This window comes from Tauraco erythrolophus, chromosome 2 (genome assembly GCF_009769465.1).
Source record: "Tauraco erythrolophus isolate bTauEry1 chromosome 2, bTauEry1.pri, whole genome shotgun sequence".
NCBI lineage: Eukaryota > Metazoa > Chordata > Aves > Musophagiformes > Musophagidae > Tauraco > Tauraco erythrolophus.
In genome coordinates this window covers 3,617,194-3,676,028 of record NC_141466.1, presented here as the reverse complement: position 1 = coordinate 3,676,028, position 58,835 = coordinate 3,617,194, and the positions used below count along the sequence as shown (strand labels likewise).

General features: G+C 40.9%; 1 protein-coding gene across 3 annotated transcripts; it reads left to right on the top strand.

The window, feature by feature from the left end:
- The first annotated feature begins 6,269 nt into the window (after window positions 1–6,269).
- Window positions 6,270–52,901, top strand: LOC147529133 (vacuolar protein sorting-associated protein VTA1 homolog). Of its 3 annotated transcripts, none has more exons than XM_086632031.1 (8): window positions 6,270–6,402; window positions 21,350–21,444; window positions 26,003–26,130; window positions 26,786–26,861; window positions 30,628–30,739; window positions 39,966–40,139; window positions 44,415–44,495; window positions 52,381–52,901. In XM_086632031.1, the coding sequence occupies exons 1-8, from the start codon at window positions 6,294–6,296 to the stop codon at window positions 52,524–52,526; spliced, it is 921 nt and encodes a 306-aa protein (XP_086488157.1). In that variant the 5' UTR covers window positions 6,270–6,293; the 3' UTR covers window positions 52,527–52,901. The 3 variants fall into 3 exon arrangements, with proteins under 3 accessions (XP_086488157.1, XP_086488156.1, XP_086488158.1); XM_086632030.1 differs by having other exon boundaries at window positions 39,963–40,139; XM_086632032.1 differs by lacking the exon at window positions 44,415–44,495.
- The last annotated feature ends 5,934 nt before the right edge of the window (window positions 52,902–58,835 follow it).

Genomic DNA, 58,835 nt, shown 5'->3' with positions numbered 1-58,835 from the left:
TGTTCTGTTGTCTTACAACTGTTATTCTGATCATAGAATCACAGAATCACAGAATGGTTTGGGTTGGAAGGGACCTCAAAGATCATCCAGTTCCAACCCCCCTGCCATGGGCAGGGACACCCTCCACTACACCAGGTTGCCCAAAGCCTCATCCAACCTGGCCCTGAACACTTCCAGGGACGGGGCATCTACAACTTCTCTGGGCAACCTGTGCCAGTGCCTCACCACTCTCAGAGGGAAGAATTTCTTCCTTATATCCAACCTAAATCTGCCCTCTTTCAGTTTAAATCCATTGCCCCTTGTCCTATAACTACATGCCCTTGGAAAAAGTCCCTCTCCAGCTTTCCTGTAGGACCTGTTTAAGTACTGGAAGGCTTAAACACAGTCACTGGGGTATCTCTTAGAGCAGACAAATCCATGCACAAAAATGAACCCCAGTTCCCATCTCTTCCCTCCTCCTGCCTATGTTTGCATGCCTGTAAGCATACAGAGAGGGCAACACTTTTTGTTACATCAGCTTGACGTCACGCTGCAACCAACTACAAGTGAGGCTCTCCCATGAGTTTAGAAGCAAAAGAGTAAATGCCTCTCTTTGGATTTGGTGGCTGGATTTCACTTTCCTGTGCATCCTCTCGAGAACACCAAATAAGCTGCTGTGCACCAGCGACTGAATGACGAGCTGCCTCTTTCCCTCCTCCGGTTTCCCGTCTCCATCCTTCTTCTCTCCACCATCTCAAGAAACTCCCACTGGGTTCACACTGACGTGTTGAGGGACATCCCTGCGTTTCACCGTGGGGCTGTTCACCTCCAGGAGTGTCTGGCTCATGCATCCCTTCTGGAATTCTTTCCACTGTGCATATGGAAGAGGCTGACAAATTATTACATGCAATTACTGCCATTATTTGTAGTAATACTGGAGTGGTTAATATTATTTGTTCTAATTCAGTTGTTGCTATTTCTTTGAATTCTGAATGTTATACCTAAAAGCTTCCAAGTTTGGTTGCATCCTTCTTTTACAGTGGACTTATTTTTTTAACTAAGTTATTAAGCTCTACAAGGTGCATATCGACCTGTCGGCAGCCCAGGAGGCTGCCGCTGTGCCCCGGTTCGTGGGGTCCTGGTTCCTCCCGCCAGCGGCAGCCCCGAGAGGGGCCGGAACTGGGGCCAGAACTGGGACCGGGACCAGGACTGGGACTGAGGCAGGAGATTGGCATCGCGGGGGAGCCCAGTGGCTGGAGCAGGGCTGGGGTGACGGTCGGTGCTGTGGGACCCCGCAGCGGGGGTGAAAGGCTGGCATAGGGCAGTGGGGCAAGGGCAGGGGAGCACTCGGCGGTGGCAGCCGGCGGCGCTGACCGGGGTTTACCGTCCGGCACCGGACCCGAGAGCCGGACCCGCTCCTCTCCTGAGAGCTGGAGCCCGCCGGGGCAAAGGTTGGAGCGCAGCGGGGAGCAGGGGCTGGCTGCGGGGTGCCGACCCCATGCGTGTCCCCCAGCTCCGTGCAGAGCTTCTCGGAGGGATCTGTGAGTACGTGGGGGCAGAGCCGGGGCCGGAGCTGTCAGCTGGCAGGAAAGGGGAGTAGTGCTGCCTCCCCGTTCCCTGGGTGCTGGATGTGATAGATATGATAGAATCACAGGTAGATAGAATCATAGAATGGTTTGGGTTGGAAGGGACCTCTAAGATCATCTAGTTCCATGGCAGGGGAGTTGGAACTAGATGATCTTTAGTTGGAACTAGATGATCTTTGAGGTCCCTTCCAACCCAAACCATTCTATGATTCTATGATTCTATGATTCTATGATCTTTGAGATCCCTTCCAACCCAAACCATTCTATGATTCTGTGTCTTCCTTCACGGACCGCTGAGCAGCAGGGCTTCCCAGGCGGGAGCTGATGCCCACTGAAACAGGGCTGCCTGGGTGCTGGAAATGCCCCTTCATAGAATCATAGAATCATCTGGTTGGAAGAGACCCTCAAGATCATCGAGTCCACACCATTCACCCTGCACTGTCAGGGTCCCTAAACCATGTTCCTCAACACCAAATCCACACGGTTTCTAAACACCTTCAGGGATGGGGACTCCACCACCTCCCTGGGCAGCCTGTTCCAATACTTCACAACACTTCCCTTCATGGAAGCTGAAAGTCAGTTTGCAAAAATGAGTATCGTTAGGTTTGATAACGACACGGCGATCCCCATTCTGTCATCACGTAAATCAATACGACAGCAAAACGAATGGACTTTCAGTCGAAGCGTTCAGCTCCGTCTGTCTGATGCATTCTGCAACGGCAGAATACAGATAAAGGCAGGAAAAAGAATTAACTGGTAAGTGCTGGACAAATTAATGTTTCTATAAAATTAGTAGCAACAGTAAAGTGTTCTAAGCCGTTATTTTGTTAGAAAGCTACCGCAGCCTTCATAGGCAAACTCCTTTGAAAACAAGTAGAATAAAATAAATGTTTTGGATAAAGAAAAAGAGCAAGTCGGCCTCCAACAATAATGCTGTTCATTTTTGTTTCCATGTTGAATAACCCTGTGATTTGCAGCTCAGGGCACCAACGGTAGTTGGCTAATTCCACACTCTTTTCTTTGGCTCAGTCTCTATGTTTTTTCTTGGCATTTTTGCCTTTGCTGTTTATGGAAATGAGGCCTTGCATTTCAGCTGTGACCCAGACTACAGAGAGGTTAATCTTTTCTGTTACGGCCAGTTCAGGCCTGTAACTCCTCAGGTAATTCTCTTTTTTTATTGTAGAAGTCCAATATTAAGAAAATAAACTGCAAAGATTAAATATAATTGCCCCATATAAGAATCATAGAATCACAGAATGGTTTGGGCTGGAAGGGACCTCAAAGATCATCCAGTTCCAACCCCCCTGCCATGGGCAGGGACACCCTCCACTACACCAGGTTGCCCAAAGCCTCATCCAACCTGGCCTTGAACACTTCCAGGGATGGGGCATCTACAACTTCTCTGGGCAACCTGTTCCAGTGCCTCACCACCCTCAGAGTGAAAAATTTCTTCCTTATAGCTGATCTAAATCTATGTATTTATAAACATATTTTCATTCACAGCTTTTCTGAACTCCAATTAGCAATTGGAGCTAATAACATTATTGACCTTCCAGGAAAAACTACTCCAAATTTTTTAAATGTTCTTATCACTTGCAAATTAAGCAGTACTGGTGGATAATCTCTAAGTACCAAACAATGTCACTGTTGCAACCTGCAGCTCAGATGCCAGGGGCAGAGACTCCTGGTTAGGCTCTGGTGACAACATATCCATCGATACCAGTTTACTTTGCAGAAGTCCAGCCAGTGTCATCTGCTGCCTGTGAGTCTCCTTTTCAATGTGAAAGACTAGCATGATGTTCTTTGTGCTGACTGGAACGCCTTACCCTCGTTAGGTTTTGGCTTATGACGTAGAGGATTTTTACCGATTTTGTACAATCACATTTTGAAGGAGTAAAAGGGCTTTATGACTTAGTTTTGCTTAAGAGGCTTAAAAATGTCAAAACAAAATCTCAGAGAAAAGCCTTTCCTGGGTCCAGTCATGCCTTGATTTCAGCGAGAGTTTTGCTTCTGCGTGACTGCAGAATTGGGTCCATATAATTTTTTGGTGTGTGTGTCACATCTAACATCTTATTGCTTATATGTGCAGTCAACACTATCAGATTTGTGCAATATTAAACTAGTTATTTGATATTTGCAAGCATTACAAGTAGAATAAGAATCACTGTGCTAACTTGTTGTTTCCATAACATGCCACATGCTTTGATCGATACATGCTTCATGTTTTGTTGTACACATTAGTATCCATCTGGAATTATTCTTTGCAATTTAAACTTGTAATTTCAGGTTAAAAAAAAAATCTTTTTATTTTTAAATAAAATACAATATATATATTACTACTAGAAAGAATAATTTACTTCCATGTGCTAGGTACCATGGTGACCAACTGTACTCAAACCACACTTAATCAGATGTTTGTATAATAATAAAATAACTTCATCAAAACATTGTCAGTATTTTCTCTGGTGCTTAATATTTCTATTGCTTGTTGTTCTTCTTCCGTAGATTTCAAAACACTTCAGAAAGGTTAGAGGGGTGCCAAAACCCCCAGCCTGTCAGGGGACTTCCCTGTGACTGTCAAGAGCCTTGCAGAGCCAGGACTGGCATGGGATGGCCTGAGGAACCCGGGGCGGGGGGGGCTCTAGGAGCTGGATTGCCCACCACCATGCCTTTTCCCTTGGAAAAAAAATGGTCTAAATCTGGAACATACCAAAACATGTTCTTTTTCCAAATCAGATACAACAGAGATTTTTTTTTTCTGCATTTCCAGTGAAATCAAAATTGTCAAATTCTTCAGTTTCGGATTTACATTTAAAAGCAAAATGTGCATTATTGCCTTTTAGTGCAAATGCTTTTCTGCGACTGATTCCATCATTAGTTTCTAGAACACGTTGATGGAGACATTATGTTCATGTAAAGAAACCATTTCCCCACGGTTGTCTACACTGCTTTCCTGTATTAGCCATTTGTTTTCTTTGCACTCATTGTATTCCCAAGTATCTCTAAATTTTTCTTTCTCCTAGTCTTCCAAACTCCCACCACTTTCCTCCTCATTTCCATTGCTTTCTATCAGCTTCTTTCCACCCTTACTCCCTCCGAGATTTATAACATGCCTTCATGTGTTTCTCAGTGTTCCACTGATTTTAGCTCAAATGCTTAGCAAATATTTCGGATGATCCTGAAGGCTGGTTTTGCCATTATGAAAGGAATTATATAATACACTCAGGGACTCTTTGATTCAATTCTCTTTCTTTACACGGTGAACACAAAGTCCCATCCCCCAGAACACAGCAGGAAGTATTTTTGTTGCTTACATCAGGGTCACACTCTAAGTGCTTCTTTGACTCTTCCACCACACTCTAGCCACCTCATTTTCACAGACAGCACTCAAAGCAATCCCCGGCCCACGCGTTGGCAGTCAGTTTTGTCTCTAGCCAGACATCATGCCCATTTCAGTTCTCACTTAACGAAGAGCTGTAATTGTTCCATCGTCTTCAATGAAACAGGCTAAATACACCCACTAAGCGAGGCGATTGCCTTTACATCAAAGGTATAGTTGCTCTGGGCCAGCCAACTTCTAGTACACCACCACAACATCCCAGTCCTACATCCACTCTTTGTTCTGTTCCTTTCTTCTGTTCAGCCACCATTTCCCTTCTGTTCCCTTTTCAGCATTCTCCCAGGATAGCGATGAGATGATGCAGCCACCTCTCCTACCCCCTGCCTCCCTCCAACACTCACCTTTCCCTATCCTCTGGAGCATTGACATTCTCTTCTCTTGCGGGCAGCCGTTCTGAGCCCAGGAGGAAGGTGGACAACAGGGCCATTGAAAAGAAATTAAAAAAAAATCATGTAACTATGCTGGCAGAATGAGAAGATGACAGACACTAAAGTAATTGACACTGAAATTAATGTTTATAATGTTTATAAATATGTAAAGGATGACTGTCATGAGGATGGAACCAGGCTCTTCTCACTGGCATCCAATGACAGGACGAGGGGAAATGGATCTAAGCTGGAACACAGGAGGTTCCGCTTAAACACGAGGAAGAACTTCTTCCCAGTAAGGGGAACAGAGCACTGGAACAGGCTGCCCAGAGAGGTTCTGGAGTCTCCTTCTCTGGAGATGTTCCAAACCCGCCTGGACGCGTTCTTGTGTGATCTGATCCAGGTGGTCCTGCTCCGGCAGGGGGATTGGACTAGATGATCCTTTGAGGTCCCTTCCAGTCCCTGACATTCTGGGATTCTAGGATTCTCTGAAATTCATGAGATCCGTTTGAAACCATCCTGCTTCAACGGTCCCCATTTCTTTTGCTGTTCTTATCCCACTCTCAGCAAACCCAGAAATCCCTGGAGGTTCCCTCAGGAAAAAGTTATTTGGGAAGCGGCGATGCCGCGAGATGCGCTCTCCCGGGCTGGCGGACTTGCTGACAGCTGCCGGGAAGCGGCCCGGCCCGGTGAAGCGCCATGAACCAGCCGTGCCAGCGCAAGGAGGAGAGGCGGATGTCCGGGAGCAGCGCCCCGGTGCCGCCCAGTCCGCCCAGCGCTGCCGCGGGACGCGCCGCTCGCCCCGCCGCCCCTCCCGCTCAGCAGGGGGCGCTGTTCGCGGGCAGCCCGCCCACCGCGCACGCGCCCCGGCGTCCCGTGCCGGAAGCGGAAGCGGCCGCCGAGCCGGAGCCGCCGGTGCCGATCGTCGGTTGTCGCCGCTTCACGCCGCTGCCCGGGGCGATGGCGGCCGCGGCGCTTCCCCCGCTGCCGCCGCAGTTCAAGAGCATCCAGCACCATCTGCGAACCGCGCAGGAGCTGGACAAGCGCGAGCCGGTGGTGGCGTACTACTGTGAGTGAGGCCGGGCCGGGCCGGGCCTGTCGCGTCCCGCCCCGCCGCTGCGGTGACCGCCACCCTCCGGCCACCAGTCGCTGCAGCGCGGGGAGCGCGCTTCTCCCTCCCTCCCTCCTTCCATCCGTCCGTCTGTCCGTCCGCCGGGCCGGTTGGGCGGCGCGTAGCGCCCGCCCGGTGTACGGGGAGCCGGGGGCGGAGGGGAAGCCCCGCCTCGGGGCGGTACGGGGTGTGCACGGTCTTCCTCGCCCGCCGCTTCCGCTGCGAGATCCAGCTCGTCTCCCGTGTGCTGCCTTTGCCGAGTGAGGCTTTTCTGTAGCCGCCGTGATTGTGCCAGCAGCCTAAATGCGTGCTGTAGGCACGTGTGTAAAGCCAAGGCTCCTGTGTCGAGCTAGTCCTGATAAGTATCGCGATAAACCGACATTCGAGAGTCTTTTCGGAGCTTTTCGCCGGCTGAAAAGACCTTCTTTTTACTCTGAGGGTGGTGAGGCACTGGGAGCTTTTCGCCGGCTGAAAAGACCTTCTTTTCACTCTGAGGGTGGTGAGGCACTGGGACAGGTTGCCCAGAGAAGCTGTGGCTGCCCCATCCCTGGAGGTGTTCAAGGCCAGGTTGGATGAGGCTTTGGGCAACCTGGTGTAGTGGAGGGTGTCCCTGCCCATGGCAGGGGGGTTGGAACTGGATGATCTTTGAGGTCCCTTCCAACCCAAACCATTCTGTGATTATGTGATTCTTTCCATTCTGTATCAGAGTAAGCAATCTGGGTGTGAGAGTCTTCAGTTCTTTCAGTAGTCTTCATTTTACTTTCAGTGAAACTTTGTCACTTCTGGGTTCTCTAAGGGGGAGGGTGGGTGGCTCTATATTTTGTTTATTTCACCAGAAATGTATGTTTATGTTGTTTGGTTTTGTCTTCTTTATTGAGATGTGAGGAGGTCATTTGGGGGGTTTACTTGTCAATAGCTTGTCTCGAAAAGAGTTAAATAAAAAATAGAGGGAGAACCGATGCTTTAATTTGTAAGGCAATCTTAAAGTTTAAAAGGATGAACTCATGAAATTCAGACTTCAGAAAGCTCTGAAAAAACTGTCAGCAGAATAATTTTTAAATTTCCTGCGTTGTGCAAGAATACTGTGCTGCTGTGGAAAAGCACCACCAGAGAAGTGAGATAGCTCCACAGTAGAAAGCTGGACATTCTCAATAGTACTTGCTCCTTTTTACTGTTAAAACACACGACAAATCATCCTTTGTGTGGCAGGAAGCACCAGCTAGGTCAAATTGCACTGTATTTTTGTTTTTCTTTATTTCTTTTTTTTTTTTTTCATCACGTGTAACACCCTGTCTCTGGCCATACAGTAAAAGTACTAGCATTTAGTGCAGGTAACAAAATACAAGTCTGTTTTTATTTTAAACCAGAAAGGTTTTGGTGGCTCATCTCTATTTTTCTTGACGTCTCTAATATTCTGAAACTTCGTGTAAGTCTTAATATACAGGAAAAAATAACTGTGCTGAATAATTAGTGTTTTCTGTAAAGTCCCTGGCTTTGTCTGCCCTAAGTAGCCTGAAGATTTGCATTAGTAGCCTTAAATTCCTGTAATTTGCATATCTTATTTTTTCAGCTGAGTACTTCAGCACATCTGGTTCATTACTGAGTGTGGTGAAGACTGTTCTATAGATATCTTTCTCATTACATTATTCCATAAAGTAAAAAGCAGTGACACTTCTTTTTCAAGATGGGTCTTGCTTGGATCCTTTGTTCTTTTAAATACACAACGGAGAAGAATTAATTGTCAGCAGTGTTCCACTGATGACACTTATTTCCTCCGATGGTTGATGAGTTTGTCTGGATTGACAAATGTGAAGAATTCCTGTTTCACAGGAATATTTTTTCTTATTTTAATTCTGGCTTTGACGTAAAAATAAGGTTTATAAACCAGTAATTTTGAATATTGTGGGTTTGGAACAATTATGTGGAATCGTAAAGCATTAATTATTAATATTGCTACTGTCAAAAAAAAATACTGTGTAGTCTTCTAGCATGCTATGAATAAAAAAGCTTCCCTAAAAAGCTAGTTTTCTTTAAAAGTGTAGGTCTGGGTAGATGAAAAATTGTCAGGATACTTTTCAGATGATGTTTTGAAAGCAACACAGATTTTTTTTCAGCCTGGAGAAGAGAATGCTCCGGGGTGGTCTTATTGCAGCCTTCCAGTACTTAAAGGGGCCTACAGGAAAGCTGGAGAGGGACTTTTTACAAGGGCGTGTAGGCCCTAGTAGGACAAGGGACAATGGCTTTAAACTGAAAGAGGGCAGATTTAGATTGGATATAAGGAGGAAATTTTTCACTCCGAGGGTGGTGAGGCACTGGAACAGGCTGCCCAGAGAAGTTGTGGATGCCCCACCCCTGGCAGTGTTCAAGGCCAGGTTGGATGAGGCTTTGGGCAACCTGGTGTAGTGGAGGGTGTCCCTGTCCATGGCAGGGGGGTTGGAACTAGATGACCTTTGAGGTCCCTTCCAACCCAAACCATTCTCTGATTCTATGAACATCTGAATTTTGCTCTTATGATGGATGTAACTCTCAGTCCGAAGAAAGGAGTAAGGTGTTTGTAGCTTTGGAATGTTGCCAGGAGTGGCTCAGCCCTAACCCAAAGCTTTGGTCCCAAGATTAATATTTCCACGGCACGGTAGTTTTCAGCACAGACTTATGTTTTCTAGTTTTGATTTATGTGCGTTTTATTTAGTTCAATTTCATTTATGCATTTCTGATAATAAACCGCTACACAAACGAATATCAGAAACAAGTAAACTTTGGTAAGACGTGTTTGGAAACTAATAAAATAGTCAGGAGCAAGTGGTTACTGCTTCTGTTATTATTTTTGTCTTTCATCAGCATCCACTGGTGCCAGAGGTGTGCTCTCACAGCTGGGAATTTGAATGTCACTTACACATTTTATTTGCATATACCATTTAAATTTGTTTTCTCTCATGCTTTTTAGGTGTAGTTTGTTTGAAGCATCAAACTAGTGTATACCAGCACTGCCATCTAAAGAAGATACTGTAGTCCTTCTCTGGCCTCTCATTGCCAACCCTGATGTGCTTCAGGAGCAAACAGTGATGTAATTGCGTGATGAAAAACAATACACTGTTTTTCAGCCAGAGCCAGACAGGCAAACTCCAGGAGCAAGGCCAGTGGCTTGGGGCAAAGACAGGACTCCTGCTTTTTTGATATTGCTGGCATATGTCGATTTAAAGAAACTGTAATTTGAGGAATCACAGAATGGTTTGTGTTGGAAGGGACCTCAAAGATCATCTAGTTCCAACCCCTCTGCCATGGACAGGGACACCCTCCACTACACCAGGTTGCCCAAAGCCTCATCCAGCCTGGCCTTGAACACTTCCAGGGGTGGGGCATCTACAGCTTCTCTGGGCAACCTGTTCCAGTGCCTCACCACCCTCAGAGTGAAAAATTTCTTCCTTATATCCAATGTAAATCTCCGCTCTTTCAGTTTAAAGCCATTGCCCCTTGTCCTATCACTACATGTCCCTGTAAAAAGTCCCTCTCCAGCTTTCCTGTAGCCCCTTTAGGTTCTGGAAAGCTGCTATAAGATCCCCCCAGAGCCTTCTCTACTCCAGGCTGAAACATTAATCTCTGTTTTACGCACTATGTAGAGCTACAGCAGGGATGATTTCTATTTTTCAACTGCCACATAATTTACCACATGAAAAATAAAATGTTGAGGAGCATCATCGATCCTCTTGTGCACCATAACAACATCACAAACGCTTTTTATTGTGATACTTGCTAGAAACACTGCAGAAATTAAGAAATGGTTTTGTTTCTAGTAGCCTTGTGTCTTCCTTACAAAGCCTTCATACTTAGCTCCATTTTTAGGTGTTCAGATTCAAAGATTCAGCTTTATGTGGTGTTTGTAAACTGTTTTTTACCTCTAGCCGCTGTTAGTAGGTAGACACAACTGACTGAAGCAATAAAAATAGATTTGCTTCCTGACAGTATGTTACGTGGTTGTAAAATTTGTTCTGCTTAGAACATAGACTGAGAGAAATGAAGAAACCAAGCTTATTTTTTTTAAGTTGTACAGAACATAATCTCATGAAATAATTCTCCTTTTAGAGATTAGATGTTTTATGGTTAATGGGAGTTTTCAGCACTGTGGGAATCTATCACCTTCTTTTAAAGTGCTTACCTCTCCATATGATACTTTTTCTCACATTCCATATTATTTTGCTAATCATTGTCATTAAGCATGTAGGAATTTCAGGTTTAGTGAAGGACAGCTGATTCAGCAGATGTAAGGGAATACCAGTAACGGTGCTACACTGGTTGCCTGGCAAAAGGAATATAAATGATTGGTGGTCAATAAAATAACTTTCTTACATTAAACTCTTCCATGAGTCTGTTTGGCTACTTTGAGATGTTATTCTGCAAACACAAGGAGGCAGGCTTTGATAAAAAAATCCCTGGCCTGTGTAATTACTAAGGAAATTATATCTCTGTGCCGTAGGCAGTTTGACTCAGATGTTGTTTTTTGACAAATTGCAAGGTTTGAGATGTAGTTTTGTCTTCTGAAGACTTAGGTTTTAATGTTTAAAGCAAGATTTTCCTTAATAGCCATTGTTTCAGCCTTTAAGTAGTGGTGTTAAGCTCTTTTCAGAGATGATTGGTAGTTTATTTTGTGCTTCTGTGCTTACTGGGCATTGATGTTCTAGTTCAAAAGTATTGAGAGAATGCCAGGGAGTTGCCAGCAAAGCATTTATGTTTTGTGGTATGTAACATCCTAACACACAGCAGTGTTTGGGTATCCAGTGAACACAACATGGAAAACGCTCCAGTAACTTCAGAAAAGCAGGACTGGGATGGTTTTTCCTTTACAGTCTACTCAACATCAGAAAGCATTCATGTGAGAGCAGTGGACTCGATCTGTTTGAAAAAGGGGTGAAGAAAATCTCCTCCAATTTTCAAATTCTTCTTGAGATAGAAAAGCAGCAGAGAAATCCTGCTGAAAGAGCTCACTGTTGTGTTGCCCTTTCTGGTTTTGTGGGACCAAGCAGGAAGGAAAAGCAAGAGGCAAACTTGTTTCCCACAACTGGCTGACAACCTCTTGAGTCAAAATTCATTCAGGTTTTAGTAGAAATACCCATCTGCTACATGTGACTGGCTTTTTGCTTTCAGGTTTAGTCAGACATCCATGAAACAAACTTCTCACTGCATAGCAATTATAACACTTTGTTTTTTATTTTTTTTAATTAAATTTTAATTTAATTTTTAAATTTAAATTTAGTTTTTTTAATTAAATTAATTTTTCTAAATTAAAAAAAAAAAAAAAAGACAAAAAAGAAAGTTCATGACCTGACTCAGGACTTGTAAAATTACACATTGACTGTGTTTTGCAACTGAAATACTGTTGATTTTTTACTGATCCTTCCTCAAAGCAGAGGACTAATAACAGGCAACTCTCTTAACTGAGATTTTAGTTTATTCAACTTTTATTGTATCTTGATGCATTTTAAATGACAAATTTAGAAGATGCATGCAGTTCAGGAGTATTAATGAAGTGAAAATAACTGGTATTTGCTGTATTTCACTGCAGAGGTTCTGCACACGCTTACTCCATTTAACTGGGACATTGTAGAATTGAAATGCATAACGTTATGTTCTTATAACATGCCTTATTTGATAAGATCAAATTCCTGAGATTTCCAGTTTAAATATTCTTTTTTTTTTACTAGTTTTACATAATTCATTTGTAAAAGTACATTTTCCATGTTCTCATATTGCTGGTGGCAGAAAACTGTTTTGTGTGCTACTAATACTACACGTGATTTAAAGCCTATGATTAGAGATTGCATACTGAAGAGCGGATTTAATCTGTTCTTTACTCAGGGTAAATTAATCAAAATGGTCAAATATTTAAGAAGTAGATATCCATTTCATAGTGTGAGGCTTGTTTTGATTGTGCTGTAAGTATAAACAAAATATTTCTCAATTCCTTTTTTTTTCCCCTTGTGCTTTCTGTCTTCAGTCTTTGCTTGATTGCTCTTACTTGTTTCAAAGATTTGTAAGTGGGAAAACTGTGCTCTTAAAACTCTGATTTGTCTGTGGAGACAGAAAAACAGTGAGAAGTGATTGTGATAACAGAGATAAATATGTAAAACCCACAGTCCTCACAGCAAGCTGTGGGTAGAAGCAAAAATTAGAGATTATGTTAACTATTGTGTAGTGTTTTGGCATGGATTTGATTATGTAGGTAATATTTAAAAATAATCCCAAGCACAAGCACAGGCTGGGCGGAGAATGGATTGAGAGCTGCCCTGAGGAAAAGGACTTGGGAGTGCTGGTGGGTGAGAAGCTCAACATGAGCTGGCACCGTGCGCTGGTAGCCCAGAGAGCCAGCCGTGTCCTGGGCTGCATCCAGAGCAGCGTGGGCAGCAGGGCGAGGGAGGGGATTCTGCCCCTCTGCTCTGCTCTCCTGAGACCCCACCTGGAATACTGCGTTCAGCTCTGGAGTCCCCAGCACAAGAAGGACATGGAGCTGCTGGAGCGGGTCCAGAGGAGGCCACGAAGATGATGCGAGGGCTGGAACACCTCTGCTACGGAGACAGGCTGAGAGAGTTGGGGCTGTTCAGCCTGGAGAAGAGAAGGCTCCGGGGGGATCTTATTGCAGCCTTCCAGTACCTAAAGGGGCTACAGGAAAGCTGGAGAGGGGCTTTTTACAAGGGCGTGTAGTGACAGGACAAGGGGCAATGGATTTAAACTGAAAGAGGGGAGATTTAGATTAGATATAAGGAAGAAATTTTTCCCTCTGAGGGTGGTGAGGCACTGGAACAGGTTGCCCAGAGAAGTTGTAGATGCCCCATCCCTGGAAGTGTTGAAGGCCAGGTTGGATGAGGCTTTGGGCAACGTGGTGTAGTGGAGGGTGTCCCTGCCCATGGCAGGGGGCTTGGAACTAGATGATCTTTAAGGTCCCTTCCAACCAGAACCATTCTATGATTCTATGAATTTTGGATGTCACCTGGTCTAATCTGCTGGTTGGAGCATGATCACTCGTGCAAGTTGGTCAGGATGGCTTCCAGGCAGGTTTTGAATATCCCCAACGATGGAGATTTCACAGCTGCTGGAAGCAGCCTACTCCCGTGCGTGGATATCCTCACAGCAGAAGATTTTTCTTATGTTTAAATAGGATTTCCTGCATTTTATTTTTTGCCTGTTGCCTCTAGTTGTGGCCCGGGGCACCACGGAGAAGGGTCTGGCTCTGTCCTCACTGCCCCCCTCCCCATGTCAGGTATGTATGCATACTGGTGAGACCCTCTGAGCCTTCCCTTTTCAAGATTAAACAATCCCAGCTTTTTGCTCTCCAGGTGTGACAGAGATTTGTGGCCCTTCATCATCTTTGTGGCCCTTCCAATTCCTCTCATGCTGGGAGCCCAGAGCTGGACCCAGCACACTAGGTGTGTCACACCAGTGCTGAGTAGGAAGGGCAAGGTCACCTCCCCCGGTGTGCTGGCAACGCTTCTCCTAGTGCAGCCCTGGGTGCTGTTAGCAGTGAAGGTCAGGAGTGCACTTCGGAGACTTATCTCATGGTCGTGCACATCTAGAGGTGCTTCTGTTCACCTCACAGAGTAGTTGGAAAGCGTGGAATGGATTTATTCCAGTTTAAACTAAACTGGAGGGTGTTCCACAGCAGTGTTTCAGGTTTATATTCCAATCACTACAAGCTGTTTTAGCTACATGACGTGACCGTCGCTAATCCAGAGTAGCTGCCTTCTTCTTCTTTTGCCTTCTGGAGGTCTCAGTTACTATAAGTCCTGCGATTAAGGTAGTTTTTCTGGTTTTGTTAGAAGTATTTCATTTCCTTTATCAGACTAATAGAGACAAGCTTTGAAAAATACCGGCAGTTCGAATATTACGCAAAAGCTTAGGAACCTGTGAGTTCCACATACAGACCTCTTACTCAAGTTTTACAAGACAAAAAATTGGTCCTTAACCACGATGGAGAATGGCAGTGTAGAATACGGAGTGATTTCCTTAGATTTGTGATCGATATTTTTAAATTACTTGTTTTGTCATCGAGCTTTAATAATTACCACTAATAATAATAATTACCAATTTGTAATGGCAGATTTTTTTGTTTGTTTACAAGCTGCTATTCTTCAAATAACAGTGAATGCTAATATAGTTTACTGTGACTTTCATTTTAAGAGACGTTTTATTTGAGATAGTTTTGACCTGGCAGAGTTTGTCTAGCACGTAACATAACCTTGAAACACACTGTTACCAAAATCCGTTTTCCTCCGTAGCGTTCAGAATACTGTGAGAGAATCTGAGGGCAAGAGGGCATCATGATACTATCCTTTTTTTGGTTTAAGTTTCTTAATTAAATTTCTTCCTTCTCCCCACTTTTGTCTCAGAATTTCTTTTTCCTTGCCTTTCTCCATAAACTAAATTTACTTGAAAGTAAATATTTAAAAGTCATCTGTTTTCTCTAGAACATTTCAGATTTTGAATTGATGCTGCCAGCCTAATACTTGCCTTGTCTTTTGCCAGTTTCCTTGAGCATCACAGAATGGAGAGGAGGTATAAGGCCCTTTGAAGCTTGGTTGTCAGTGTTATTAAATCTATTTTTCAGTCTTTGAATTCAGACAGCTTTGACTTAGCCATGTAGAAATAGCATATCTGCATGCAGAAATTACATGAATCAAGTATGGCACATTGATGTTCATGAAAACAAGAGTAATTCGTTTTTATTTTTCTTTGCAGATGCATTCTTTGGGAAAATACATTTGCAGTAGTTGGAGTACAATCCAATTTAATGTTTTTGTGTCCCTTGCTTCCCACATTTGTATTCCAACTGTTGTCTTCCTGTACCAAGCAGTTAACAAACATTTTTCTGTCCGTGGTTTGACAAAGGGAGGAGGAAGGTGTAGAGCATGAGTGAATAATAAATTACAGCCTGAAGAAGCTTTCATCTCTTAATCAGGGTCTAAATATGGCTAAAGTTTATGGCAATGTTTTTTGTTACTATTTAATGTCAATTTGTTACTATTAAATGTCAAAATTTTCTCTACTAGAGAATTAAATACGCATGGGGAAAAATAACTGTAATCCTTTCATCCTGTTAGACCAGGAAAAAAAGATGGATGGTAGGACAGAATTTAGAAGATAGAATCAACCTATTGTGCATGCTTGGTGGCTGGAACTTTTGTTCTCCAGTATTTTTACTTGGCACGGAGTTAGTTTAAAATGGGAGTGAGGGGAGTTTCAGTTGTTATCCAAACATAAATCTGGAATAACTTACTGGGTATTAGGAATGAATGCCTGGCACGTAGTAAAGACAAAATGCTCTCTCTGAAATTGTGCTGTGTATTAGCAAAGGAAAAATAACGCGGTATTACGTGACATAAATAAAAGCAGAGAAGTTTCTGCAAAGCTTACTGTATAATTCCTTCCAGCACACCCACACTTAGTATTTGCTGAACAAAGATTAAGGGCAGCAAATCAAGGCATAAATTTTGTAGCTGTCTTGGCAAAACATTTTTCTGAGAATGATTACTTGCCAGGTCTTTATGAAGCTGAAGATAAATGTCCTGTCTGCAAACTGAGAGCAAACCCTCTTTTAGTTAATAATTGGCAAAACAGTTCTGTCTCTGTGCGTAAAAGATGATAAATGACTTGAGCTCTACTTATAATATTAATGAATATTTAGACATTAGCTCTGTGTAACCTCCTTTGTGCCTTACTTTATGTGTATGCTACTGCTGGCCACACAAAAATCTTTCTTGCTGCTTGATTTGGATAAAGGGGGGGGGAAAAATGTAGGTTGTATCTGTTATGAAGCCAAGCGCATAAAACAGGCTTAAAAAGAGCAGTAATTGCATTCATTTATCTGTTCCCAGCTATTCCAGATCTTCATCACAAACAGGGAAGGAAGATGAGAATTACAGGTCACTCATTTCCAAGATTGTCTACACTCTTCAGACACTTTGTTCAGGCTTCAAAAACTTGAAAACTTTTGCAGCTACGAGCATTGGTTTTAGTTGTCTTTTTATATCAGAATTTTCAGCAGCTTGGCTTTTAATCAAGGAAATTTTTAATCAAAAGTTACCAAGCAAATGGCTCCTGTAAGGCTAATTGTTTAGTTCTATAGTGTATTACCATGGTCTTTAGGGATGTAGACTTCAAGTAGTTCTCTGTGTGTAGAGAGAAGTCCTGAAGAGAAGAACTCTGAAATAATTCTGATATAAAATGGCATGTCAAGTGTGGTATTTTTAAAAGATGTAATAATGCCGTCATAATACAGAATACTAAGAGGATTTCTTCCTGGGATGTCCATACCATTCAGGAGATTATCTTCTAGTTGTTAGAAATCGAGCCACTTGCATTAAAGCAAAATTTTTAGGACTTGTCAAGCACAGCAATAATACATTCCACTGCTTTTTCAATACTATAGAAACCAGAACAGCTGTATTTAAAGGGATGTAAATAATTCCTCTGTTTTCTTTCAGATATGGGGGGCGGAAACTGAACTTAGGTTACGTTGGACTTTCTCAGCAGAGGTGTTGGAGGCAGTAAACTTTGGGCCTCTTGCCAAGAGTTCTTTGCTACTGAGGTTATCTGTCAACATCAACATGAAGGACAGTTCTTTGACATTTAATTGCCAGTTTAAAGTGTCACTCGTGATGCCAACACAGAAAATTTGTGTTTTGCTCATCGCTACTGAAAATTCAATAATGAAATGAGTTTGTCCATTTGCTGCAAGTTAGACAAGGAAAGGATGTAATAGATTTCCTTCACTAGATCAAAGCCTGTCTTTGAGTTACTATCATGTATCCTTACCATAAGTAGTATTTGGACGATAAACTACACACAAAAGTAAAAGATATGTGATAAAAATCGACAAAGGTAGTAGTATCAAAACCAACGTGGTCTTAATGCAGCCTTTTACAGAATCCTTGGGACATTTCGAAAGTAGAGAGAGCCTGGAGAAGAAGGATGACAAAAGACGCAGACATAGAAAAACTTGTGTTTGGAAATAAATTAAGATTCTTTGCCTTAGGAATAAGATGTAAAAAATAATACCAAAAAAACGTAGAAAGTAGAACTAGTAGAGACTTTCTTCTGATGTCTGTAGGTAAGGCAAGGGATTACTTACTGCTTTCAGATTCACTTACATATTGCTCTTCATACAGATAATTTCCAAAGCAAAATTTCAAAACATTAAAAGCATATCGTTTTTCTTTCGGTAGTGTCTGTAGAGGCAAACACCAAATTATTTCCTCTTCTTCCTATTCTGTTTACGTCAGAGAAATCCCTAGTTCTTTCAGCGTTTCAGCTATTCCACATGCTGTCTGCTTGATAAGTTTAATGATTGAGAGAGGATTTAACCCTCAAGCCCCACTTTTGACCAGAGCAGCTCTGAGTAAAGCAGTAAGTGTGCCTAAACGTACTGAACAACTTCTTGTTTGTCACTGGTGAGTTTCAAACACTGGACAGTAGACTTTCCATCTGTGTCTTCAGTTCATCAGTTGAAACTGATGTTCCAGGAGATTTCGACTGGTAGGGTATGGTTTGTGTTTTCTGACCTGCAGATTGCGTAGTTCTCCATCAGAGTCAGGAGTCAAGACTCCCTTGCAGTACATCCTCCTCCTCCTCCTCTTTCTTGATCACCACTTAATTGAGAAAGAAGGAACAGCTTTTGCCCTCACCTTGCCTTGTCAGAGGGCTGTCTCTGGGCAAGTTTTGTTATGCAGTGCTGCTTTTGAACATACTGCTGTAACAGAGAAAGTAAGTACACAAAACTTCTGAACTTTGAAAGTTCTTAAAGATTGCAGTAGACTCTCTTGTTAGGGTAACTTCAGTGTGCTTTGACCTTTTACCAGTGAATGAGATCATCTCCTAAGGAAATCTCCTTTCCAATTTCTATAGACGTTGATACAAAGCAGGGTTTGATGGCGAGATGTGGTAAGTGCCTTGTGTAATTGCCGTGACAGGTGCAACACGTTTAATTTTAGTACAGATGACATTAGTAGTCTGTCTGCAGGATGTCTCTGTGCTCTGCTGCTAGAGCACCTTGGTGTTTTCTTGACAGTCTGTGTGCTTTGGCTCATAGTCCTTTGATCTTGAATGACCCGAGGCCTCTTGAGCACCTTGGTCTCAGAATCTTTTGTTAGCAGGAAAGTGGTGTTGGTATGGAATGTTTCTTGATGTCACCCACAGTGTAAATTTACATATGGACAAGAAAAACATGTTTCTTATCTATAACTATTGTTCTTTGACCTGGGTTCTCTGTGTGTTCCAGACTCATTCTTCTGCATTTGTTCATTGGAATGCCTGAAAGAGTCTTAGAGTTTTTGTCAGGCTCTGAAATGCTAAGAGGGCAGAGGGCTGGCTTTTTAGGGCTGCCTACAAAGCACACAGATGTCACAGTTCTGGAAATACACCCCTTTGGATATTATTGAGGACAAAAATTATCTTGCTTTCACTATTTAAATGGATGTATTTGCAATGAACATGAAAAAAAGCCTCATATAGGTAACAGAAGAGTAACAATTAAGCAGATCTTTTAATGATTAAACTGATCCTCAAGACTAAAGACATTTGCAACATTTCCATTTATATGGAAACAGTTCTATTTATGTAACTGGATTTTGGAAGAGAGATGAAGATACATACTTCAGCAAGTAAGATAAATCTGTATCCATTAATGGCCAGGGGTATTCTGAATTTGTCACCCTGACTCGTATCAGTCTAAAATTAATTTACTTTCCTCTGAAAAGGTCTGATATTTGCATCTGTCAAAAAGAAATAACTGATCTACGTGGCCTGTAGATCTAGCATCCGTTATGTTAATTCCTGAGTTTTACATTATTAAATCATACCATGAAATGTGTTCAGGAAAGCTTACAATCAAGTATGTACTTAAAAATGAGTTTAATTGAAGACTGTATTAACTCCTCATCATGTGATGGTGGTACTTTAATTGGCAGTAAATTAGAGTGCCTTAGGTACAGATCTCTGTATCTTTCTGTGTTTGGATTTCTTTGACATGTAATTTAAAGTTTACATGTGCTGGTTTCATAATTTTTTAATATTAAGATGTCAGCAACTTGAAGATAAATAAGGTAGGCTTAAGACTACATATTGGTAATTAGCTGGGTATTAGTGTTGTCACTTGATGAAATTTACATAGCATAGAACCCACATAGGAATTTTTGTGAAAATTAGTCTGTCCTTTGTCGTGGTCAGTTGTAGCTGTTCAGAGTGTTTATTCATTCCTGAAGTTTCACTCTGAGAAGACTTTTACTTGGTTCTTCACAGAATACGAAGGTGCTAGTTTGTTTTATGAGTTGTTAATGTAGAAGTAGAGAGGCATCGGAGGGCACAAGTACTTTATTTTTTAGGGGAGGTTTGGTCTTTAAATGGTTGAGCAGCCCAGGAGCTTTAACATTAAAAAATTGGTCAGCTTTCCAGTTCCACATAAAGAACGTACACTTTGCCTGGTTTGAATAATCATTTGTACATGAAACATGAAATACTACTTTTAAAATCCAGAAAAATTAGTAAAATCATGTGGTTTTTTGTGAAGATTGTTCTGCATTTGGTTACTGAATGTTTCCGTCCGTTTTCCCTTCTCTGAGCATGTTTATCCTAGGAAATAAGAGCTGTTTGGCTTTACTCCCAGTTTCCTGAAAACGTATAAAGTTCTGCCATATGCATATCAAATTCATATATTTTTGGTAGTAAAAATATAATTTTTTTATCAGAAGGTGTTTATCATTTATTTTTAAGATTACAACTGGCAACTTTACTTGTAGGGAAAGTTTAATAAAGTCTGTCTTGCCTGATTTAAAGATCAGATATATGTCTTGTGTCTTGTGATGATACCTATGCTTATGCATGGATATAATAGTTGCTTAATTCCATTTATTAAAGTGCAGTTTTAAAGCTAGCTAGTTTCTGCTACGTGAAGTTCCATTGTTGAGGCATATCCATACACTTTATAGCTAGGTAATGGCTTTAAACTGAAAGAGGGCAGATTTAGATTAGATATAAGGAAGAAATTCTTCACTCAGAGGGTGGAGAGGCACTGGAACAGATTGCCCAGAGAAGTTGTAGATGCCCCATCCCTGGAAGTGTTCAAGGCCAGGTTGGATGAGGCTTTGGGCAACGTGGTGTAGTGGAGGGTGTCCCTGCCCATGGCAGGGGGGTTGGAACTAGATGATCTTTGAGGTCCCTTCCAACCCAAACCATTCCATGATTCTGTGTAAGTCATATGAAAATTATTCATGTATATTCAGGGATATAGCGGTCTTCCAGTACCTCAAGGGGGCCTACAAGAAAGATGGGGAGAGGCTGTTCAGGAGGGCCAGTTGTGATAGGACAAGGGGTAATGGTTTTAAAATAGAGGGAGGTAGATTCAGGTCAGATATTAGGAAAAAATTTTTTACCATGAGAGTTGTAGAACACTGGCACAGGTTGTCCAGAGAGGTGGTGGATGCTCCATCCCTGGAGACGTTCAAGGCCAGGTTGGACGAGGCCCTGAGCAACCTGATCTAGTTGGAGATATCCCTGTTCCTTGCAGGGGGGTTGGACTAGATGACCTTTGAAGGTCCCTTCCAGCCCTAACCATTCTATGATTCTATGATTCTATAAAAATTGACTTGAAGTTCGTATTTGAGTGAGTTGCAAACAAGAATAGTGATTATTTACAAAAGCACTTTGTGTTGCATCATAGTGATACAAGCATCCATCTGAAATCAGCAGAAATACTCATGGAGAAAAATAAAGCATAAATCTTAGAAAAGTATCTCCTAGTATCTCTGCAGGACTGAACATAATCTAGATTTTGCTGTCGTTGCTCACTAGTGCTGTGGTGTTTGCTTATGGTGTTTGCCTTAGATAATCGCTTCTGATTTTTTTGTGTGTTTTGTCTCCTTTAAAGGTCGTTTGTATGCTATGCAAACAGGGATGAAGATTGATAGTAAAACCCCAGAATGCCGTAAATTTTTATCCAAACTTATGGATCAGTTGGAGGCTGTAAGTAGAATTTATTGTTCTTTTCTAAAATGATTCATGATGTCACTTTAATTTTTATTTAAGCTTCTGCAAATACCATCTTTCCTCTGTCATCAGTCATTGATGCAACTATTCCGTATGCAGGCATACTGTATGAATTTAAGTTTTATGTAATAAATTGACAGAAAGATTGAAAGGAGATAAAGCTACATGTGGATATCTGTATTTGTTTCTATGTATGTGTGCACAAACATAACTGACATTTCATCCAGCATATGTTTGCCATAAGGTTTTGTCTGGATGACATGAATTACAATACTTTATTAATACACATTCTCAAGAGAAATCATAATTCATTATGAAATAAATGCAGGAGCTCTAGAAGATTTTTTTTTTATTGATTTGTCTTTGATTCCTTGCAGTTTGTGAGACTTATTTTTACTGTTACAGGACTGGCTAGCCTTGTCCTTGGTGCTTTTGAAATTTTTTTACCCAAATTGTTGTACGCAGGGAGTTTTTTAAAACATTCTCTAAAAGATAAAGATACTTTTGATTGGCTTCTCTGTTAGAGGTTGAGGACCTTTTACTATGAATTTTTGTAAGCACAGCCTTACCTGTGTTGGTAAGAGCTATGCCATGCTCTTTTGAGTGGACCTGGTAGTGTTAAAAAGCAAACAACCTTAAATAGAACAGAATTAAACAAAAAAAGGTAAAGTCATTGTACAAATCACCAATTTAAGTTCCAGGAGCCGTTTATGTTCATGTACTGTAGTTTTCAATAGTCTTGAAGGAAGTAGTGTGTGGATTTTAAGGTGTAAGTGCTCATTTGGGAGCTGAAAGTAACATTGCAAAATGAAGCAGCAGGGTTTTTTTGTGTTCAGGATTAATGATTCCATCCAAAATCTAGCCATAGCGATGCCTGAAGAGTTTGTGTAAAACTAGTGCAAGACCCTGGACCAGTTGGAGAGGGTCCAGAGGAGGGCCACGAAGATGATAAGAGGGCTGGAGCACCTTTCCTATGAGGACAGGCTGAAAGAGTTGGGGCTGTTCAGCCTGGAGAAGAGGAGGCTCCGGGGTGACCTTATAGCGGTCTTCCAGTACCTCAAGGGGGCCTACAAGAAAGATGGGGAGAGGCTGTTCAGGAGGGCCAGTTGTGATAGGACAAGGGGTAATGGTTTTAAAATAGAGGGAGGTAGATTCAGATTGGATATTAGGAAAAAATTTTTACCATGAGAGTTGTAGAACACTGGAACAGGTTGCCCAGAGAGGTGGTGGATGCTCCATCCCTGGAGACGTTCAAGGCCCGGTTGGACGAGGCCCTGAGCAACCTGATCTAGTTGGAGATATCCCTGTTCCTTGCAGGGGTGTTGGACTAGATGACCTTTGAAGGTCCCTTCCAGCCCTAACCATTCTATGATTCTATGATTCTATGATTCTCCAGGTTAAAAAAAAAAAAAAGACATGAACCATTGGTCTTTTATTCATATTATTCATACCTTGTGCTTCTTGCTATGTTTTATCTCTTGATTTTTTTGCAATGAGAAATCCCGTGTACAGTGACTTCTTAGTGTGTCATCAAATTTTACCATGTCTAATGGGTCTGATTTTTGTGACCAAAAGGGAAGAGAGATGCCAGGAGAGATGAGATTGAGGCTCCAAAAGGAATTTCCTCTTCATTCCCTATGAATTGTTAAAATTTAATCAATCTTTTGTGGTACTGCAGCAACTAATCCGTCTGCAGTGTTCAGTTTCCCTTTTTGTTTTGAATTTGGAAAGATGAGAAAAATGGCAAAAACCCGTGGTTTCATCTTTCAGTTGCTGATAAGACGGTCTGCGTGATAACTGGTGCTCAGGTATTGAAGTTCCTTCTACATTACCAAGTGGTGGAAGGATGGAGAGAGCAATTCTCAGCAGATCTAATACAGCTTTTTTGGGGCTAGGGAGCTCGGGTTTATTGGCAAGTTGGACCTGTGCAGAACTTCAACAGCAGCCATTTTCAGCCTGCCCATAACCAAGAGGCACTAAGAGGTGCTACAGCTCTGTGCCAGGTGTTTCTCACAGCTTTCACAGAATCCCAGAATGTTGGGGATTGGAAGGGATCATCAAAGGATCATCTAGTCCAATCCCCCTGCCTGAGCAGGACCACCTAGATCAGATCACACCAGAACGTGTCCAGGCGGGTTTTGAACTTCTCCAGAGAAGGAGACTCCACAACCTCTCTGGGCAGCCTGTTCCAGTGTTCTGTTCCCCTTACTGGAAAGAAGTTCTTCCTCATGTTTAAGCGGAACCTCCTATGTTCCAGCTTAGATCCATTTCCCCTTGTCCTATCATTGGATGCCAGTGAGAAGAGCCTGGCTCCATCCTCATGACAGTCACCCTTTCCATATTTATAAACATTAACGAGGTCTGCCCTCAGTCTCCTCTTCTCCAAGCTCAAGAGACCCAGCTCCCTCAGCCTTTCCTCAGAAGGGAGATGCTCCACTCCCTTCTTCACCTTTGTGGCCCTGCGCTGGACTCTCTCCAGCAGTTCCTTGTCCTTCTTGCACTGAGGGGCCCAGAACTGGACACAATATTCCAGATGCGGCCTCACCAGGGCAGAGTAGAGGGGGAGGAGAACCTCCATGTGTGTTGCCACAACTGATTATTTCAGAGGTGAAGAATAAAACAGTGTAGATATATCTGGGAATTATCAGGTGTATTCGTTGCAAGAAACTTCATAGTATTCCAAATAGGTGAATTAAATACAGTGATTCTTTGTCCAAAATGCATGTTTCTGTCAAATATTTTTACATATGATTGTGTCATTTTGCTTTTCCAGTAGGTAACTTTCATTTAAATGTTTTCAGTGAACATAAACCAAATTTGCTGAATTTATTTTTTTGAGGTTCAAATTATGAATCATCATTTAAAACATCAGCACTGCTGTACTGAGTCACAGATTACTTTTGAAAATACTTTTCACACAAACAGCTTCGTTAACTTTAATATTTTTTAGAAGTGTATGTAACTGTCATTTGTACATTTGAAATAATCTCCATTGAACATCAGATCAAGTATAGTAATAAGTTATTTTCTGAGTGAAAGGTGTATGTATAGGCTGGTGAAATTTATATATAAACAAATTTTCTTCTTCAACTTCAGTGTTTCAGTTATATATCTTGCAACTTAACAAATTGTGGTACACTCACAAGGAAAACAATTACACTTTGTAGAACACAAATACTTTTTGAAAACTATGTAGAGTATGAGTTTGACAAAAATCTTCAAATTTGAAGTTCTATTTGGAAAGTTTAGGTTTCACTACTGAAATCAAGTAGCTTTTCTGACAACATTCTGTGTATTTGTGAAGTTGGCAGCAGTCTAGAAAACATGGAAATGCAGGCTGCATGATAAAATTTTCACATGTACAATGAAAAATAACTGCTATTCAGAGATTGTTTTTAAATCTTTTGGCAAAATAAAGGCTTCAGGTTAGTATCATGTGGTGTTCCTGTTTTTGTTATCCGAGGATAACCTGAGATTTCCTTCTGTGCAAACAGTAAGCCTATTGAGAAGCTGTAAATCCACCTGTTGTAGCTGTTAGAGGGTTACCTGTTTTTATTAGGAAACCTGAGGATTCTTGAACTCCAATGTCTTTGAAAAGGGATCTTTGCTTACACTGAAAATTCCAGTAAATCCATAGATCACTATCACTACATATCCATATGATTATCCATAGATCCTATCACTACATGCCCTTGTAAAAAACTGGAGAGGGGCTTTTTACAAGGGCATGTGGTGATAGGACAAGGGGCAATGGCTTTAAACTGAAAGGGGAGATTTAGATTGGGTAGAAGGAAGAAATTCTTCACTCTGAGGGTGGTGAGGCACTGGCACAGGTTGCCCAGAGAAGTTGTGGCTGCCCCATTCCTGGAAGTGTTCAAGGCCAGGTTGGATGAGGCTTTGGGCAACGTGGTGTAGTGGAGGGTGTCCCTGCCCATGGCAGAGGGGTTGGAACTGGATGATCTTTGAGGTCCCTTCCAACCCAAACCAGTCCCTGATTCTATGATTCTATCACTAGACCACTCAAGGCAGGGCTCAGACACTTGGAAGGATGTAATGAGCCTTACAAGAGAGAAGATCCATGATCACTCTCACCTACAGTATATTTCTAAAGCAGGCACTACTTGAGCAGTTGGACTGTGTTGAATTCTGACACTGGCTTCAGAGTGCTCGGTCTTTCGGATAGTAAGGGGGAAAATATCTGTAGCTATTCCTTCACAATATTGTAGCTGTTTGTTTTTAACAGTATTTTTGTTTTGTTTTGTTTTTTTTAATATTTCGTGGTTGAAATGATACTCATAGCTACTTATTTGTAATATTTCTCCATCCAAAAGAAGGTGCTTTCTCTGTAGCATACTGCTTCTAGCATTTATTTAGAAGCTAGAGATTCGTAAAATAATTAAAGTATGTGTGGTTCCCTTTTTAAATTGTACTTGGCTTTGTCTAAATCAGCAGCTGCTTCTTGTGTTTGAATTAGATTGCAGAATTGCTCAGGTCGAATAAAGTATTTGATGTATTTTTTTCCAACTTTTTTCAGATGAAAAAGCAATTTGGTGATAATGAAGCAATTACTCAGGAAATCGTTGGTTCTGCTCATGTGGAGAATTATGCTTTGAAAATGTTTTTGTATGCAGACAATGAAGACAGAGCTGGGCAATTTCATAAGTAGGTGAAAATCTTTGGTTGTGTTATCTGAATTAAGATACTGGTCAGGAAATTTGAATGTCCAAACTCTCTTTAATTTGACTGGAAACAAGAATTGGGCTTTAATGCTTCCATTTCTCTTTCAGAAAACTTGATTAATTACTACTTCACACACTAACTTGTATCCTCATCCTTGTGTTCTTTAAGAGATTGCTCACTTACTGGCAAGCCTTCCAAAACCCCAGGCTAATACTGAGCTTGGCATCGGGCATGTTATAGTTTCTACTGTCCAGTGATATTAAAATAATTGTTACGATACATTATGTGATTTGATTTACAGCAATTGCTACAGCATGTGGATGACTTTGCTAGGCTTTTTCTAACGTAATATAGGATTCCTGCGTCCTATATTGAACATTCCAAGCCAGAAATGTAAGTGCAGAACACATGATCAGCTTTAAAAAACGCTGCAAACTTTCTGCATAGTAGTCAGGAGACTAGTCGATATATAGCTAAATTTAAACATTGTCAAGTAATTTCTGTAACATCAGATTAAAAGAAAAAAAATAGTGATAATTGACTTGAAATAAGCCAGTAGGATCTAGAATACCAGCTTCTAAAATGTGATCCTGAGAGACTGACATTACAAAGTTAGTGAAATGTTTTCTTTTTGCAGAAACATGATAAAGTCCTTTTATACCGCAAGTCTCCTGATAGATGTTCTAACAGTATTTGGGGAGCTCTCTGAAGAGGTAAGTGTTAGGGATATCAGTGTATTATCTGATTGCTGTTCCTAGCACAAGTACAAATTTCTGTTTTAATTCTGTAATGTTGTTTTTCTAATTCATGAATATGAACTTTAAAGCACATAGGTTCTAATTGTGTAGTCAAACACGTGTTAGTAAGTCATAAGGAACTGTGCTAAGTATTTCAAATAAATTACATGTGAAATATTAGATAACTAATTTGTTAGAAGGTGCTTAATGACTTAAGTATCAAAAATTCAAAGTCTGATTATTACTGTGGGACACATAGCATGACACTGAACAAATAGGAATGATTATAGGAAAAAATGGTGCAAGGTTCCTAGCTGTTTCCACCTTCACTTTTCTCATCCTCCAGGCAAGAGCTTTAGTGCTAGTAATCGAGGTGGAGTTGTGTATGGTTTTAGTTAGAATAAATATTTTTGATTTTGCAACAAACACTTCTAAAATGTGATACGTTAGTTTGGAAGAATATGAATTTGCTTCATAAAAAAATGGCTTAGTATCTGGCCATTAGGACATGAATGTTTTAATTCAAAAATTATATACAAAAGTAACTAACACAGTGCTCTTCGTGGCAGGTAATATTATTCTGGAATCGACTGAACAAGATCATGATTACTTTTATTAAGTCACACCAGCATAATCTCTTGGTCTATTTTAAAACAAACTTTTCTGTTAGGTGCATGATCGGCTACTCTCTGTTATTTATGGCCCACAGAAGAATTAATCTCAGGTATAGAGGAGCAGGTATTCCTAATAAAGTGTTCCTCGTTCTGAAAATTAAAAATGAGGTTTCCTTGCTAAACTAACTGAATGAGAAGCTTATTTTGAAAATGTAGTGGTGTAGTTGATAACTTCTGGCAATGAAAAAAAAATAGAGAAAGCTGCTAATCACTTATGAAGATAAGTTTTGAAGATTGTTAAAGGACGGTTGAAATACCTCGAAAAATAAATAAGAAACAGCAATGACGCTAAACAATCAGACAAAATCAAGAAGTGCTGATAACATAAGTGCTGAATATGTCTCAGGACACCTAAATCCACACAAATAGTCATAGAATCATAGAATGGTTTGGGTTGGAAGGAACGTCAAAGATCATCTAGTTCCAATTCCCCTGGGCAGGGACACCCTCCATCCACTACACCAGGTTGCCCAAAGCCTCATCCAACCTGACCTTGAACACTTTCAGGGATGGGGCATCCACAGCTTCTCTGGCAACCTGTTCCAGTGTTTTACCACTCTAATTGTAAAATATTTCTTCTTTATATCCAATGTAAATCTCCCCTCTTTCAGTTTAAATCCATTGCCCCTTGTCCTATCGCTACACGCCCTTGTAAAAAGCCCCTCTCCAGCTTTCCTGTAGCCCCTTTAGGTACTGGAAGGCTGCAATAAGATCCCCCCGGAGCCTTCTCTTCTCCAGGCTGAACAGCCCCAACTCTCTCAGCCTGTCTCCACAGCAGAGGTGCTCCAGCCCTCGGATCGTCTTCATGGCCCCTCTGGACCTGCTCCCAACAGCTCCATGTCCTTCTTGTGTTGGGGACTCCAGAGCTGAACACAGTGTTCCAGGTGGGGTCTCACGAGAGCAGAGCAGAGGGGCAGAATCACCTCCCTCGACCTGCTGGCTTTTCTGGTCTGCAAACGCACGTTGCCGGCTCATGTTGAGCTTCTCATCAACCAATGCCCCAAAGTCCTTCTCAGGGCTGCTCTCAATCAGTTCTCCACCCCGCCTGTACTTGTGCTTGGGATTGCCCCGACCCTGTAGTTCCCTGGGTCCTCCTTTTTTTCCTTTTTAAAAATGAGGGCTATGTTACCCCTTTTTCCAGTCGATGGGAACTTCACCAGACTGCCATAACTTATCAAATGTGATGGATTATGGTTTAGCAACTTCATCTGCCACTTCCCTCAGGACCTGTAGATGCATCTTATCAGATCCCATGGACTTGGTGCACCTTCAGGTTCCTTAGATGGTCTCAAACCTGATCTTCTCCTACAGTGGGCAGTTCTTCGTTCTCCCAGTCCCTGACTTTGCCTTCTGTGACTTGGGCTGTGCCACTGGAGCTCTAGCCAGTGAAGACTGAGGCAAAGAAGTCATTGAGAACCTCAGCCTTCACCCTATCCTGGGTGACCAAGTCTCCCATTTCCTTCTGGAGAGGGCCCACGTATTCCGGACGATTTCTCTGTGTTCCTCCCAGGCTGCCTGTCCCTGCTTCCACCCTCTCTAGGCTTCTTTTTTGTGTTTGAGTTTGTCCAGGAGCTCCTTTAGCTCCTTTTTCATCTATGCAGGCCTCTACCAATCTACAAATTTATTTTTTTTCTCACATACTTGAGTGTAAGCTGGAGATATCCATTATCCTGTCACTTTCTCTCTAGGTGACAGTGCTGTAGACTTTGTGTACAATTTGGAATTTCAGTTTATTAATTCTCAAAAACTTTCGATGTCATTTCAGTCAGGACTTCTAAAGAGAGATTATTCTACCTGCCTCAGTTTCCAAACCACTTTAGCTGTTATTACTACTGTGGAAATTTGAGTTCACCAGTGCTTTACAGATGGGGATGTCAATGTGAGACACGCTATCAACCTGCATTGTTCACTTGGCCAAATTATTCCACTCATCCTTCCACATTTCTCATCTCCATGTTCAGTCTCGTTCCTTGAAATATATTACCTCGTAACTGTCAGATCTGGTTATTTCTTTTACAACTTTTGACAAAGTAGTATTTTTGCATAATCGGTTTAAGTTTTCTTCTAACAATTCAGAACTCTTCCTGGATTAAAAACCCACTGTTGTAACACTCCCAGGAGATACAAGGTAGCCATCTTCATTTCATGTTTTGACGTTAATTAAAGTTGTACCTAAGAACAATAAAGTATCTTTTAAAAAAGTGAAATGGAAAATATCAGAATAGTTGAGATTCTGACCTTTATTTCGATCACTGGTGTTTAGTGAGAAGAAGGATCTATGAAAACCCAGGTGAAATGCTTTTCTTCAGTTCCGTTTTCCCAGAAACTCAAAATAGTGAAAAATCATGTTGTTGGTTTAAGTAATGAAGTTACTACCACATTTTTTCTGTCTCAAACTGTTACTGTGGGAATGGAATCAGAAAGACAAGCAGCAAATTCGCTTCTCACTGCTATTGCTGAAGTACTTAATCTGATTTTTAGCTGTGTTGTGAAGACACTAAATAAAAATATTGTATGTCCTAGAATATCGCACACACATTATGTTAGTCTACAACTACAGCAACCTTTCTGTATTTGTGCTCTTAGATACATTTTTTAAATTTAAAATGATGTAACTAGAAGTGATTTTACATTCTTGACCAGCAGGGAGTAGCATTTTAGGTTTCAGATATTTATATCTAAAGTAAATAATCATCCAAGTTTATGGAGATAGCAGCTTTTCTTTATTATTTCACATCGGTAATTGCTGCACAGTGCTCTGTCTTTCACACTAGATGGTCCTGGTATAATTTATTTCCTTTTCCTGACATTCTGCACTAATTGAAGATCTCCACGTTTTCCCTTCATGCTGAGATCCTGTTAGAGTAGTTCTTGTTCTTTTTTTTTTTAACTCGCTGATTAATTTCACATGTGTTGTTTATCTTTAAAGGGATGTCGAACGACAACAGAGAAAGTGGTTTAGTTTTATAATCTCTTCTCAGAGTGGAAAACCAGATTATATTTCTGTTTTGAATGCATTAATTCACGGAAGTGAGTGATTAAAATGGCTGGTCTTTTCCCTTCCCCAGAACGTCCAGCACAGGAAGTACGCCAGGTGGAAGGCAGCATACATTCATAACTGCTTGAAGAATGGAGAGACTCCTCAGCCCGGGCCTATTGGAATGGAAGGAGAGAGCTTTGGTATGTGTTTTCATTTTCTTTTTAAAAGAGCAGAGGGCTTGGCCAAGCCTGGAGTGGTGGTGTGCACAGTTCTTCAGGGAGCACCCCACAGGAAGCACTGCTTCCCCGTTTAATGTTCCGTTCACAATGGGCAGCTTCTCCTGCTGTTATTTTCATTGGACCTTGCCATTTGATTGACTTATTAAATAAAATATTCTTTCCTCTGTAGTGGAGGTTATTATTTTGAATACAGCTACTCTCTAGGAAGGCGTTTTCACCTTCTTTAGTGCTACCCACAGTCTTCCTTTTAAGTCTGTTCTGTAAAGTTGTGATCCCTTTGCCAGTTTATCCTCTCTCAGGAATTAAATAGGAATAGAAATTGGATTGATTGTGGTTGACTTCAAAGCAAACACCTGATTGTGAGACAACCCCTCCCTCCCTGTATAATGATGTGGTGTGTTGGCCTGCTCTTTTTATATTGGATTTCCTGCCACTTTCTCCCTCATCCCCCTTTTCCTTGTGTTTTCATTACTCCCTGTGTTCTTCTAGCTGCCTGACTTTCGTGTGCAGGATTCCTTGAAGTTACTTCCTTAACTTCAGATAAAAAGTTGGTGATTTCCAAGGCCACCCACTTACCAAAACAAATGTTTGTCAGAACAGGTTATTTGAAGCCTCCCGAACTGTTTAACTTTTACTGTCTTCTATTTAATGCATTCAGACCTCTCTAAACTCTGCTGCTAATTGAAGTCTTAGCTCTTCGGTAAGAAATGTTAGGGGCATCCAAACCTTTCTCATTTAGAGCTTTTTTTAAGACAGATAATGCAACTGTGAGCAGATGCAAGCCAGCCTCTCCGAGAAGTAACAGCACACATACCAAGCAGACCCGGTTTTGCAAGAGCATATCGATCATCCTAACCTATTGTTCTAGTTTTGGCTGGGATAGAGTTAATTTTCTTCATAGCAGCTACTATGGGACTGTGTTTTGGATTTGTGCTGAAAATGATGTTGATAACACAGGGATGGTTTCATTATGGCTGAGCGGTGCTTACGCACAGTCAAGGCCTTTTCTGCTTCTCACTCCACCCCACCAGTGAGTAGGCTGGGGGTGCATGGGGAGTTGGGAGGGGACACAGCTGGGACAGCTGACCCCAGCTGACCAAAGGGATATTCCACACCATGCTCAGCATATAAAGCTGGGGGAAGAAGGAGGAACGGGGGGACGTTTGAAGTGATGGCGTTTGTCTTCCCAAGGAACCGTTATGAGTGATGGAGCTCTGCTTTCCTGGAGGTGTCTGAACACCTGCCTGCTCATGGGAAGCAGTGAACAAATTCCTTATCCTGCTTTGCTTGTGCATGTGGCTTTTGCTCTTAAAACTTGCACTTATTAAACTGTCTTTATTTCAACCCATGAGTTTTCTTCCAATTCTCACCCTCATCCCACCAGGGGTGAGGTGAGCGAGTGGCTGTGTGGTGCTTAGTTGCTGATTGGGGTTAAACCATGACACCTATCCTGAGAAAGACAGCTCTATTCCCCTATGTCATTATGTGTGTTTAAATGTGCTCACACACACACACATTCATTTGTTTGTTTCCATTCATTCATGTGGGGGGTCTGCACCTGGGTCTTCAGTGGATTTTGAAGTCTGAACCTGTAATTTCAAATATGTCATGAATAGGCTTGTAATTTTCTGCACATTGGATTTATTTTAAACATGTCAGAACATGAGAAAATTGGTTTATTTTCTGGTTCTCACTCTTTTCATTATGCGATCTCATATTTTGAAGCTTCTTTCCCGTTCATCTGTGAAGAGGAGGGTGGGCACGACCTACTGTTTATAGAAAAATTAAACTGGTGGTCCTTCCATTATGGTATAGCACCCTATTCCGCTTGGCAGCCACTAGCTGGTTCTTTAGCAGAAGACAAATGTGCAGCAAAAGATAAAAAACGGAAAAGTAGCATGAATAAAAACTGTCTAGCTTACCACCTTTATATCAGACAGTGAGCAAAGTATGAGGAAGTAGAAGATAGGCAGTCTTACTCCTTCCAAGCCCACCTTTGTTAGAAAGTAGTGTATTTCTTGAAGTATGAGAGTTTTCTATTGTCTTCCAAATGTGAACTGGAGAACACGGCATACGAGGTGAAGTTAAGTGGGTCTAAGAAGAGTTCTTACTGCTATCATAAGCTATACCTCATGGGAGAGAGCAGAGAAGTTCTAAAACAGGCTCTTCTTGGACATGCATAGTGATTGGACAACAGGCAATGGGCACAGGTTGCAACAAGGAAAATGTGAATTAATTATTAGGAAAATAATTTCCATCAGGAGTGTGGTCAGGTATTGAAAAGAATCCAAGAAAGGTTATGGAATCTTCATCCTTGGAAATATTCAAAACCCAACTGGACACAGTCCTGGGCAACTGGCTCTAGCTGACCCTGCTTGAACGGGAGATTGGACTAGATAAGGGACTAGAGGTCCCTTCCAACCTCAACCATTCTGTTTCCAGAGCAGCATGATCTGTGTTAGCGCTGCTATGAGTGAGGATTTGGACCAGGTAATATATAAGGGATCCTTCAGCCTTTTTATAATTCTTGAAAAAATCATTCAGTTGTATATTCATTCAGTGGCTGAGGGAGCTGGGACTGTTTAGTCTGGAGAAGAGGAGGCTCAGGGGGAACCTTATCACTCTCTACAATTACCTGAAAGGAAGTTGTAGGGAGATGGGGATCGGTCTCTTCTCCCATGTTATGAATGACAGGACGAAAGGGAGTGGCCTCAAGTTGCACCAGGGGAAATTTAGGTTGCATATCAGGAAGAATTTCTTTACAGAGAGGGTTGTGAGGTATTGGAACAGGCTGCCCAGGGAGATGGTGGAGTCCCCATCCCTGGAGGTGTTTAAAAACCATGTGGATTTGGTGTTGAGGAACATGGTTTAGGGACCCTGACAGTGCAGGGTGAATGGTTGGACTCGATGATCTTGAGGGTCTCTTCCAACCAGATGAATCTATGATTCTATGATATGGAAAAGAATCAATGGGTGGAAGGGGGAGAGGGCCAGATAAAAGTGCTTCTGAGGCTCAAAAAGTCTGAGAAGTGGCTCTCCACTCTCTTATCATTTATATCTCCTGGGCACTGTTACATTTTAAAAAAAAAAATTAGAAAACTAAAAAATGATAAAATACAACATCACCATTTTTTTTAACGAGAAAGTGTACCAAACATCTATTCCTGTTTATTGTTAGCCTTTATTTTGTTAGAAGTAAACAAAAATATCTAAAAGCCTGGATGCCAATTATAATTTCTTCGCAGTTTCCTGGATAAAATACTGCTTAATACTCTAGAAACATGACAACACAAATAAATTCAAATATTAGTGAACAAATAATGAGTATGATACAATTTGATTTCCAGGCCACTGGTTTATTCTTGCTACTGTATTTTCCTCACCTAAAGATTCCCTACAAACTTAAGCACTGGAATGGCTCTCCTACCCATGGAAACATGCTCCAATCCAGGCACAGCTATATTCGAAGTGTTAGAAAATGAATTTCTTCTTCAACATATGTTCTTTTTCAAGGCAGGTTTCTTAACTGCTGAATGCAGCTGTAGTTAGAGACACCTATGATGCAACTCCAGCTGCAAACATCACCACATCTTTGTAAGACAAATTACACCAGTTTGATAACTTAATGGAGAAGACAACATGTGGGAAAAAAAATCTTTTGTAGTGAATGTAATGAATTGCCCAGTTAAATATTTCTGGCTTTAAATGAGTGCTCTTTAGTGGTCTGGCTCATAGTGTGGTAATGTTTACAAAGCTCACCTGGTGATGTGAAATGAATTACAAATTCTAAACAATTGGAAAAATAGAATTTCTAAGCAAAGATTACAGAGCTTTTGCTAAAAATGTGTGTATGCAGCTTGTGCAGAAACAATAATTGTCATCAGCAACAAATAGGGTTTTTCTTTGTTTGATTAATAGGGAAGCAAAGCTAACTGCCTTGCTCAAGGCTGCAAAAGAAACTGTTGTAGGAGGGAAAGTAGAATTCAGACTTTACTCAAATCCTTACTATTTATTGCAGGTCATTACAAGCAGTAGTGTGAATTGGTGAAGACTACTGCTTTCATTACCAAGTTATGTCTACATGCGACTTAGAAGGGACGCAAATGCGGAGTGAGCCAAAATTTTAACATCCTGATTGATAGGGAGCCTGTAATATCTATAATTTGACTTTTTTTGTTGTTGTTATTGAGTCGTATTTTGTGTGGTAAGAGAATTTCTCACATTCGTTTATATTCTGAGCAATGAAATTAAAAAATACTTTTTGATGTTTATTTTTGGAAATTAACTCCATAGTGTAGGTGTCCATAATGCTTTGCACAACCAAGACAAAAATTTTATGCAAATTATTTTTTAGAAGAATCAGTAAAAAAAAGTGTCAATTCTGGCTTTGTGCACCCTAAGAAGAAAAGCAGCATTGTTTGACTGTATGACTGGACCTTCCCCATTCCTTTCTGCTTGCTCATTTTCTTCCTCCCCTTGCAAGTGGAAAAAGTCTGTTTAAACAGAGTGAAACTGGGTCTCTGTAGCTTGACAAATTACCATTTTTTTCCAAAGTGTTATTTTCTTTGTGATTCTTGAAAACCATACTGTAACTCTTGGAGATGTTTTTACAGTCACATAGGCATCCTTTATGCAGTTCTGCCGTTGGATTTATGGATGCTTTTGTCAGGATGCCACCATGGAAACCTTAAAATGGTGTGCTTGATTTATTAGTGCAGTTGGAATACAGGTCCCAGAGTACACGTAAAGGTCACTTAGTAGTAGCCCTAGGTCATCCAACAAGATTTGATACTGATGGAAAAAAATTAAAAAGGTGATTTCAAATATGAAAAAGTTCCTAAATGGTCATGATATATCCACAGTAAAATACATCCAATGTTACCACTTTCATTGCAATATATAATATGTATTCTACATTTATATCGCAGGATTTCAGGAGACCTTTGTAGTTCCAACTAGTAAAAAGAACGGTGTATGAAAAGTTGATGGAGTTTTGAGTCCATTTCTCAATGTTGTGTAAAGAAATATCCATACTTTTTTTTTTTTTTTAAAAAAGCAGTGTTCCAATAGAACCTTACATTGTACATCTTCTAGTAACATGTCAAGCAAGCTGAACAGTGCAGCAGAATGAGGAAAAGAAAATGTTTTTGAATTAAAATGAATAGATTATCTTTTTAATTCTTTAGGGTCCTTAAAAATGGGAGTCCAGAGAATTGAGGGAGTCTGGACTTCTTAAAAATTTTGGTAGTTTTAAATGTAGTGCCCTGGGCTGCTGAAGTGAAGTCATAATTGATGCTTCCTTACACTGGAGAAGGGAATGCTGTTAAGCCTTGAGAATCCTCTATTTATATGAAAGTATCTTTGGACTGTTGGTTATAGGGCCAGGGGTATCAGCCATATTCCACAAAGTCTTGCCTTCAGTAAAGAAATAATAACTTAAAAAAACCCAACCAACCAACCAGATAGTCTGAGTATCCAGTAGCTCTGAGGAAAATCTAAAGAGCACATGGATTCATTATGTTGGGATCCAAGCACAAAGGCTGATGAGGTTCCAAGACAAGGAACTCAGCTGGAGCTGAACCTGGATGTGAAACGATTGTGTCACTGTTTCACATCCTGGTATTTCAGCATCCGTAAGCAAATGGCGAGGAACTTTTAATTTCATAGGTTATTATTGCTTTATGAGAAATTGTTTCTCTAATTTTCCTAGTGGTCATTCGTATTCCCAGGAAAAGATTTGTTTTCCAATAACGTTACGGATGTTCTAACCACAGAACTTAAAAACCAGTTTGTTGAGTTAAATGTTCTTTCCCAGTAGCCTGAAATCCTTCTGTTTGGCAGGGCTGATAAAACTCTTCACAAATACTGCAAGTGCGTATCTTGAAATGGTTCTAATACTTTAATCTGTGATAAAGAATATTTTAAATATTTACTTTGCAGAAAGAATAGTTACAATGCTTTGATTAAATTTGGACACTTTAAATACTTGAGAAGAGTTAATTTAAACCAAGCTGCTTTTATGTTTAATACAGTTTAACATTTGCCAGTTGCATAATGAGCAAATCAAACAGTTGAGTTTGAGCTCTTGATACATGTGCCTGATTAAAAAGTATCGCCCTTTTGTGAATTTGCCTCTTACAGGCACTGACATTAAGGGTGGTCAGCACTTCTAACGCTTTTTTAGTTGCTTTTTTTATTTATAGCATTGCCAGACTTTAACTATTTGAGTTCATATCTTTTGTGGGCCAGTGTTGTCTGCAGCATTGCACTTTCACAGGAGTGACTAGAGACCATGAGCTGTACGGTGAGGAAGTTTGAAGCTAAAACTAGGAATGTGTCGGAGAGAAGACTGGGACGTAGTGCAAGACAGACACAAGTATGGGACAAGGGGTTGCAGATACGGGATATGAAGTTCCATTCAGCTCTGGAGTCCCCAGCACAAGAAGGACATGGAGCTGCTGGAGCAGGTCCAGAGGAGGCCACAGAGATGATCCGAGGGCTGGAGCACCTCTGCTCTGGAGACAGGCTGAGAGAGTTGGGGCTGAGGGTGGTGAGACACTGGAACAGGTTGCCCAGAGAAGTTGTAGATGCCCCATCCCTGGAAGTGTTCAAGGCCAGGCTGGATGAGGTTTTGGGCAACCTGGTGTAGTGGAGGGTGTCCCTGCCCATGGCAGGGGGGTTGGAACTAGATGATCTTTGAGGTCCCTTCCAACCCAAACCATTCTATGATTCTAAGTCTGGGTGCAGAGAAAGAGGAATTAGAATGGGCCTGAAGAGCCGGATAAGGGCAGCAGGAAGCTACAGTGGGCAGGAAAAGGGAATAAGTGCATTAACGGTTTAAGTCTGGGCAAGAACTTACAGGTAATTTCCCTTAATTGAGATACTGAGTACAATGAAAGCATGTTTTCTTCCACTCCCTCATTCTCAAAAGTGTAAATTTTACATTTTTGCCAAAATACTAGCTTCAGGCAGACACCCAACATGGAAAATCCAACTTTATGGCTACAGTTTGGCCAAGCTATTAATAATTGATAATAGTGTTACAAGTAGATTTGGGCAGCCTTACCTTTGGACAGCATGATGAGTACAGTCTGTAACTCTTTCATTAATCTTATGTGCACTAAGTCTATGGAATTTTGTTAAACTAAACTTTATTTTTTGAAACTGCTTCAAAATAATTTTTTAGTTAGCACCAAAACCACTGAAAAATACAGGATTCAACCAATGACTTACCCCTATCGTTACATTATTATTTAAAAGGTATTATATCCTGTGTTTACTTTGGAATGTCACCTTTTTTTGCCAGTTTTAACACATTTAATTTTACTTCCGTGCATGTTAGCCACATGATATCACAGCAGGAGTTACTAGCAAAAAAATATAGCTAAGGAAAAATCTTGTACCGTAAAATATCCTTTGTCTTCCAGAAATCTGCCAGGTTTTGTTTGCATATGTCAAAAATGGCTCATAAAACCACAGCCTGAATTACTGGTTGCAGCAAGTGAAAATAATTTTCACAAGAGTAACATGCAAAAATTTTACCATGTTCTAAATTTTTATATTAAATTCTGCTGGCAGTGCTTGGCACTCCTGAGAGAACTTTGCTTCTAGTTTTTTTTTTGCTTTTTAGTACTTTTAAATGAAATTATTGGTATTAGACTGTGGATTCGGGGGATTTGTGAATTAGTTTATTAGTACTTGGATGTTCCGAATGAAAGTAAACTACTATGACTTTGCAATATAAACCAAAAATATATTCTTTAATTGTGCATTTATTAAAGGCCAGTAAAAATGTGCTAATGTCAATACTGTTGATTTTACTCTGCTTTATAGCCTTTTATTGTAGTAAATGGTATTGTGAATTAGAAGATGTTTAGTTGTTTCTAGTGAAGGTGGTACCTGAACTTTTTCTAGGAGGAAGAGGACCTTACATGGGAAAAAATTCTAATATTTGTAATAGTAGACTGTTTAATCATTAAGCAGTAGAGGTGTTTACATAACACATAATCTTGTACGGTTGAGAATCAGTGCAGATTTCATGAAGAAAAACCATCTCTTGCCAGCTCTAGGCACATACAAGTTTTGTGCTCCCATATTTGTTTCCCTCCCTTTCCAGAACTGACTGTTAACAAAGCCAGTCCCAAAACTACTCGTTCCACCTGACATTATTGATACAGATGAACATGAACACAGTAAAAGAAAATAAGCTTTTTTTAAATTAAACTGAATTCAAATTAAGGCAAAGAAATCAACTATGTTCTAAATTAACTGGCTTATTAGGATAATAAAATTGGATCATTACTTTCTCAGCCTTCAAAGCAACATTGGATAAACTTAGACCAGAACCTTAAGAACATGACTAGATTGAAAAATAATATATATGTTCTTTATACATGGAATGGAATGTATTGAACTCCGATATTCTTACAGCACATTATGTACTCCCACTGTTCAAGATACAGTTATGACTCAGCTAAGCTGCATTTTGTTTTCTTGTTTGGTATCACTTTCCCAAAGTTCCCCTTTTTTGTTATTTATTTGCGATTTAATCGATATGGCGTGGAAGGATTGGCACTGTCTTTCTTTTTATGAAGGATTTGTAAGGCAAATAGTTTTCCATTTTCTGGTTCGTGTTTGTATTAAAATACCCATTACTGCGTGTTTGTAGTCTCTTGTTCAACTACTATTGGAACAGCACTGGAACAGGTTGCCCAGAGAAGCTGTGGCTGCCCCATCCCTGGAAGTGTTCAAGGCCAGGTTGGATGAGGCTTTGGGCAACCTGGTGTAGTGGAGGGTGTCCCTGCCCATGGCAGGGGGGTTGGAACTGGATGATCTTTGAGGTCCCTTCCAACCCAAACCATTCTATGATTCTACTATGGATGCAGTACATGGAAGTATGAGAGACTGTAGTAATGAGACAAATTGCTTACTTTCAGACCAGTAACAAAGTGATCCTTAAATTTAAACAGAAGAGATCTTTGAAAGTATGTGAGTTTCTAGATATTTATCCTATGATACATTGCTTTTTCCCTTTGTCAAATCAACAGTAGGTGGTTTAGATTGATGAATGTTTTATGTCACACTGTTGTGGCAATTTCTCTACTAACAAAAATGTGAAAGGAGGTTTTAAAAGAAAGCCTCAGTTTTCAAGTACTTGTGCAGTAATTCCTATATTGTGTCTTAGCAGATGTTGAAAGGGAAGGAGCGGGGCCATCTTCTCTCAGTAGTGGAGCAACTCAACCAACATCATCATCTACATATGAAGCTAACAACGTACCAACTAGTAATTATACTGGCATACATATACCACCAGGTGCCCATGCACCAGCCAACACTCCAGCTGAAGTACCCCATAACACAGGTATGTCCCAGTCACACCCCAAAAATTCATGCCTTCATCGAGAGGCACATTCTCGTCCTCTTTCCATTACATATAAAGTAAAGTAATACAGATATTCTATAGCAGAAGCAGCTGCATAAATTAACACCGTAAAAATAGTTATGGTTTTTAAAAAATATAATACCTATTTTGGAGCACTTTGCCAGAAGCTGTACGTGGACTCAAAGAGTGAGTGTTCCTGCAGACAGAATGGTTTTTGCTTCCCTAGGATCATGCATTCCAACATCTAGATGGTAAAGCACCCTTTGAATCTCTCACTTGATAGGTGAATGACTTCATTTCATAATGATAATGTACTTTTCACACCTTTCTTCTAGTTGGTTTATGCTTCTTTTCCCATGCAAGCACTTTAGTGTGATTGACCACACACAATATTATTAATGGAAATTTTGTCCTTACTGCTAAACATATTGGCTCCTGCAACTTCCTCCTTATTCCGTGTAATTTTTGGACCAAAACTTAGTTCTTAAAAATCCAAAGTTCTTCCCAGTAGCTGTATGTTTTATTTTTTTTAAAAAAGTTATATTAAATGATTTGTGAATACAACTTTTTCACCTCATGTCACCTTTTGATAATTATATTTAATACGAGAAAAACATTAAAAGCTCTTGATTTCAATCCTGATGATAATTTGATTGTTTAGATATATTTTTATATTACAGAACATATAAGATATTTTTGTCACACAGCCCCTCAGTTTCTTTCACTTTCTCATTTTAAAAATGCTTCACTCTGAAAAGTTCAAGATGCGCTTTTTTTAAGCTTTATCAAAGGGAAATCCTTCAGATAGGTGGGATTTTTTGGGTCTCGGAGAGGGAGAGTGGGGTTTTTTTACATTCAGCCTAGGTAAATGTTTACTTCTTTGTTTTTACCAGATTTGAAAATTATGGCATATATACTGGACTATATGAATACTTTGCATTACATAATTTTAACCCCTTTAGAAATTCCATTTAGAAAAGCGATTATACCATCTTCCTAGACAGCAGATACTGTAGAAATAATTTCATAGATTCATAGATTCATAGATTTCTAGGTTGGAAAAGACCTTAGAGATCATTGAGTCCAACCATCCCTAATCCCCATTAAACCATATCCTCAAGTAGCTCATCCACCCTATTCTTAAACACATCCAGGGATGGGGACTCAACCACCTCCCTGGGCAGCCTATTCCAGTGGCTGACAACCCTTTCAGAGAAGAAATACTTCCTAACATCCAACCTGAATCTCCCCTGACTAAGCTTATGCCCATTTCCTCTTGTTCTATCTCCCATCACTAATGTAAAGAGCCCTTCCCCTACCTCCCCACCATCTTTTCTCAAGTATTTATAGGCCGTAATCAGGTCTCCCCTCAGCCTCCTCTTCTCCAGGCTAAACAGCCCCAACTCCCTCAGCCGCTCCTCATAAGTTTTATTTTCCAGCCCCTTGACCAGTTTAGTTGCCCTTCTTTGGACTCGCTCCAGGAGCTCAATATCTCTCTTAAAGCGAGGGGCCCAAAACTGGACACAATATTCCAGGTGCGGCCTCACCAGTGCCGAGTACAGGGGCAGGATCACTTCCCTGCTCCTGCTGGTCACACTATTCTTGATACATGCCAGTATCCCATTGGCCTTTTTGGCCACCTGGGCACACTGCTGGCTCATATCAAGCCGGTAGTCAACCAACACCCCCAGGTCCTTTTCCGTCAGGCAGCTCTCCAGCCACTCCTCCCCGAGCCTATAGCGATGCTTGGGGTTTTTATACCCCAAGTGAAGGACTCTGCACTTGGCCTTATTAAAGCTCATGCCATTGGCCTCAGCCCAACGATCCAGTCTGTTCAAATCCCTCTGAAGGGCCTCCCTACCCTCGAGCAGATCGACACAGCCTCCCAGCTTGGTGTCGTCCGCAAATTTACTGAGGGTACATTCAATCCCCTCATCCAGGTCATTGATAAAGATGTTAAACAGAACTGGACCCAGCACTGAGCCCTGGGGAACCCCACTGGTGACCGGCCTCCAGCCGGATTTAGCCCCATTTACCACCACTCTTTGGGCCCGGCCATCCAGCCAGTTTTTAACCCAAAGGAGGGTGTGCCTATCCAGGCCAGCAGTTACCAGTTTCTCCACCAGAACACTATGAGAAACTGTATCAAAGGCTTTACTGAGGTCCAGGAAAACTACATCCACAGCCCTTCCCTCGTCAACCAGGCGGGTCACCCTGTCATAGAAGGTGATCAGGTTTGATTGGCAAGACCTGCCTTTCATAAACCCATGTTGACTGGGCCTGATCACCCGGTTAACCTGTATGTGCTCATTAATAGCACTCAAGATAACCTGTTCCATGACTTTGCCCGTCACCGAGGTCAGACTGACAGGCCTGTAGTTCCCCGGATCCTCCTTCCGCCCTTTTTTGTAAATGGGGGCAACATCCGCCAGCCTCCAGTCCAGCGGAACTTCCCCAGTGAGCCAAGACTGCCCAAAGATAATGGACAGGGGTTTGGCAATGACATCCGCCAGCTCTCTCAGGACTCTCGGGTGGATACCATCAGGCCCCATAGACTTGTGGGCATCCAGCCGAAGGAGCAGATCCTTGACCCGTTCCTCTTGGATCACAGGAGCTTCAATCTGCTCTCCCTCCCTGCACTCAGACACCGAAGGCCAGCTCACCTGGGAACTGCTGACCTTATTATTAAAGACTGAGGCAAAGAAGGCATTAAGGACCTCAGCCTTGTCTTCATCCCTAGTGACTAACGTACCCCCTGAGTCCAGTAGGGGCTGGAGGTGATCTTTAGCCCTCCTTTTGTTATTAATATATTTATAGAAAGACTTTTTGTTGTCCCTTACGGAGCAGGCTAGTCTAAGTTCCAATTGGGCTTTCTGAACATACTGCAAAAATATATGTTTGGATCAATGCGAATGAGGGTGTCTAAAATGGGAATGTAGATACAAGAATGCTTCACAGCGTAAAGTGCTGTTTCTTCTTCTGGCATCACTATTTCATTTTAAATCTGGCTAGCTTTTTTATTCTCACCAGTTGTTTGCAAAGGAATTAGGAAGGAGATAGTTTGCAAGTGTGAGATGGCAGGCGTGGGGCTTTAAAAATAAAATAATGGAGACTCCTTCTGATATCATAGAGTCATAAAAGGATTTGGATTGAAAGAGACCTTAAAGATCATCTAGTTCCAACCCCCCTGCTATGGGCTCATCCACCAGCACCCCCAAGTCCTTTTCCTCAGGGCTGCTCTCAATCCATTCTCCGCCCAGCCTGTACTTGTGCTTGGGATTGCCCCGACCCACGTGCAGGACCTTGCTCTTGGCCTTGTTGAACTTCATGAGGTTCTCACAGGCCCACCTCTCCAGCCTGTCAAGGTCCCTCTGGATGGCATCCCTTCCCTCCAGCGTGTCCACAACACCACACAGCTTGGCGTCATCTGCAAACTTGCTGAGGGTGCACTCGATCCCACTGTCCATGTCTCCAACAAAGATGTTAGATAGCACTGGCCCCAGTACCGACCCCTGAGGAACACCACTTGTCACTGGCCTCCACGTGGACATTGAACCATTAACCACAACTCTTTGAGAGCGACCATCCAGCCAATTCCTTATCCACTGAGTGGTCCATCCATCAAATCCATTTCTCTCCAATTTTGAGACAAGGATCTTGTGCAGGACAGTGTCAAATACTTTGGACAAGTCCAGACAGAAGATGTCAGTTGCTCTTCTCTTATCCACCAACATTGTAAACCCATCATAGAAGGCCACCAAATTAGTCAGGCAGGATTTGCCCTTAGTGAAGCCATGTTGGCTGTCACCAATCACCTCCTTATTTTAAAAGGCAGAATTTAAACTTCAAATTTAAAAGTTTACTCCTCCTCTTCTTTAGCAGGTTTTCCTCAACCCTCTAAGGTAACCAGTGTCTTCTGGACTAGTATTTTTTTATTTTTTTTTAATGCATGAAGTTAGGTTTCTGTGAAAGACTGTACTGATAAAATTCTGTGCCTTAATTTGATTTCAGTTTAATTTAAACTTTTACTAGGCCTGTAAATTCTTCTGTATTATTTTATGAAACATTCATAGTCTGAAGTGAATATTCGGAAATCATTTGTTACAAGCTTTCAGAATTGAGAAGCTGCCAGCTGCGTAATTTAAAAATCGTTTAGTCGTTAGGTTTACCTGTTCTGTTTCCTTATTTTATTTGCTTACTTCTAGGTCTATAAATGAAAATAACCCAAATCCAATTTTTTCCATTGATTTACAGGAGTGACAAGTAACACCATTCAGCCTGCTCCTCAGAATATTCCTCTAGTCGACCCTTCCCTTTACAGTGCTCAGTCTGCAGGTAAGATGGTGGCACTTGTCTTGTCTGTCCGTGGACATGCTGTGTCCTGTGTGTCTCCCCTCCACTGAAGGGGGAAGTGTGAGAAATGATGTCATCATTCTCTCAACGCTGCTAATTCAGAAACTTTTAAGAAAATGAACATCAGCTAAACATTGTTTTGCTGAGTTTCATAGTTTCTGAAAGCTTTGCCACAGTGTACGATGAGTGTTAGGTCTGCCTGACTTTCTCGAACCAATGAGCTAGCATTGTGGTAGACTTTTTATTATTTATTTTATCAGATTATTATTTTTATTTTTTATTATTATTTTATCAGATGAGGTTCTGATACATTTAGCAAAACCTGTATCCTGTTTGCCTTGCTAAATTATGTCTTTGGTAATTAATACATATTCCCTTCACTTTAAATTTCTTCCACAGGGTCAGTGTATAAGTTAGTTATTTCCTTCATTAAATAATCGTGACATTCCAGTGTTTTTTTCTGTGGCAGCACAACTGGGATGTGTGCTTGTTGATTATGAGTGGTACCTGTATTAAATTAAATAATTTATAAGGTACTGCTAATTATGCCATATTGATGTACCATTTAATCAAGGCTTTTAACTTTTAGAATGCCATCTGCCTTTGATGTTCAAATCACTGATAACCTATATTACCTTTATTTTCTGTCTGCTTGCATATATCGTGCTTTGAAGTGCACACATAAGTGCTAACCTTAGGAAAACCATGGCCTGTGAAAGAGTAGTGACTGACAATAAAGCCGGAATCATCCTAGATTCTAATTTGAACACTGATGTGCATTTGGACAAATTATCAACTGTTTCCTAGGAATTCTTCTGTCCGTGGAATAGAGATAATAAAAAGCTGACTTACATCTGTATGTAGTACTCAGATTTTTGTTGGCAGTATAATGTGGATGTTGAATGAGGAGGAGGTCTAGAAGTCCTGGTATGAAATCTGTTCCCATTCCACCCTACAGTTTATCCTCACCAGGGAAAGCTAATAGTATACATAATTGGTGTTTTGGGTTCCAGTACTAGACACAGTCAAGTATTGCCTGTTATTACTGCCAAGTTTAGGTAGGTGTATTCTTGTATATTGTAATATTTTGTTAGATATTTTAGTTTATTATGTTGTTGAAGAGGGTGTCGATGTTAAAATCGAATCTTTACTGAAAAAGCAATTTTGATTCAATGGAATCCTATATCAGGAGTTCAGTGTTTTGCTTGATTTTAGTCTGCTGGCATAAAAATGTTTAAGGATAGAATCACAGAATGGTTTGGCTTGGAAGGGACCTCAAAGATCATCCAGTTCCAACCCCCCTGCCATGGGCAGGGACACCCTCCACTACACCAGGTTGCCCAAAGCCTCATCCAACCTGGCCTTGAACACTTCCAGGGATGGGGCACCCACAACTTCTCTGGGCAACCTGTTCCAGTGCCTCATCACCCTCACAGTGAAAATTTTCTTCCTTATATCCAATCTAAATCTGCCCTCTTTTAGTTTAAATCCATTGCCCCTTGTCCTATCACTACATGCCCTTGGAAAAAGTCCCTCTCCAGCTTTCCTGTAGCCCCTTTAGGTACTGGAAGGCTGCAATAAGATCACCCCGGAGCCTTCTCTTCTCCAGGCTGAACAACCCAACTCTCTCAGCCTGTCTCCATAGCAGAGGTGCTCCAGCCCTTGGATCATCTTCGTGGCCTCCTCTGGACCTGCTCCAGCAGCTCCATGTCCTCCTTGTAAAGATATTAAGATGATACTAAGATTTATTAGGAAGCCATTTTTCTAGAAGATGTCTTTAAAAGATAAAAATAACAGCATTTGCCTTTGATAGTGACACGTTAACTGATAGTATTCTCTTGAAGAAGAAAAGGCACATCCTATTGTTTGTCTAGCGTATTACTGTAATGTCTTGTGACAGTTAACTCATTTATTGAAAATAATACCTCAGACATGTAGCTGAACCGTTTATCTTGGTGATAGTTTTTGAGTTTTGGGGGCTGTTATGGGGTTTTTGGTAGCTCCTCAACCAAAACAGCTGAAACTTTGCCATCGTAACTGCTAATTGGGAAGCTAATTTTATGTTGTTTGACAGCAAAGCTTTCATATTTAACCAGCTTATCGTGATGTTCTAGATGGTCATTCTAATAGGTTTGTGGATAACTACTCTGAAAATTTTAGTCATTGTTTCTTGGTTTGAATGTTCAATTCTGGTTGTCAAAAATGTCATTGTTTTGATTTCAACGTTATTTCTCCGTTAAGTATTAGAAGTTCATTTATCCACTATCTGGATAGGACCAGTGCATTGTTCCCTCTGGCTACTTACCTGTGATAAGGAGTCCTTTTAATTAGTAGCACTCTGTTCCACAGTAGCCTCGTTCCCTGACCTGTAGGTAGATTTGGAAATGCCTGTATCTCCCAACGGATGTACTAAACTGTGGCACTCGGGAGCCCTCGCCAGCTCCTGACTCGCAGCAGATATATTTGGCCTCGATCCTGGCTGTGTGCTGAGGTTAGCCTTTGGTATGCACTATTCCTATGGAACTGAAGTTTCCTTTGGACAGGAAGGAGGGATCAGTGTTGCCCTCCAGTAGATCCATAGAGCCTAGCACAGTGCAAAGAACACTTGCTCCACGGTTTAGGCACGATGTCTGTGTTTATACTAATAAATTAAACATGCCTGTAAATATTTGCCACTGAGAACAGCTGGCACAGAAACCACTCACATCCATACTATTAAACTTTTAAACCTTCTAAACAGGGTAGTTTGTGAAGGCTGCCAATGTGGAATGGTCTCTAGCCTGCTCTAACCACAAGCCGTGCCCAGGAATTGTTTGGGAAAGTGCTAGTTTGCATGGGCCAAAACCATGCTGGAGTCTGTTCCAGCAGTTTGACAGTGTAGACAGTCAAGTTTGAGTGCTGAGACGCATTCCCTGGCACTGATGAATGTACTAGTATAGTCATAGCCAAACAGGATATTCCGCATATTCCTGCAAGACTCTTTCTGCTAGTAAGATCAAATGTATATTTTAAAAATATATTATATATTTTCTTTCCTTCCCACAACATGGGAGAAGGAATTTGACTGATGCTATGATGGGAGAGAAGCTTTTGGTGGAGAAAAGTGGAATAGTTTATCAAAAGAAAATTAGGTTAAAGTAACAGTATTCCTTAGATTTTAATCAGCATGAATCCTTCAGTAATCGTCCTGTCCTTTGAGAAGAGGTTTCAGAGCTTAACATTGACTTTTGAAAGTGTCGAAGCTTATGCAATTAGACATTGATTAATGTCTCTGACAACAGCATCTTGAGCTACACAGCAACTTTGTATAATGTGTGTGTGCACTTTCCTGGTGTCGTTTGCGGAAAAAATTTATTACTCCTGGATTTTGCTAACACTAAACACATTCATGGTTGTGCTACACAGAGTTTTTATAAAATCTTCTTACATTACCATATGCTCCCTTCCACAGGTGGCCTAATATAGAGTAACCATTTGTCCATTTTAGTTGTGCATATAATAATGTTTGATTTTCTACGCACAAAATAGAAATAATAATTTGACATTTTACATGTTTTCATGATGTTAAGAAGAAATCTTTGAGGATTTATATTTCTAATATCTTAAGTGCTTCAGTGGGAAAAAATAGCATCTTGTTTGAAAAATCATTTCAGTTACTTTTGCCATCGCTGTTGTTATACACCGAGTTGCATTATTAAAATGTTCTTAAATCAGCTGCCTTGTATTTCAGCAACTTCATAAAAAGGAAAAATGCGTGATGGATAGAAAAGGATACCAGGGAGAAGCAGATATATCATGTAAAATACACATTATTTTAATTCTAAAACTATTTTAACTCTAGTTAAATCACCTTTCTGTTTTCACTTTGTGTTCCTGTTAAACTAGAAGGACCATGCTTGTTGACATTAGTTATAGATTCCATATGTCTGTCACATTTCAGTAATAAATATAACTACTGTGCTGATAAATTTAGTGTAGGATAAATATAGTATACTCTTCCCATCTCAGTGTTGTTGGGCTTTTAGAGCTAGGAATCACAGGATGGTTGAGGTTGGAAGGGACCTCTGAAGTCGTCTCAAGCTCAAGCAAGGGTTCTGTTAAATGGTTGCTCAGGACCATGTCCTTTGTGTGTCCCCCTACCCCTGTACGCTCCTAATGGTTTAATTTGCAGCAGTGAAGGAAGAAGTTTGAGAAAAATGTCACTGTTAATTCAGAAGACAGCGTTTGAATCTCTCCAGGGATGGAGACTCCACAACCTCTCTGGGCAACCTGTACCTGTACTCGGTCACCCTCACAGTGAAAGTGTTTCCTGATGTTCAGACAGGATCCTCCTGTGTTTCAATTTGTGCCCATCACCTCTGGTCCTGTCACTGGGCACCACTGAAAAAAGCCTCTGTCCTCTATGCACCCTCCCTTCAGGTGCATATATAGAATCATAGAATGGTTAAGGCTAGAAGCAACCTCAAATATCACCTAGTTTCAACCCCCCTGCCATGGGCAGGGACACCCTCCACTACACCAGGTTGCCCAAAGCCTCATCCAACCTGGCCTTGAACACTTCCAGGCATGGGGCAGCCACAGCTTCTCTGGGCAACCTGTTCCAGTGCCTCACCACCCTCAGAGGGAAGAATTTCTTCCTTAGATCCAATCTAAATCTCCCCTCTCAGTTTAAATCCATTGCCCCTTGTCCTATCACTACACGCCCTTGTAAAAAGCCCCTCTCCAGCTTTCCTGTAGCCCCCTTTAAGTACTGGAAGGCTGCAATAAGATCCCCCCAGAGCCTTCTCTTCTCCAGGCTGAACAGCCCCAACTCTCTCAGCCTGTCTCCAGAGCAGAGGTGCTCCAGCCCTCGGATCATCTTTGTGGCCTCCTCTGGACTCGCTCCAGCAGCTCCATGTCCTTCTTGTGCTGGGGACTCCAGAGCTGAACACAGTATTCCAGGTGGGGTCTCACGAGAGCAGAGCAGAGGGGCAGAATCACCTCACTCGAACTGCTGGCCACGCTTCTTTTGATACAGCCCAGGACACGGTTGGCTTTCTGGGCTGCCAGCGCACGGTGCCGGCTCATGTTGAGCTTCTCACCCACCAGCACTCCCAAGTCCTTTTCCTCAGGGCTGCTCTCAATCCATTCTCCGCCCAGCCTGTACTTGTGCTTGGGATTGCCCTGACCTACGTGCAGAACCTTGCACTTGGCCTTGTTGAACTTGATGAGGTTCTCACAGGCCCACCTCTCCAGCCTGTCAAGGTCCCTCTGGATGGCATCCCTTCCCTCCAGCGTGTCCACAACACCACACAACTTGGCGTCATCTGCAAACTTGCTGAGGGTGCACTCGATCCCACTGTCCATGTCACCAACAAAGATGTTAAATAGCACTGGTCCCAGTACTGACCCCTGAGGAACACCACTCGTCACTGGCCTCCACTTGGACATTGAACTGTTGACCACAACTCTCTGTGTGCGACCATCCAGCCAATTCCTTATCCAGCAAGTGATCCATCCATCAAATCCATGTCTTTCCAGTTTAGAGACGAGGATGTCGTGTGAGACAGATCCTTGGCTCATGGGCAAACAGGTGTCCACCCAGACTCCCAAGTCCTTTTCTGCAAAGCTTCTTAACCCTTGGAATATGTAAATTGAAGTTAGTTACTAACTCTTGTGGTTATACATTATAGTTAAGTTTCACATTATTTGGAAATTTAAGAACACAGAGCTGTTTTATTCCTATTCTGCTTGTCCTTTGTGAGGTGATGGCTTCAATAGGAGCTGAGGCCACTGAGCACATCAAAAGATCAACGCCCTTACTCTGTAAACTTAGGTTTGTAAATTTAAAATCGTTAACTTCTTTCCCTCAAGTTATGTCATAATAGCATCTGAAGTAGATTTCATAATAAATAAGGCTTTATGCCAGCAAAACATTAATAGAGCTCATACTGTAAAAATAAGATTAGACTGGTGAATTTAGGCTTCCTTCCAATAAATTAGTTGAATACTGGACTGATGCCTTGGCCAGTTTTTAAAGAATGATTTTGTAGTTTCTTTTGGCGTCGGAGCATAAAGCCACTTTGAGGGGAACTTGGTCTTTTTAATTTCTTAAAGATGTTCAGTAACGTGGTCACAGATTGACTCCAGCTGCTTTTAGTCTGTGGCTTTAGCTTACAAAATAACCTGAGTGAGTGCCTGTGTTTGTGCACTCCCTCATGCGTGTTTACACACATGTTGTATGTATTTTAAGAGATTTAATGTGGCTTTGCTTACTCAGCAGTAGAATAATACACATTGCAACAATAACAAGCCCACCAAGTTGTCCTGTGCTTCAATCTTCAACAGTTATTTGGTGAACGGAAAATAAACAGAATTCTAGAGTATATTTTAAAAATTGATGAAATTAATCTTAGGAGCACTTACCCTTCTGCTTTTTATTGGGGTAGGGTTGTTTTGAAAACCAGCAGACCAGTCTCGTTTTTAATATTCCCAGGTTTTCCGTTTTATTTGTTCCAAAGCTGGTCTTAAATAATAAGATTGGGGAAAGGAAAAGCAAATATAATAGACATTTTCTGATAAGAACTGAGATTCTTTAGTAAACGTTCTCACAGTATTGCTAACAGCAGTTTTATTTTGAAAGAAAGGGATCCAGCTAACTGAAATTGTACCATAAAAAACGTGTCTAAGTGTATTCATGTCATTGCTTAAAATTAGAAAACTGTGCTTAGAGAGCTAGGTCTTTGTTTAACCAATTTTGTATAAAATCTGTGGTGCATTTTAAAAAGCATTTTTTCTTAATCTATTCATTGCTTATAAGACACTATCGGAAAACCTATCAAATAAATTCAGAATTCTTTAGCATTGCATGTAATTTGTATTTGTGTCCGTAAAAATCAGTCTTTTACAAGTTAATTTGTTCTGGAAGAACATGAGTACAGGTTTTATAATTTATCTGTAGGTTACTGAAGCGCCATGGGATTAGCCTTAAAACTCCCAGTGAATTTGTGAGTGAAAGAAGGGACAGTGACATAACTTTGCTTTATTTTATCAAATAAAGTATTTTATTTTATAGTATCAGTGATGCTATTCACGTATTAAATCTTCTGCCAGTTAGGACTTAAGTCTCTACTATGCTTTCTAGAAGACTGAATGCATATGTGTGAGCATTACAGAATTCCCAATGTTTTAACTTATGTCAAGAAAATATTCTGATTAATAAATAACAGTTAATTTTTTTTTTGTACTATGAGAATATGTTTTGCTGGTGTTCTCCAGTATTATGAAAATGGGCACATTTAATGGGATCAATCTTGTTTTCAGTCAACATACATAAAATTGGAAACATAAACATTACTTGGAAAAAAAAAAAACCAGAAATGTAAAATGTGCAAAAACACGCCGGTGAGAAATGCTTCTACATTTTGAAAAGTTATTCCAGTTGAGATGGAACAGTTTCTAACTATGTGGTGTTCCTGAAGAAGAGAGCAAATTATACTGTAAATACAATCATTTCTTGCAGGTTGTGATATGGCTACAGCTAGCTTATTGTTAAAATCTCTCCTTTGCTGCCTTAGGTGAAGAGCAGATCTTTCTCAAAGGTATTGACTTACTTTTGAAAGGCACTGGCTCGTACAAATACCATTGTTTAGAAAGGCCCTCTTATGTTTTTCAAATGTGAGCAGCAAAGAAGTTAAGCATTATTATGTGAATGGCAGGAAGAATGAACAGAAGCAACGCTGTGGCTTGATCTTTGTAATGGTGCCACAAGTGTTTGCCTGGTTTTCATAATATTACCACAAATATAAGTAAAACACAGCAATCAAGTGAAAGGAAGCCTCGGTCAGATTTATTTTATAGTAACTTTGTAATACTTATGTTTTTGCAGGGGAAGTCCGTTTGACACCAGAGGACTTTGCCAGAGCTCAGAAATATTGCAAATATGCTGGCAGTGCTTTGCAGTATGAAGATGTGAGCACTGCTGTGCAGAATCTGCAGAAGGCCCTCAAGCTGCTGATTACGGGCAGAGAATGAAGCCTTTATCCAACAGATTCGTGTCCTTTGCCTAAAGAACTAACAGCTTATTACTGTACCTGTTAGGGGAGTGGAGTTATACAATTCTCCATCCCATCACCCATGACAATAAAATCACCGTTTCAGTGTCAGATTAGCAGTTAATGGTGCAGTAGGAATCTCTGTTTTCATTTTACAAACAGTGGAGCCAGACACACGGGAACGCAGTGGCTCGATGCGAGCAAAACGCTGAAGGAAGTCCTGAGAACGCTGCTCAAGGATTAGAATTCATCTTGCAATATTTAGATTATTAGAATGGGAAAATGCTAAATCTGTAAAAAATTTGAGCATAAGAATGTTCTGTTAAAATTCTTACTCTGATTTGGTTCTTTGGAATGATTAATAAGTATAATAGCTTTCAAATGGTAACTAAGATTAGCACTTTCCTCCTGAAATGAGAGCATGTGAGAAGGCTGACATCCACAACGGGGAGGACTTTTTTCTATACATAAATTATTTGGCTATTATCTGAGACACAAGTCAAAGGTGAGGGAGAACTGAGGACATTTGTATTTTATTTTAAAACATGCTGGAAAAAACATCTCTTGATACTTCAGAGTGAGTCATTTTGACAGTCCCAGTCCCCCACAACTGTATGGAATGCTACATGTATTCTTGATTATTGGTTCTTGCTCCTTTTGTGTGAACACTTACAATTTTGTATATGTATGGGTAATAAAGAGGAAGTACTAATGTTTATCAGAGATGATCCTGAAACTGGAGGCAGAGATTCTACACAATGTGAACTTTTAGGGAGATTTTACTTGGTAACTGTTCCATCTTTTTAAGAGGCCGAAATAAAAGGCCTCTTCTTTAGCCATTAAAGCAGTATAGGTTCATCTCTGATATTAGTGTCATAGAGCTTCATATTTCCAGCTAATATTCTTCCTGTCTGCTTTGTTGTGGAGACTTTTTGGACTTGGGATTTAATTAAAATACCTTGGAAACTAAATTTTGAGTCTTTATGAGGTCTGCCCTTGCAATTACAGAGCTCTTGATTGTTAAAAACCCATCCATGCTGTTTAAAAGAAAGAATAAGTAGTCTTGTAACTACATGTGACATAATAATTGAGTTCACCATAAAGCATGTCTGATTTATGTAATAATTTTGATGACATATTATCTGAAATGTCTGGTTTTCCAAGCTGCTGGATCGAATGCACGTATTCTTTATAGCTACACTATTTTGCAGTGACTTAAATAAGTCTGATATTTGAAGCAAAAAGATGAGGAAAAGAAAATCAAGCATAAGCATGCATTAAAGTTTAGCTGATCTTACCCTTTTAAGAGTGTAGAGTCTCTGACAGCAGATTTGAAGAGGATAGTATGAAACTTGTAAATGTATGCATCAGCATTTTAATAGACTGAGATTTATAGATAAAATGTCTGGTATTGTTCGTGTTGCTTTCTGATACGGGATAGCATGCTAATCTGGACAGGGATTTGGATTAGATTTTAATTGTTTGGGGAAATTTAGAATAAATCAATTGAAACTTTTTTGTCAGTAATGCTGTACAGACGTGGGCAATAAGCCTGTGTTTTGTACAGTGCGTCGTACAAGATCGATCCCTCACTTCAGTATCGAACTGAATTATTGTAAATTATTCCATATATTTTTGTGGTGTTGCACTGTAATTGGAAAAGCTGCTTTTCAGTTGAAAGAAGGATGCAGAACATTGATCCATGTAGACATACACATTGAATTGCTACAAAAAAACAGAAGTTTCTTTCACTTGGGAATCATACTACTATTTACTAATACTAGCTTCAGTCCGCAGCACTTGAAGGAGGAAAGTCAGTTTTCCTGTTTCTATTTATAAAATAATTAAAAGAACTATGGGCCTTTTGTATTACATGGAAAAATAAGCAAGCTATGATGTAATACTGTATTAATTTGAGACTTTTCAATTAAACTTGATATTAATCTTTTTGGTGATTGAAGATATGAAGTGGAAGTACATAACTAAGAAGGGTGCAAATGAAAGTATAAGTATTTCTTAAAACGTATAAAAGATTGGCTGTTGGCTGTGATTATGTTGAACCTCCAGGTTCCTGTAGGAAACCAGGGAACCATCAGTGAAAATGCAATAGGCAGTGAAAAGCCACACACAATTTTTTTGAGTGATCATTTTCAAATGTGTAACCTTCTGCCTGAAAAGAAATTAAAATAAGTGTCTCTGAGGGGAATGGAGATGAAAATGCTGATAGAAAATTTTAAGAATTTCTTAGAGAAGCTCTCAGGACATTCTTTCTGAAAATCAATTAGTGTTTAGAACATTTATCATGTAAAATTCTCATGAATTCTGTATAATTAAACATATCACCTGAAGGCTGTGCTGCCATTCAGAGAGACCTGGACAGGCTGGAGAGTTGGGCGGGGAGAAATTTACTGAAATACAACAAGGGCAAGTGTAGAGTCTTGCACCTGGGTAAGAACAACCCCACGTACCAGTACAAGTTGGGGACTGAACTGCTGGGGAACAGCACAGGGGAAAGGGACCTGGGGGTCCTGGTGGACAGCAGGATGGCCATGAGCCAGCAACGTGCCCTTGTGGCCAAGAAGGCCGGTGGAATCCTGGGGTGTATTAGAAGGGGTGTGGTGAGTAGGTCGAAGAGGTTCTCCTCCCCCTCTACTCTGCCCTGGTGAGGCCGCATCTGGAATCTTGTGTCCAGTTCTGGGCCCCTCAGTTCAAGAAGGACAAGGAACTGCTGGAGAGAGTCCAGCGCAGGGCCACAAAGATGATGAAGGGAGTGGAGCATCTGCCTTGTGAGGAAAGGCTGAGGGAGCTGGGTCTCTTGAGCTTAGAGGAGGCTTAGAGGGGACCTCATTCATGTTTATAAATATGGAAAGGGTGAGTGTCATGAGGATGGAGCCAGGCTCTTCTCAGTGGCATCCAATGATAGGACAAGAGGAAATGGATATAAGCTGGAACACAGGAGGTTCTGCTTAAACATGAGGAAGAACTTCTTCCCAGTAAGGGGAACAGAACACTGGAACAGGCTGCCCAGAGAGGTTGTGGAGTCTCCTTCTCTGGAGATGTTCCAAACCCGCCTGGACGCGTTCTTGTGTGATCTGATCCAGGTGGTCCTGCTCCAGCAGGGCGATTGGACTAGATGATCCGTTGGGGTTCCTTCCAATCCCCAACATTCTGTGATTCTGTGATATCCTAATACCAACCTTCAGACCACAGTACCTGAATTAGCATATTGAGTTTTATTTTGCATAAAATTATTTTGCTCTGATAATTTTTTTTTAATTTTATAAGTTTTGTAACAGCCTGTCAAACCATGTTTGAAGCCACATCTTCAAGCTGCTAACATTGAATGCAACAGACTCTTGAGTATTTGTCAACCAAACTGATGCCTGAAGTAAATTAGAGCGAAACGTTTCTGTTCCATTAAGCGTAGCCTCTGGGACAGCTTTAAATGTGGCAAAAAATACAAACCAAAAAATGTACGTATTTGAAAATCATGGAATCATAGAATCACAGAGTGGTTTGGTTTGGAAGGGACCTCGAAGATCATCTAGTTCCAACCCCCCAGAATGTCAGGAGAATGTAGGTAGATAGCCTGTAATTGTTCCCAATTGGAATTTGTGGTAGGCACTGGAATTTATGGCCCCATTGTTAAATACTGTGTGAGCTTTAAGTGTTGACTGGTTCATTTTACTCTGGCTGATGAAGCATCAACCCATAGCTCCTCTTAAACCAATTCCCAGCACGTAGGAAATAAAGGAGAGTGCCCGTTTTGTGGCATGCTGCAGACAACAGCTCTCTTCTTCAGTATGGTTGCCACCTACATGCTTGTTGGCCTTTCTGCTTTGGATTGTGAGTTCCCAATCTTCTCAGTCTTGCTTAAGAAAGAAGAAGTGTTTTCTGTTAGATATTCCATGTTCAATTTTGCTCCTTACATAAGCTGGAATTTTGGTCAATCTGTTCAATGTTTGTTACTTAAGAGGCTTTTGGTATTACTTCATGTTTTTATAGTTCTTTGTTCTTTCTTTCACCACTCTGCAGAGAAAGTTCCATATTGTACTTCAGGATTCCTACAAAAGTCTTTGACAAGTGTCTTGCGGAGCAGGTCATTGTTTATGAAACATAAATTTCAAATTTTTTCGATTTGATTTTCAATTTGAGATTTTTTCAAATGCGCACTAACTGGAGGTGCTAATACTGGAGGTGTTCTTTTCAAATTATTGCAGTTATTTCAGGTGGAATTTTTAATGACGTCCTTTGTAAGTGAAATTTCAGGAGCACAGGCTTAGGTATGATCATGTTCCAGAGCGTGACTGTAATTGTAGTATTTGAGGCCATATAATACTTACTTGTGCAAAATTAACAGCAGAGAAACGTCCTGTCTGAAGTAAGATTGGAGAGGGTTGGGGGGGTGTGCAGACACATGTCTGTGCATTTATAATATAATGCATGTAAATTCAATGGTGGCCTGTAAGAATGCCTTCCAAAAAAACGTGATTAGTACCTTATTTACAAGTATTGGGAAAATGTCAGGTGCAAATATATAGATACTATCGACAAATGCTGTTCTTCATGATAAAAAAATGCACTAATATAGTACCAAAAGTTAGCTTTTAATTGTGCAATATTCCAAATGAATGATCTTTGATTTTCTTCCTTTTCATGTCCACAGTAAAACAGGAGCTTGGTACAAAAAGAATGAGAACACAAATCTAGGGGAAGTTAGATTAACGAAAGATCCAAGATAGCTGTAAAGTTTTTGTGCTAAAGTTCTGAATGAGATTGGAAGGTGCCCTTGCTTATAAAGTACAAGGGCGTGTAGTGACAGGACAAGGGGCAATGGCTTTAAGCTGAAAGAGGGCAGATTTAGATTGGATATAAGGAAGAAATTTTTCACTGTGAGGGTGGTGAGGCACTGGCACAAGTTGCCCAGAGAAGTTGTGGCTGCCCCATCCCTGGAAGTGTTCAAGGCCAGGTTGGATGAGGCTTTGGGCAACCTGGTGTAGTGGAGGGTGTCCCTGCCCATGGCTGGGGGGCTTGGAACTAGATGATCTTTGAGGTCCCTTCCAACTCTAACCATTCTATGATTCTATGATTTTTAAATGTTGGGATTTTAACCAAGTTTGTTGAGAAAAGGAGCAATACTTTTTTCCTGTTGCGTCACCACCTTTCAGTGCACAGCTGTAGTAACGAGAGAACTAGAGAAAACGTGAATTTGTATTAGGTATTTCACTATCAGCAAGGAAAGAACGTTTTGTTGGCAGGAGAGCTCTTTTTGGCTTATGAGAGTATTGGAACAGTCCGATCATAGAGATCGCTCCGAGTGTAATGCCCTAAATGATCTCAGAATAAGAACTTTGTAAATAAGAGCGTTGAAAACAAACTTGAAAGAGAGTGGAAACATGTGCCAGGAGAGAAGAAGAAATCACACTCTGCACACAGTGGGCAGGTGCGCAGAAATGATTGCAGAAGAAAATGAAATACTTAATCCCACATGGGATGGGAGCAGGGCAGTGAGCAGAATGATGTTGAAGTTGTTGGCTGATTTCTTTAGAATCTTGAAAGAGATGAGAAAGGAGCTTGAGCTTAAGGCAAAAGATGACAGGAAAATGAGAGAGGTGGGAAAGGGCACTAGAATGACCAAAAAAACCCACATTTTTTTCTGCAAACTGGGAAAGACGTGAGTTGTAGCACAGGAGAAGGTTGACCTAGTTGAGGAAATGATAGCAGAGACTAAAAGCTCTAAAAGGGAAAAGGAAAAAATAGAAGTTGACAGCGTTCTGCAAATGGAGAGGAGCAGATCTTCTCATCCTTGGAACCTTTGCAGTCATTAAATGTCATATTTATTAAATAATTAAAACTGATTTTGTGAGGCTCTTTTGAAGAACTTAGGAGACTGCATAAACAACTGCATGGTACCTGCAGGAACTGCAGAGGTCCATGTTTGTCCGTAAAATGCTATCTCCTGATTTTGTGCTTTCCTTCCTGTTTTGATTTGCCTCCTCTTTTTCACTCTCTATTTCTTCTGTGGTGTTCCCATAGCTAGAGGGGAGGTTGTTGTGGTTGAATACAACGCTAAGTATGAGTGATAGCCCACATGCTTAGACATTCTTGGGTCATTTGGGAAGATTAACATGTCTGGATTTTACCTGCAATGTGCTATGGAGAAAAATGTGGCGATCGTCCTTCCCTCCTGAGCTTCAGAGGCTCTTTGGCAGCAGTAATTGACTACAATATTTAAAGAAGTATATGAGGAAATTAACTCTGCTCTGAGTCATGTCCCAATCAGAGCCCA

What these genes read in the sequence shown, in the direction of transcription:
- LOC147529133 (XM_086632030.1), top strand. Translation starts at nt 6,294, where the DNA reads ATGGCGGCCGCGGCGCTTCCCCCGCTGCCGCCGCAGTTCAAGAGCATC. An exon ending in TTATGGATCAGTTGGAGGCT is followed by an intron (nt 21,445 to 26,002) that starts GTAAGTAGAATT and finishes AACTTTTTTCAG; the next exon opens with ATGAAAAAGCAATTTGGTGA. An exon ending in TTACAGTGCTCAGTCTGCAG is followed by an intron (nt 44,496 to 52,380) that starts GTAAGATGGTGG and finishes ATGTTTTTGCAG; the next exon opens with GGGAAGTCCGTTTGACACCA.